The 72089-nt window shown below is 36.4% G+C and overlaps 2 protein-coding genes across 2 annotated transcripts; both read right to left on the reverse strand.

Annotated features, from left to right (window-relative positions):
* Nucleotides 1-1949: 1949 nt before the first annotated feature.
* LOC132287194 (protein BONZAI 1-like) lies at nucleotides 1950-46663 on the reverse strand. The gene is made up of 16 exons (XM_059789729.1): nucleotides 46375-46663; nucleotides 26401-26448; nucleotides 16046-16194; nucleotides 15904-15952; nucleotides 6977-7033; nucleotides 6115-6303; nucleotides 5868-6002; nucleotides 5349-5410; nucleotides 5154-5256; nucleotides 4954-5068; nucleotides 3881-3957; nucleotides 3660-3797; nucleotides 3358-3522; nucleotides 2970-3083; nucleotides 2753-2849; nucleotides 1950-2656 (listed from the first exon to the last, which is right to left on the reverse strand). The coding sequence occupies exons 1-16, from the start codon at nucleotides 46519-46521 to the stop codon at nucleotides 2556-2558; spliced, it is 1746 nt and encodes a 581-aa protein (XP_059645712.1). The 5' UTR covers nucleotides 46522-46663; the 3' UTR covers nucleotides 1950-2555.
* A 20973-nt stretch (nucleotides 46664-67636) lies between these two features.
* Nucleotides 67637-71100, reverse strand: LOC132285777 (protein ALF). Its single transcript, XM_059787995.1, has 3 exons — nucleotides 70665-71100; nucleotides 70030-70388; nucleotides 67637-68002 (listed from the first exon to the last, which is right to left on the reverse strand). Exons 1-3 carry the CDS (start codon nucleotides 71098-71100, stop codon nucleotides 67637-67639), a joined length of 1161 nt encoding a protein of 386 aa, XP_059643978.1.
* Between the last annotated feature and the right edge of the window lie 989 nt (nucleotides 71101-72089).

Raw genomic sequence — 72089 nt, forward strand, 5'->3', positions numbered from 1 at the left:
TCCTGTAGTATTTTAACCATATCTCTCTGGTTATAAATCCAATTGCTCAATGGTTTAATGATTTGGAAATTTGACTCATAGCACTATATTTTATATGTTGAGAGGAAAGTCTAATTTGGACAATTGATAGGTCAAAATATAGAAGAATAACATGTTAATTCTGCCAAAATGCTGAGCTGTAACACTTTGATTTAGTCAAAGTTTATTTCCTTAATTTTAGGGATGTCTCCAACTCTTTTAGGATTTGAAAGGCTATGAAATATGATCTCTTTAGAAGGAATTTTCAATTTATACATCAATCACCCATCATTATCTATAGCTAAGTTTTGACTTGGTAAAAGATAGAGAGAGAAATATTGAGAAAGGGGGAGGAAGAAGAATAGGGCAGAATTCTGAGCTCGTGGAGATGGAGTCTTCATCATCAATGGAGGCTTACACCTTGCACATGAGAGGTTAATTCCCTTTCAAGGGAGTTGATGGAACCCTTGCCAAGTAATTATGTCTTGATTATATCTAAATTTGGGGAATTTTGCATATTTGTGACAAGTTGTATAATCTAGATATTACACTTTAATGTATTTGTGCTTCATTCTATATATAATCTTGTTGAGACTCTTATCTTGTCTTAGAAATTATTTCTTCATGATTATGCTATTGACATCTTTATAGTGAGAATGAAAATGAGATTATACAATGGTTTTAATGATATGTTAATTAAGAATATGTATAAATTATACTTAAGGAAGATAGATCATGCTACACCTTTAGGTTAATTTATATTAGGTTGATGGTTCATACTAACTGAAGATAATTTATAATAAATAATTGAATTTTATGTGCTTCAACATATAAGTTAGAAGCAATACTAAAAACTATTTTCGCCTGGCAACTGAAAATAGCTTTCCATCACCTCTAGCATCGTACCATCATTCACTGGGAAAAGCACTCTCAGTACATCGTCGTTGCCTTCAGGGATGCCACATCAACTTAACCGATCACCACATCAATCTAAGTCAGCCTAACCTGTTGCCACATCAACGATCTACATCAGCCAAAAATCTGACATGTTCATATTGGTGTTATATTCACCAAATCTCTTCCACCATACCAATTTTTCATGTTCTCCTCTTCAAATTCAAATTGATTTCATATAACTCACCTTATTTTCAAGGAATTGTTAAGATATATTATTCATATTTATTTACCTAGACAAATCATTGAATTGCATGAGGTCGTTCTTTCTTTTTCAACAATTTAGTGTTTTATTTTTTATTTTTTAATAACTTGAGTTTTTTTTTTTTTTTTTTTTATTTTTTTTTGCATCTTATTTTATAATCTTTCTAGTTTGACTAAGATGAATGCTAACACTAACAAGAATAATGTTATGGCGTATAAGCTTAACGCTGTCAAGCGTATACTAACCAAGATTAGATGAGGTCTATGTTTATGCTTAAAAGTTGAAGCAGCCTAATTCTAAAGAATTGTTGGGCAAATACACAAGTTAGTGATGCGTCATATGTGACCTAGTGACTTAACCTTGCTTTTTTTCTTTTCTTTTCTTTTTTTTTCGTTTTTCTGGCTGTTAGACACTCAAGTGACCCTTTTTGTCTTGGTCTTCAACCCAAGCCCAAGTCTTGATGTCTTCTTGAACCATTGGATTAGTCAGAACTTTCTGTTTACGCTGCGTTCGATTGAAAGAAATTGAAACTTTAAAAATAAGATTGAAAAAAATTTTAATTCAATTTTATAAATTACTTTTCTTCCATTCCGAACTTTATAACTATAGCCTTAATTACGTCACTCTTTGATTTTCTAGCCATTATAGTTTTCCTAATTTCAAACTCTAGCATCGTTGGCTTGATCTCTCCTTGATGTGCTCGTCTCTTTGTCCCTCTCCCATCCACGCTACTGGGTCAGGTCTCAGATCAAATAATTGGGGAGAAGGGGTCTTGAACACCAACAAACCCGCACAGCGAGCTGAGTACTCCATCTATCAATTAGATCACCAAGTATTATCTCTTAAAATTGTATAATATTTCTTTCATTCAATATAGTTTTAGTTAACCAATTTTTAAAAAATAATAATAATAATAAAGGGTCTCATTATTATAGTTGTTTCTTGTCAATGGGTTAGAGATTATCATTATGAGAGAGAGAGAGAGCGAACCCAGTTAATTAGCATTGCCAAAATCTCTAACCCATTGACCAAAAACAACTATAATAGTCACACCCTCCTCACCTTTCTTTGACTTTGATCTCTTTTATCACCATTCTCAAGTTTGTGAACAAGGATCGATCTGTGTAGCTTTGATGCATAAATGATTTTTCCTCAACTGTTATAAACAAATGTAATGTTACCCTTCCTAGTGAGATGAAGGATGCCTCACTAGAAATGGAGAATCCTTGAGCAGCACTGGCACCATGGACCCAACAAAATCAACCTCATTCGGAACAACTCAGCTCAACCAATCTCAACAAAGCCCTTGCTGGAACTATGTTGAACTCGGTTAGCATGGGCGCCAATAACAGAATAAATTGTCAACTATGTACAATGTCTACAATGGCCTTTTTGGTTGAATATCTCTGGTTCGCATGTACGTTAAAAATTGGGTAGGTAATTCTGCTAGAAGCGAGTGAACAATAGAGATCTCACCACCTGCAAATCGAAGGCAAGTTGTTGCCGAATCAGAATTTATTGCAAAATGCTTCCATTAAAGAGTTGATTTGTCAGATTAATGAGAAAGCCACCTACTCTGTACATCGCGAAACGGAACAAATTGGACTATATCACGTGATGCAACACGTCCACTTGAACTTTCAAGCCTGTCTCCTTTGTCTGCGTCTAAAACCTGCAGAATAATAATCAAAATTGCAAGCAAATCAGGCCTCCACCGGAAAAAGCTCACGCTGGAAGTACTCCCCCACTCAAGACACTTTTCAAGAAAGGGGCACGGAAGTGACATATATACCTCCATCTCCTTAAAGTCAGCTCCTCCAACCCCAACAATAAGGATTGACAATGGCAGGTCGGACGCCTTCACAAGGGCATCTTTTGTTTCTTGAAGATCGGTTATTACCCCATCCTGTGGAAGTTTAAATAAAATGAGATGCAAAGAACATAAGAAAACCACAGGGACAATTAATGATTTATACACCCTAAACAGAACAAGATAACACAAATTTATTGGCAGCATTTAGACATCTTCTAAGAACAACGACCTCTTTGAGGGGAAAAGGATACAAAATGATAGTCATGGTTACCATGAATTTTGCACGTTAACCACAAGAATGTCTATACACGGACATTTCAGATAATAAGAAGGACGACTAGTACCACATCCTCGAACGGATTCTTACTGTGATTATTAACAAAACAAAGTACTTCTGCTGATCCGTAGCAAGAGACTGACTGGCTATCAGTGCAGCAGCATTAATTACAGGTCCAAAAAGGGTTGGCCCTGCAAGTGACACATTAAAGAGAGCACTTGTATATGCCATCATAATTCCTGGGATTCCTTCAACCTGGTAGGAAATAAATAAAAAAATCATTTAATGCAACAGATTATTGTTGATAGAAATAGGCACACAGAAGGTACACTGATGAAAGCTAGCTAAGATTAACTTAAATTTAGTGAAAAGAACATGTGTGAAAATTCCACCTCACAGCAATTACTGCTACCATTCAAGTTAAAACAATGAGAGACTGGACCATCAATTGGTCGTGCTCCAAAACCCCAAGCAGGAAAGCGCTTGTCTGTATCATAAAACTGCAACACCTCTCCAATCTCTAAGATTGCCTGAAATTAATGGATTACTGTTATATGGGTTGTTTAATGTTTAAGAATTAACAAGAAATTCATGGAAGAGACCAGCTTCTCACTCTCTGATACGCATTTGGCCGACCTGACGGGTCTATATAATGCAAGGAATCAGGCAGGCGTGGATTTCCATTTGAAGCTGGAAAACAAAGATTTAAAATTAGTAAGTAAATATTCCTGATCCAAATACCAAATATTCAGTGTTTCTAAGTGGATTTCATTAAATGGCAGAAGATTGATAGAATAGAAGGAAAAATAAAATAAAATACATGCGACCATGTCATACTAAAAAGTAACTGTTTCTATTACTTGGATCAAACATCAAGGATGGTGAAGCTGAAGAAGAAGTCGCCTAAATAGAATGAATTGCATAAAGCCTTTAAGTAGATGTTCAATCCATATAGTCCCACAAAAATCGAAGGAAAACTTTATAAGATGACAATAAGGCCCTGGCAGTGTTTGGAAAATCAAGTAAGAAACAGTTGATAGGATGAGCATCACTAGGGAAAACAAAAAGAGTAAGTGAATATAGAAGTGATCACTAGGGAAAACAAAAATAGTAAGTGAATATAGAAGTGGATGATTGTGAGCAATTGAAGGAAGAAAATGAGATAAAGTCAGTTGAGATCCTTGGCTACGTGTAATCAAGACTGTTGCACAAATAAAGAATGAGGAAAAAAAAAAAGGTGAAGACAGCTTTTGGTATAACCAAAATGAGGCCATAGAAAGAGTGGCATACCAAAATAGTTCACATAATCAACCAAAATAGTTGAAGGCTTGCCAAGATAAGTTAAAAGTGAAGTTTTAAGGTGTAGTAACATAAGTCAGTGCAATCAAAAGTTGATTAATCTTATACCCGACAACCTGACTTATCAATCCAGAATAAGAAATATTTAGCATTGCTCTGAGCAAAAGTCAATTTTAGGGAAATATGAATCCACCCGACAAACTGACTTAATTATGCCAAAATTTGGTTTTTACCAAGCATTGCTAGCCCCAAATATTCTGTACCTATTACAGACAAATTATGACCGGTGAAGATCGTTCAGCTTTGGTAACAAAAATTAACTGATACAAAGCAAGCACGCACACACGCACACACATATTTAAGTGGCAGAAAAGCGTACATGAGTACCTGTGAAATCAATGGCCACCATGAAGCTCATTTCACATCCATTAGCTATGTAATCCAGGAAAGTATGTTGGACACACTCAGAAAACTTGTCTACAAATAGCTGAGTCTTTAAAACCTGTGTCGAAATTACAGAAGATGTTGAAAGCAAAGACTAAAAAATTAATGGTGACAAAAAACCACCTGGTTCACATGGTCTGGACCTTGTTGTGATGATCATGCCCAACAACAGTTGGTAAAAATAAATGTTCCCCTTGCGGAATAGAACGAAGCTTTTCCAAGTCTGCTAGTGATTTCTGAACTTTTCTGAATGATCAAGAACGCCTTGTTACACAAATCAGCATTCCAGTCAAAATATTAGGAAAAGAGGAAGACAAGAAAAAATGGTCTTCACTTACCCAATCAAATCATGTTTCCCATTGCTACTGAAGTTAAAGCATTCTATAATTAGTGGATTGTCCTGCATAATTTAAAATAAATAAAAAAATTAACAATCAACGTATCAGCTATCTATAGGCAATGAGGTAGATCGGCAAGTTACAAGAAAGTATCCCATCCATGTTCAATAATTTAATCTGCACATGTAGAGCAGATGACAGTTGTCAACTGTCAAAGCTCTGAGATGCACAAACTCAACACTTCAAACTTCAATGCCCTCTGATTTCGGAGAAAATAATTTGCGTGCAAGGAATAACTTCCTAGACAGTATTAGTAGCAAATACTAATCAAGCAGCACCATCCCATTAGGGTAAATAGGCTATCGAGCACAGATAAGTAACTAAAGTTTGGTCATTCACAGATATAAAAATCAACACATACCTAAGATAACAAAAAATGAGGGATGTCTACACCAGAGAAAAGCAAAGTTCTTCTAGTAAATTCATATTATAGCCTTCAAGAAAAAAACATGGTTCTACCTTGCTTCCAACTTGCTGAATATTCAAAAAAACTGGTTTCCACTTTGGATTAAGATCACTTCTTAAAACTTCTGTTTTGCAAATTGGAATAGGGGGTCCACTCTCCACAATTTTTGATATTACCAAAAAGGGGTCCTGCAAGAAGTAAAATATACATAATTGGCATCCATCAGATAGTCGCAAAAAAGGGGGGAGTGAAAGAAAGAAAAACAAAAACAAAAACAAAAAGAACACAGCAGTTCCATACAGTTCTTGAGAACAGATCCTTATATTCCAATTCTGAACACCTCAAAATCAACTCTGTTGTAGTCTTTGAGCTAACACACTCTTCGGCATGAACAGTGAGCTCACCGTAATTTCTGGAATGGGTTGCTCTTATAGATTCCTCTCTATGTACAAGAGGCAAGGACAATGACCTAATGGATTTTGTGAGAATCTACACAGAAAGATATGGGGATTATGAGGGTAAAAAAAATTAAGATTTCTAAAATTCTATAGAATAAGCTTGATCCCACAGTTAAGGTGAAGGCCTTATATATTATATTTGACTATTTTTCATCAATAATGACTATAACTGGATTATGAAAGCCAGAGAATATACTGTCAGCTCTAGCCATGCAAATGGAAATGAGAAGGATTGAACATGCAAACCAAACAAATAAAACATGACAGCCAGAGGTCACACCAGAAAAACCTGTGATGTCTATTTTTTATGGCAAATCATGCTTACAATATAGGCTACCCAGATACAGCATTGGATTAATATATATATATATATATGTATGTATGTATGTATATAAACTATAAGATCTGATAGCCCAGTTGGTCTTGGCCCATAATTTTCAAAGGCCAAATTTTAACATACAAGTCGATTGATTGTATGAGTAGATCATTAGCACACGAAATGAAGTACATTAGGATATATAAGGTCACAAATAAAATACGAAACGGGTCTGTAACATGAACATGGATAAATTAAGTGCCAGAACAGTGCAGTGTAACTGATTTAAAATCCCCCTCCCTCCTCTCCCTTTCTTTTTGTAGGATACCATGGAGAATGTTATCATTCAGTAAATGAATCATAAGTCAGAGTGGTAGGTATTCAATACCTCGGACAATGCACAAGTAGCCTCGCCAAGAAATTGCTGCTCGTCCAGCTTAAGCATCTGTATAAGTAAAATACATCCATAATCCATATATCATCAAACACTTTAGCTTGCATGCAAACGATTCACAGTGTATCCAGATCATATGTAGATGCACAAACATTTGATGAGAAAGATATAACTGGTATGCATAAAAGCTCAAAGCATGACAAGAATTGTCGTAATGCCTCAACATTTGTGCAAGATGTGATAGTTTTTTTCTTTTTTTTCTTTTAAATTGATGGTTTAATCAAACATAAAAGATACAACGAGTCTGGAGCTGCTATCAACCAAATCTCTAGGAACATTTGTGTGCAGTCATCACATTTTGTTCCAGTTGTAAGACTTAGGCCCTTACCTTCATGATTGGATGACGGATGATTCGACAACTCATTTGGTTTCAGTTCTACCAGTTAATCTAGACACATCTTCTGTACCAATGAAATTCTCTTAGATTCCTTAGTAAAGACTTAAAAACCCTTAAATTCATAATTTTCCTAGTTTGACCAAGTTCGTATGAAACTAAAAGTACCCCCAAGATGCCCTGAATTTTCACTATAATTCTCAAACCATTTTTGAGACATTTAGCAAATACCTCATATATAGCTAGAAAGTAAATAATAAGAGCTTTCTAACAGTATATTGTAAAATTCAATCAGATAAGTACCAAATGTGTGAGTGATTTATCAAAAATGATTTTTTGTATGTGTACAAATACCTCCACTTAAAATAGAAAGAAAATAAAACATGGATTTGAAAGCTTCTCTCCAAACTCTCTCTCTAGGGTTTCACTCATTTGATTCCCTTCAGATTACCAGGATCAACCCTGCCGGAATATGATGGGAATGGGTTGACACCCCTAACGTGATTTGGTTGTGATTGGTTCGAGTGGAGGCTTCTTCACACAGTGCATATTATTCTGTTCTATGTTGTCTTTGTTTTCTGCAGGTTCATGAGTTCTTCACACAGTGATTCAAGTGGAGGCTTCTTCACACAGTGCATAATATTCTGTTCTACGTTGTCAGTTTTTGCAGTGTTAACGTGGAAACAGTAGAGGAGGTTGTTGAGGCTGAAACAGAAGAAATTGCTGGAGCTGAAACGGCTACATGTCCAATAAAAGATCCTGAGCTGGATGGCAAGTTCACTAAAATCTCAAGACAGACATGCTGAAGCTGAAAATTGAGGAAATGGAGGAACACCTCTATGCTTTCCAAAGGAAACAATATATGGAGGAACACCTCAATGCTTTCCGAAAGAATCAATATAGGGGGACACAGATTTGACAGTTGTCAAGGTAGCCATAAAAATGGTGGTCGTGGTTTTGAGACTGCACATGGCGGTTGTGGTGGTGGTATTTGTATTGGCAGCCATGGATTTGATTGTCGAAATGAAGAAATTGGCAGTCATGGTTAAGGCTATCAGTCTATGATGGGTAGTTGTGATCAGATAGGCAGTGGTGGTGATGGTGGTTGTAGAGGAGAAGGTGGTGTTGACGGTGGTCATATTGGTAGGCCAGTATCAGGATATGGTGGCCACAAACTCAACAAGGAACAAGAGAGTGTGGCAGCGCTTACGGAGTCAAAACTAGTTAGTTACTTGGGGCCACGTGAATCAGTTACAGATCAATTCCCCCGACACGTGTCGGCTCTAACAACCAATCTAACTAATTCAACTCTGATAAATCGCCGATTATTAATGGTCTAAGCCATGTATGGAAACGGGTCATGGTTCGGTCCAAAGAAGTTGGGTTCAAGTAGTTTCAACAGATAAATCCCCAAAACAACTAAGCCTTGTATTTTTCCCTCCCACAACCGATGAAGATGAAATTGTGGTTGAGCTTCCGATCAAGTTCCAAGAGATGGAGTTGTAGAGTGGAATCACTGCTTGGTAGGTTACTTTGTTGACAAAAGATTACCATACTTCACAGTTAATTCAATAGCCCATAAACTTTGGGATAAATTGGGGCTTCTGGAAGTGCTAGGGCTTGAAAAAGGGGTATTTTTTTCAAATTCTTGGATTCTCACGGCCATTATTCTGTAATGCCAGCAAGGTCTGCGGCATTTTTTGGATCGTCATATAGTCTTGAAGAAATGGTGCTTAATAAAGAAAATTTTTAGATGTCCCTGTTGTGTGAAGTTGTATAATATCCACATGGAGTAATGGAGCCCTAGGGGCTTGATTTATACTACTAGTGCAATAGGTAACCCCTATACATAGATTATCTAACCCCTAGAAAACAAGGAATCAGTTTTGCCAGGGTGTGTGAAAGTGTGAGCTGAGAAAGACTGGGTTAAGGAATTCAACAAACTTTGAAAACTGGCGAAAAATTCCCTACAAAGATGAATTCCAGTGGAAATCCTCACATTTTTGTAATTGTAAAGTTTTTTGGTCACCATGTCATTAGTTGTTCTTTATCAGTTGCTTCTAATAGTGGAGCTGGGACATCACAAGGGGCAGCTACTACTGAAGGGGAAGGAAATATGGTTCAGAAATGGGTAGAGGTTGGTGTGAAACAGAAAGGAATACTTGGAGAAAATAGTCACAAGACAAACAGTTGAAATACAAAGGGCTGAATTGGTAGTAGTACTGGTACTTGGAAGGCTTCTACAGCTAGACCTTTGGGAATGAAAGCACTCACTAGCTCAGTAAACGGCTTTGAGGTTCTGGAAGAGTGTCTGGAGGACAATGGGGAGAATATTGGAACTTCTACATCTCAAATCCAGGAGTGCGATGATGTGGATATTCCTTAAAAGAACCTGGTTGTTTCTGGTACTACCATAGAAGATAAGAAAGGGGGTGGGGAGGTAAAGAATTCAGAGATTTGTCCTTCCTAATAGCCCTCCTCAAAGGGCTGCTCCTCAGACAACAGTTAGTCTGACTGAACAAGGCGGGACAAAAGATCTTATACGCTCCTCTGGGCTATTTAAGGATGATAATGGACTTTCTGCTGGTTACAGTAAAGGGGCAAATATGGATTGTGTGGGAACAGGGGTTACTGCCATATTCAGTAATGGGAGTACAAAGACTTAGAAGCAAACTGGATTCAAAGAAGTGAGTCATAATAATTCAACAGAACAACACATTGCTAAAGCCCTGTTACAATGTGAGGGTATGCCCTCACATTTGTTGCCTTGTATCTCTTTTGGTTTGATTTTAATACAATCACACTAAGAGAGGGGGTAGGGGGGTGGAATTATTCTAACAACCCCTTTGCATTAATTTGAGCATTACTTTAAAAATACTTCGAATTTTGAAAGCTAACAGTTTCTAAATGAAAGTTGTCATAAACCTTCCAACAATACGTGGCTTGCAAAAATCAAAGTTTTGATATCCATGTTACGAATTTTAAAAGTTGGAATATGGAAAATATTTCTCAGAAAATTAAAATACCCACGATGGAGTAACCGTACGACTACTACTTCGATGCACTAGGACACCTAGAAAGTATCATGGTGATAACTTCAAGAAATATGCAGCCGTTGCAACTGGATTTTTACCCTCCAACTCCAGAAGTGCATTAACCAGTATAAGTCTTGTTCGTGCAGGTTGTTGGAGAGAAAATATCGGAGATAGACCTAATTTCTCATATAATTTTATTTTTAAACGACGTAGCTACTATCATTCAGATGGAAGCCAGATGGAACTGGTTTCCTTATACCAATTCCACAACTTAGAGGCGTTTCGGGAAAAATTACTCCAAAAACCCTAGCTTAGCCTCCAAGTTGCCTTTTTCTACATAATTTCTCTTTCTCCAACCTAATCGGCTTATATGGCTCTTAACTTTAGTCTGCCATTGCATTATGGATATCTAATCCAGGTAATGATAGCAAAAAACAGCACACGGAAGCTTCTATTCATTCCAGAAAATTGAAACAAACAATGAGGCATCAGTGTATGACATGGAGGACTGAAAAGTGGGAACTAGTTAACTCATTTCTGTCATCATCGATTCTGGAGAAATTAGGATTTAGAATCACTCTGAGAGGTCACAAACTCAAAGTAAGCCATTGTAAACCGAATCTCGATCAGGCAATCCTACAGTCCAAAATTCTAAATATTAATGCAGAGTATTTCAGTGGAATTCCAAGGATCATTCAAGATCATAGGATCATGATCCTAAAAATCCATGTTCTAAGGATTTTCTAAATTTTTTTTCCCGGTTTTGTTATTCTATTTTAGCCTACAGTCTAGAACTTAACAAAATCCAAAGCCCATCACCCAACATATAGTTCTCTAGCTGAAAATATTGTAAGACCCTAAACCTATAACCAAATATTTCCCAAAATCTATAAATTAGGCTTCACTCGCATATAACGTGAAACTAGCAACAAGTTCGAAGTATGGACAAGTGACAGAAGTAGCTAACAATGGCTGAAATGGTGCAACAAAAAAGTGATTCAAATCCTCAACTGATAAAAAAAATATACACTACAATTTGTGATTAATATGACTTTGATTAATTTTCTATGTTTAGAAATTTCCTTTCTTTTTCTATTTTTGTTTATATAAAATTGTTGATAAATACATCAACTTCTTTTCTTCTTTTTCTTTTGTTCTTCTTTCTTAGTCTGTTTCTCCCTTCTTTCTTCATGAACAGTGTCATGTATTTCAGTGTTTCTATGTGTCTTCTTTCTCACCTATTTCCTTTAGTTTTCTATCTCCGTGAACAGTATTCTGGTTCTCATATTGATCTCTTCTTCATTGAGAGTGACATGTTTCTCTCTTTGTGAACAGCGTCCTTGTTATCTCTTCATCATGAAGAGTGCCCGGTTTATCTATTTCTTTTCTTTCTTCATAAACAATGTCATCTTCTAATAAATTTTTACTTATCAAAAAATAAATAAACAATGTCATCTTCAAGAATAGTATCTACAAATTTGTGGAATTCTTCTTTTCTCTTTTTCTCTTCTTTTCTTCTTCTTCTTATTCTTTCAATTTCCAATGCACAATTTACAAATGGTATATTGCAATATTGGTGTGAGGGCTCTACATGTTAAGAAATTTTCTCAATTATTTTGTTAATCCGTGAACACATACATGTTCCATCTTTTGAAATAATATTTCTATATTTCTTTTTATTGTTTTAGGTTTATTCACTGTCTCGTTTCAGACTTCTTGATTACATATATTTTATATTTTTTTCCCTCTCATCTTATAGGATCTTAAGATCATTGACCTGACCCGACGGACAATCCTTGCACCACAATCCAACTTAGGACCTGAATTCTGACACCTTGGAGTAAGCGGATCAAACATCAACTTTTTATTTGTTTTATTATCTTACATGTTTGTGCGCCAGTATTTAACATTTTGATATGACCTAAATCTTCAAGTAATCTAAGCCACGTTCCTTGTACATTTTGGTGATTCAGTTTTCTATTTACCAAAATAAGTCTCTTTGGCCTTTATATAATTTGAACAGTTATAAACTTTGTGATCCTTTGGTTAATCTAGATGGGTCAACATCAAGATTTAGCTTGTTTTCATCCATATAATTCTTGAAAATTCCCTCTGTGCATTATTTAGGGTTTTACTTTGAAAAAGTAAAACCCCTATCTTGACTAATATAACTCAAGTCTCTTACATGAGAGTTTGCGCAAGGCCCAAAATATATCTATAGGGGAGTGAATAGATCTTGTCCAAATCTAAATAAAAATAATTGATTTTTAAATTGTCACAATTATATTTCAAACATAGCAATATGAATTAGTTAAATATAGAATACAAAAATAAATAAACCAAAAAAACACAAATGAACACGTGATTTTACGGGTAAAATCCCCAATAATAATAATAATAATAACCACAGAACTTAGTCCAGGCACATCAAAATCCATTATTTACAGTCTAAGTTACCAGACGCTAACCCAAAAAGCACCTAGCCCCTCCCAACTCAGACTTACACAACATCAAACCCAGATCCTCCAGCCATAGATCCATAAACTCACTTCTCAGGTAATCTACTTCTCTATCGACTTCTGATCTCCAATGAATAGTGACATCTAGTTGTCATATATTTATGTGAGCTGGTGTTGATGACAATTTAAGCTCCACAAGTTGATGATAAACACACTGAATAATAAATCAACATCTAGTGCAAGATACTAGATTACAAAAAAAAAAATTCTGCTCTCTAAAATATATGATCTCTCTCTTATGTGCACTGTCAGTAATGTATAGAGATCTTTGCATCTGTGTGTGTGTTATGAGAGCTTAGAGGTGTTCATATATAGTGCTTTGAGTACAAAGAGATTAGTTTCTTAGTTGTAATAATAAAATAAACCTTTTAGAATTCTGATTTAGAGAAGTTTCAAAAAAGCTATTCACGCAACGATCTATTGATAGCTGTCGTCCAGGCTCGATCGATCAGCATTTGATTGAGCTATTTCCCATTTCATTTTTTTTTTTTTTTTTTTGAAACTTTCAAGTTTCAACAACTCAATATATCACTCGAGACATTCTATTTTAGTGAAAAGAAATCCTGTTTGAATATATTTATTCAAAAAACAACTCCATGCATGCATAATAATTTTTTCATGAATCAAAACGTGCATGCATTATGCCCTAAATGAGTCATGATAAGAATATACATGACTATGAACCATTCAAGAGACGATTTTACCTTTTTGCGCTTTAACGTATCTTGAAATTCTAATTCTACCCTTGGACATAGGTACCACCACTAACTAACTAATGAAAATAGAGGACAAGTTACAAACTCCGGATTTTGTTACAAAATATTCCAACACTAAGTTCGAATCCTCACAAAATACTATTTTTTCAATTTTTAAAATTTTCCACCTAGAGATATGGAGAAACAATAAAATCTCTACTTTAATTAGTTTTGTCTTAATTTGATTTTATGTTATCAAGGGATTCTGATGCTTGGTTTTTGTTGCTTTGAGCCTTATTGGGCATTAGAAATTTTTCCACGTGCTTTATTTTATTTAATAGGTTAATATGGTTTGAATTCACTAGTGGCATTTTTAGGACAATAGGTGTAGGCTAGTTTAGTTTTGCACATTGTTCAACGTGATTTTATCCTTTCCACGGTTAGAATCAAGTTTAAGATGTTTTGCATGTTAATTTGCTTCTGGTATTTGAAGACTTTATGATGTAGGATTAAGTATAGTTCTTTGCATGATTGCAGCTTATTAAAGCATAGTGATCAATCTAGGTTTAAGATTATGCATGTCTTATTTCTTAGTTTTATAATTGAAATTTCCAGAGAGTTGTTTTAGGAAATTTTGATCATGGTCTGGTAGTGTTCTAATTAGTATGTAAAAAGAACATATTCACTCAAAGATTAAGTTAGCTATATTTTGAGATGAAAAGGCAATTAATACTATCGCGTCCACGTGAGGAACTGAGAGGGAAAGACTGTCTAATTAGTATGTGAAAAGAACATATTCACTCAAAGATTAAGTTAGCTATATTTTGAGATGAAAAGGCAGTTAATACTATCGCATCTACGTGAAGAACTGAGAGGGAAAGACTGTCTTAGACGTAACCTTTGACATTATTTTCCACAAAGTGGCTGCTCTAAGGCTAGAACCCTCGTCTTCATAATTGTCAACCTGAACTTTGCCATTGGAACAACCCCTCCCACAAACATTAAGGGTAAAATGCAAAAAATCTGTATTAAGAAAATTCAGTCATGTGCAAGAAAACCACCACAAACATCTGTACTAAGTATAAATAATTATTTCATATTTCCAATTCGCTTGAACATTAGTTGTGGACAAAGATTACTAGTAAGGACTTACAAGTTCTTTAAATATTAAAATATCAATTAAACTACAATTTCATTGTATATTATAAGGATATATTAACAATGGATTTTTTCTCACTCCGTACTTCCTTCCATTTCCAGTAACAAACACCTATGAAGCATGGACACGGACACGATATGACACAGAAACGCTGACATGTCAAATTTTAAAAAAATAGGACACGGACACGGCATGGACACGACTAACATAAATAAAAATTTTCATTTATTTATCTATTAACAATTATAGAACTTTAATACCTTTATGATTCTATACTAAAGTTACATAAGTTAGAAGGTGAAGCTATAAGAATATCAAAAAGAATATATTATAATATATATGATATTACTATTCTATCTTGTCATTGTAATTATGTTTTTGTGCATATTACATACTATGACATGTGCTTAATGTCAATTTTTAAAGAAAAAGAGGTTGGAAGCTTTGATATATGTTCATAATGTTGTTTCTATGACAGCTATATGCATGTTTTATATAAGACAGAGTGTGGGATAAGTTATCAAGTGTCGGAATGTGTAAACTACGTGTCCTACATGTGTCGTCCAAGTGTCCAAGATGTGCCGACCAAGTGTCCAAGAGGCATCGACCAAGTGTCCAAAACAATAAAAATAATCTTTAAATTATGGACACAGTCATGAAGTGTCGAAGACGTGTCGAAGACGTGTCCAGGAGTGTCCATGAAGTGTCAGAGTCCGAGACGGACACGACACCTCTTAGAAGTGTCTGTGCTTCTTAAACAAACACAATAACGTAATAACTGGTGATCGGACAATCTCAAACTCATACAAGCTTGAGTTCATGTAAAGTCTACATTAGTTTAAGATTTAGAGTGTTTCCATTCTCTCTAAAACTTTTGTCCATTTAACGCTACCTACTTTTGACATTTTCACCAACACTTCCCCAGATGTTAATTGGAAAAGAAAACTATTTGTATTTATGAGAAAAATATCATATGATATTTAAATTATATTACTAAAAGATCCAACAATTGCTGATTAACTTATGTACCACTTCAATAATACAAATAAGTAAATAAAATTCAGAAAGTTTCATCCACCATGGTAAAATTTCTCAGATTACAGCATCATATAAGTATACCTTTACATCAACATTGTGAAACTGAGTGTCAACATCATACACATGAAACCTGTAACAAAAAGTAACTTCCCAAGGTACATCAAACTGACAAATTAAGTATTCACATACAAAATGTAGAGAGAAATAATATATCAAAACTTACACCAAGGTCTGCACCACCTCAAAATAATAGGTAACAGTTTGCTTTGTGATCCACTTGGGATTCAACGAATTTAACACAACTTCAGTACGGCCAAGCTCTTGAAGTGCACCATCTCTTCCTTTAGCATAAATAACTGCCATGGGATCACTCTACAAACAAAAGAAAAGTTATAAGATAACAGCCTAACCTTTCTGCAGAAGTAATAGAATTTCAGTACCTATAAACTAAAAGGTACACAAGATGTCACAGTACAATATGACATTTTGATTCAGTTCAACCAAGGTATGCAAAGATGCACAACTGCTAGCAAAGTTACAAGAAAAAATTTGAGCTTCCCAAAACATCATCAAATAAATAAACATTATGAGTACATCACATAATTTGAAAACAATGAAGCACAACGACAAGGTTTCCATGCAGATGGTTAAACAAAGTCCGTCCACAAACTTTACCTGTTACTGAAGCTATTTCACTATCCCTAACAGTAGAAATATAAAAAGAAGAGAAAAGAGAGAATTGCGTAAAGGCTTGAATGAGATGAATTACTTATTCACAGCTCTAGTATTTATAGATAAAATGAGCACATGCTCATATTACAAGAAAGGAACCTAAATCAAATCAAAATCAAATTACAACTTATTCTAAAGCATATTCTATGGCATATTCTATAGCATAGTCAAATCTCTGCTATTATAGTAAGTCATACCATAAATCGTGGTATCATAAATGCTAACACTCCCCCTCAAGTTGGTGCGTGGATATCTGAAACGCCCAACTTGGACAATGCATTCTCAAACACAATCTTACTGACGCCCTTTGTAAGAATGTCTACAAGCTGCTGAGAGCTTGTGACAAATGGAGTGCAAATTTGACCAGAGATGATCTTCTCACGAATGAAGTGAAGGTCCACCTCTATATGCTTAGTCCTATCATGTTGAACGGGATTTGCTGCTATGCTAATGGCGGACTTGTTGTCGCAGTAGAGTGAGAATGGAAGCAACACTGGAAGGCACAAGTCTGTCATCAAGGTTTTCAGCCAAAGCAACTCACCTACCCCAAGAGCCATAGCCTTATACTCTACCTATACTCTACCTCTGCACTAGATCGAGAGACAACATCCTGCTTCTTACTGTGCCAAGTAACCAAGTTACCACCAATAGTGGTATAACCTGAAGTAGACCTCCTATCTGAAATTGATCCTGCATAATCAGCATCTGTCCAAGCCTCAACACGTAAGTGACCATGATTAGCAAAGAAAATACCACAACATGGACACCCTTTTAAGTAGCGAAGAATCCGAATAGCTGCATCAAGATGTGGGGCACGAGGAGAGTGCATGAATTGACTCACGACACTCATGGCATAAGCAATGTCAGGTCGAGTCATGGATAAATAGATGAGCTTCCCTACAAATCGTTGATACTGACCAATATCCGACAACAACTACCCCTCAGAATCAGCCAACCGATGATTCTGCTCAATCGGAGTATCAACAAGACGAGCGCCAAGCTGACCAGAAGCAGAAAGCAAGTCAAGAACATACTTGCGTTGAGAGATGAAAATGCCAGTCTTGGAGCGAGCCACCTCAATGCCCAAGAAGTACCATAGGGGACCAAGATCCTTGATCTCAAACTGACGGCCAAGATAGCTCTTAACCTCATTAATTCCGATAGTATCATCGCCGGTAAGAATAATATCATCGACATACACAATGAGAGCAACTGTCTTACCGCCTGAATGACGTAAAAACAAGGTATGATCAGCTGCACTTTGATGGAAACCAAACTTGAGCATAGCAGTGCCAAAGCGATCAGACCAAGCTCGAGGAGACTGCTTGAGGCCATATAGAGAACGACGAAGACGACATACCATACCAGAATGAGCAGGAGAATGTACACCTCCTCCTGCAAATCACCATTAAGAAAGGCATTCTTGACATCTAATTGAAATAGAGGCCAAGATCGAATTGCAGCAACGGAAAATAATACACGGATGGGATTCATCTTGGCAACAGGGGCAAAAGTCTCTTGATAATCTATGCCATAAGTCTGAGCATAACCCTTGGCAACCAATCGGGCCTTGTAACGAGCAACTGACCCATCTGGATTATGCTTGACTGTAAACACCCAACGATAACCTACAGCCTTTCGTCCAATAGGAAGCGGAACTATGTCCCAAGTCTGATTTTTCTCAAGTGCTTGTAGTTCTTCTGTCATAGCATCACGCCATTGAGGTTGTGCTAGTGCATCTGCAACACTGGAAGGAACAGGAACCGAGGCAACAAAAACAAGAAAACTCCGATAGGAGGGTGAGAGAGCATAATCAGAAACAAAATTAGAAATAGGGTAAGTACAAGAACGTTTATCCTTTCGAAGAGCAATGGGATGATCATCAAGCGAAACAATAGCTTGAGAAGGCGGAGCTAGTGGCGAAGGAATAGGGCAGTCGATCGTGGGAGTAGAAGCTTGTACCTGTTGTCTCCGACTATAAACTTGTGAAAAATGAACAATTCCCCCTGCTGGAGGGGTATTACGAGGAGGAATTATAGAAGAAGAAACAGGTAATGGTAGAGGAGTTGAAGACGGAAGAAGGTGATCATCCATTATATTCAATGGGAACCATTCACTCTGAGAACCAATTGAACCACTATAGTATGGTGTATACTCAAAGAAAGAAACATCCATGGATATAAACCGCCGACAACTGGGAGGATGGTAACACCTATAACCTTTTTAAGAGTGAGAATAGCCCAAAAACACACTTCGAAGCCTTGGGGTCAAGCTTTATACAAGTTTGCCCCAACTGCTGAACAAAGCACACACACCCAAAGACTCATGGAGGAATCAAAAATAAAGATGAATTGGGATGTAAGATTGAGAGTGGGGCTGCAAAGTTAAGAATCCTAAAAGGAGTCCTATTAATGAAGTAAACAGCGGTAAGAACTGCATCTCCCCAAAATAACTAGGGAACATTCATGCCAATGCAGATTGCTCTGGCTAAGTCAAGGATGTGGCGATTCTTTCTCTCAGAACGACCATTCTGTTGAGGAGTTTAAACATTAGCCAGCTGATGCGCAATCCCAAATTCTGTACATAACCGTTGTACCTCCCCATAAGTGTACTCTGCACCCTGGTCAGATCGGAATTTTTTAATGGTACGACCATATTGAGTCTGAACCATTGTCATAAAATTTTTAAAAATGGTGTATACCTCATTTTTGGTTTTCATAAGATAAACCCAAGTAACACGACTATGATTATCAATGAACAACACGAAATATCGAAATCCAAGACTAGAAGTAACTGGGCAAGGACCCCACACATCTGAATGAACAAGATCAAAAGGTGTTAAAGCATATTTATTACTACTAGCAGGATAATTGGAACGAACATGTTTAGCCATATGACATGTTTCATAGAATAAATCTGACACTGCCACGTTACAAAATAAGGAAGGAAATAAATGTTTCAAATAACCAAAAGAAATATGTCCTAAACACATGTGCTAACGCATAAGCTGGGCTTTATTAGATCCAACAATATTAGAAAATGAAGCTGAATGTGCTTGAGGTGAAAAAGGAGCATCCAACAGGTATAAACCGTCCACTTCACGCCCACTGCCAATCGTCCCTTTCGACACCAGATCCTGAAAAATACAATGAGAGGGAAAGAACGTTACACTACAATTTAATTGTTTGGTAACACTACTAACAGAAATAAGATTTGTAGTCAACTTTGGAACATGAAGTGTATTTGACAACACCTGAACTGACTGGGATGGTGCTCTGAACTGACTGGGATGGTGAAGTTCCTGAAAGGTTGGGAATCCGAACTGCCATAGCAGAACGATCAACAGAAGCAACACCTAATGGATGAGTCCGGCGGCTCTCATCTGACAACACATAGGAATATGCATCCTCAAGAGTAGGGAATAAAGATAAGCCCAATAAATGAACACGAGCATACTCAAACTCGTCGTTCAACCCGGCAAGAAACTGAAACACTCGATTCTTCTCCACAATTCCTGCATATAAAACTGCATCATCTGGATCCTTCCAAGAGTGGAAGGAATCATAATATGACATCTCCTCCCAAATAGCACGAAGCTTGGCGATGTAACCTGAAACTGTCAAGTCACCCTGAGAAATCCTGGTGATATTCGCCCCAACTGGAAAATTCGTGCATTATTTTGCCTTTGAGAATAAGTGCGTTGAACTGAATCCCAAATCTGCTTAGCAGTCTTCATAAACATATAGCCAACAGCTATGTTTGGTTGCATCGAATTGACTAGCCAAGACATAACCATAGCGTTATCTGCAAACCACTGTGGATATGCCTTCTCTGACTCAGCTGGCTCTTTCTCAGAACCAATAATATAGCCAATCTTGCCTTTGCCACCAATGAACATCTTGGCAGACTGTGCCCAAATCAAATAGTTGGAACCATCCAACTTCACTGTGGTGATTTGAAGTCCTGGATTTTCTGATGAGTTGGTGGGAAAAATGGCACCACCACCCACAGAACGTGAGCCAAGAGAATTAACAGTCGAGGACCCTGAATCTGCCAAAATCTGTCACACGACAATAAAAAGAACTCCAAAAACACCACAAATTCTGTTAATAAATCAAAGGGTCTCCTCAGACCATAAACAATGTCTCCTCAGACGATTCCCGAAAAATCCAAATACATACATTTTTTAAGGAGCGCTGCCGGCTTACATATAGCCAAGACAGCCTCCTTCTTAATATTCGGAACTTCTTTGTAAACTAATTTTTTTTACCCAAGCCCTTCTAGGTGTTGGAAACCAACTATCCCAATTTACCCAACCCTAGAAGAGTGAAAAAGAAATTGTAAAACTTAAAAATACCTGTTTTCGATCACAAAACAGCAACACAGAAAAACATGTGTAGGCAGCGTCACACAATGTCACAAACAGCCTAAGATAGCTATCGCACAAGTAGCAAGGCTATTGAAAGGTGTGGAAAGATGTTGGCTCTGATACTAAGTAGAAATATAAAAAGAAGAGAAAAGAGAGAATTGCTTGAATGAGATGAATTACTCATTCACAGCTCTAGTATTTATAGATAAAATGAGCACATGCTCATATTACAAGAAAGGAAACTAAATCAAATCAAAATCAAATCACAACTTATTCTAAAGCATATTCTATGGCATATTCTATATCATAGTCAAATCTCTGCTATTATGGTAAGTCATACCATAAATCGTGGTATCATAAATGCTAACACTAACATTATTATAATAAATAAATATTATAAAAAGAACCAAAATGTGAAATTCATATATACAAGAGATAAATGATCAAAAGGCTACATATAAATCTCTCAAAAACTCCGCAAAATAATGCATGGACGACTCATCAAGCTAAAAGAAAATAAGAAAGCACAAATGAAAACTCAAACTTAAAAAGGGTAGATTCCAACCCTTCAAAAGATCCATTATTATGCCTCATTTAAGGCGCGGAAAGGAATCTTATCACACGCCTTCCCAGCACTCCATTTGATGCAAATCATTAAGGCTACTGTTGGAAATTTGTGTCTCAAATTCCTATTCTAATTATGTTTCTATTTTAGAGTTGTATTCTGTTTGGTAAGTCATGGCCTCTTAAGAAATTGTAATCCATGTCTAACAAGGTATTGAGTTTGGAACTTTATAAATATATACATACGCTTTGGGTTGAGAGTTATGAGATTGAGAGAGATGTAGTCTCATGAGGGAGTTGATGGGTAGAGGTAGTACGCGGATTAGTAGAATAAGAAAAACACCGGTGACGCTGGTAGCCAGGAAATAGGCTCGTGGTGTTGGTACTCTATTATTGTAATATCTCTACGAATCATAGTGGAATCTTTTCTCATCCGTGGACGTAAGCCGGTTTTGGCTGAACCATGTATATCTTGTGTTTATGTGTGATTGCTTTGTTTGGCTTTCTTTGGATCTATTTATTTGCGCGCTTCCGTTGCTCCAACAAATTGGTATCAGAGCCAAAGGTGAAGGAGATTCAGAAAACACAAGAAGTCTCAACATGTGCTGCAACAGGCTTCAGTAGTTGTAGGTGGAGTCAATCGGCTTGGTTATATGGCATGGAGCTCAAGTAGTCAAGGTGGAGCCTTGGAGGTTTGATTGATCGAGTAGCGTAGAGTATGGACAATCGGAGTTTTGTAGGAGGATCATCGAGATTGAAGTGACAAAAGAATTGTCTGATCAATGCCGTGGAAGTGATGATTGGCTAGATGGAATTTGAGTCAAGGTGGAGATTATTGGAAATTTGTGTCTCGAATTCCTATTCTAATTATGTTTCTATTTTAGAGTTGTATTATGTTTGGTAATTTCTTGTTTGACAAGTCTTGGCCTCTAAGAAATTGTAATCCTTTTCCAACAAGGAATTGAGTTTGGAACTCTATAAATATATACATAAGCTTTGGGTTGAGAATTATGAGATTGAGAGAGATGTGGTCTCATGAGGGAGATGATGGGTAAAGGTAGTATGCGGGTTAATAGAGTAGGAAAAACACCGGTGATGCTAGTAGCGAGGAAATAGGCTCGTGGTGTTGGTACTCTATTGTTGTAATATCTCTACGAATCATAGTGGAATCTCGACGTAGGCCGATTTTGGCTGTACCATGTATATCTTGTGTTTGTGTGTGATTGCTTTGTTTGGCTTTCTTCGGATCTATTTATTCGCATGCTTCCGCTGGTCCAACAGCTACTTTAGTCAGGTTGAGGCAGTCAATGGCGCCTTGGAACGTGCCTTTAAGAAAAGTCAAAGAGTCCTTGTGTTACTAAGCTTTGAAATTACTAAGTGTACTTAGGAAAGTGGTAAAGTCTTATTAATGTTGTGTGGGAATTCTAAGAGTCATTCTAGGAAAAGTCAAGTGTCATTAATAGTAGTATTATAAAAGGGACAGCCCTCTATAGTTGCTGTAACCAAGTCTTTAACAATATATTTTGAGGTATTATCAGGTTTTAGACAGTTCTCAAGGCTTTTCCCAGATTTCCCTTTAGAAATCTAGGTTCCGACGGTGATTGGAGTATTCCTTGTCTCCCTTACAGTTGTGAGGAAGACTTGTTTATTTTTCTGTTTGCTTCAAGTGGAATCAGAGCCTTTCCTCTTAGATCTGTAATTGCTGCGGATCTATGGCTAGGCAAGGAAGCAAGATAGTCACAAAAGAAGACTTTCAAAAGCTGCAAAAAATCTGCAACATCAATTTTCTCATCAAATTTCCCGACTGAGCACTCTATTAGAACAATATGGAATCATTCCTCCTCAGCAAGTGGATGCATATGAATGTGAAAATTGTGTAAGACAGCCTGCTGGAAAGAGATTTCAGTGCCATATGCAGTCTAAAAGTCCAAAGCAGAGTGCTGCCAGATCACAACGCACATGGACATCAATGGTGAACCATGCACAAGAATCTGAATTTTGGGCCTGCACATGTGAAGGTTCAGGATACAAGTCCGCCAAGAGTTCACTAGTTTCTGGTAATTGCAACATTGGAAATTATGTTGATTTTGTGGATGCCACATCAGCTTGGGATGAATTTGTTGGATGGGAAGATGAAGAATCTGAAAGGCTGAAGGAAACTACAACTTTCTCGCTTTCAGAATTTTATAACAATGAAGAGCAATAGGAAGAAAAAAATAAGACAGAAGGGGAGAAGTTTGAAGAAGCAGCCAATAACATCTCAGAAGCTAAAGCAGCCGTCATTATTCAATCTGCATATCGTGGATTTGTGGTGAGAAAGTGGGAACTGCTCAAAAAATTTAAGCAAATATTTCAAGTTGATTCTGAAGTTGGCAGAAATTTCAGACTTCACACTTATTGACAGACGAATAGGTGGAGACTTTGAAGATAAAAATATTGAACCTCCAGCTGTATGTGGTGTAGTAAGCATTACAGCAGATTTAAGTTTCCCGAATATTTTGGTCAGAACTGAAGCTTCTTCATTCATGGATTTGATTAATAATGGATTTCATATGCGTGACCTGATTTGGGATGGGTTCTTGGCACGATATATAGCTAGGAGTTGTTTCAATTCAAAAATCAGATTAACTCAGGTCTTGGCTCCTGATTTGTGTTTAACAGGTGTTGGAAATCTACTAAATTTCTTGTTGGAAATTGTGTCTCAAATTCCTATTCTAATTAGGATTCTATTTTAAAGTTGTATTCTATTAGGTAATTTCTTATTTTGGCAAGTCTTGGCCTAAGAAATTGTAATCCTTGTCCAATAAGGAATTATGTTTGTAACTCGATAAATAGGTACATATGTTGTGGGTTGAGACTTAAGAGATTGAGGAAGAGAGACTCTGGAATTCGTACAGAAACAGAGAGAGGAGTTAAAATCTTGTGATCTCCAATTTGACACACAGTGAAAACTTTCACCGGATCTCAACCGTGGACGTAGGCTGTTGCCGAACCATGTACAAATCTTTGTGTTCTTTGTGTGGTGTGTATACTTTTCTGTCATGATTCTTGATTCAACTTGGGTTTGTTGCATTTGTCATAACATTTCTAAAGAGAGGTCTGAAAATCAGATTCTTTATCATTAACAGCAGATTAGTGTGTTTTGTTCGAGTAAGGAAAAGAAGAAAGGATGGAAGGCTTTACTCGGGTTCTTATTTGATCGTGGTACATTGCATCAAACTCGAGGGCAAGCTTTAGTCAGGATTGAGGCAGTCAATGATGCCTGGAAAGTCCATTGAAGAAAAGTCAAAGAGTCCTTATTTAACTCAGCTTGGGAATTACTAACCACTTCATGACAATGCAATTTCTTTTTCCTTGGATTATCAATGGTCAGAATTGCTTTCCTAGTCCACCTCCCACACAAAGAATGGAACACTGAAGGGAGCTTTACTGTGCGAAAACACTTTCAAGGAAAGGCGGCCATCTTGTTGCCTCAATCAAAATCCTATAATGGGATCTAATGGTGAACCTCCCTTCTGATCTTTCCATTAATGGAGCCTTCCAGCTCCACAGTATTGACCAAAACATAACACCTAAAGGAAAAAGACCAATGACTCCACTTCACGATCTTGGAATGCTTTGCAACATCCCGGGTTCTACAGCTCCACTTTTTGAAGGAAACATATGGTCAGAAATTGAAGCATCTTTATCAACCACCAAATTAAGGAGCCTTGGGAGCCCAGCTTAAAGGTCTGTTTCTTTTTCCACACATCATGTCAGAGTTTGACCCTCACATCATTCCACACATGATGAAAGTATGTCATCTTTACAGAGCCAGTCCCAAGCACGGATAAAGGAGGAGGGTTGTGTTGGGTATCTTGATAACCAAAGTAAATCTTTTGTCATGATGAATGTGAACATGAATCCTGTGAATATGAGTAGATGTTAGGGCATACCTCTTAAGCGACGCGTTGCATCAGCTTCTAGATGCTTCGAAAAATGGGCAAGGGGCATCGCATCGGCACCCAGATGCGGTAAAAAGTAGGCAAGGGTTCCCGCGTTTTTCGGGACAAGTGCGGGTAAAGAAGTTTGCCCAAGATAGGATAAGGACTTGGAATGTAGGAACATTGATAGGTAAAGGAATGGAGTTGGTAGACACTATTAGTCACATACACGGTTTTCTTCATACAATAAATTGGCTAAAGCACATTCTGGCATGCCATGCTTGAACATTACTTTGCTATGTGTTAATTCTATCCCTTGGTAGTTCATTCCGCTGTAGACAGCCCAGACAAAAAACTCACAAAGTGTAAACATGTGACCATGTCCCCATGTCTAGAATTTTTTAAAATTGATGTGTTCAATTACATCTTATATCCACAAACACGACATTTGTGTAGGTGTATAGATCATATGTTATAGGCCATTACAAGAAAGACGCCTTTATGCTCAACTAAAAAAAAAGATGTCTCTGTGCTTAACTTAGTATTTCTGCATGTGTAATTTCAATTCTACAACGCATCAATATATATTTCCCAGTAGTTCATTTTTGGAAGTGATTGGTAAAAAACAGACCATACTTGTAAACAGTTTATTCTGCTAAATCTCATTGAACTGATATATTAAAGTTCATATCACAGTAGAGCTACAGCATAGGAATGATGAGGGATATATGACACAAGTAAAGAGAAACTAAAAATCTACAATTCCACAAGTCAGGAAAGCATAATTTGTCACCAAAGAACAAAAATTACCTAAACAAAAAATGCCACGTAACATCATGAAGACATGAAACTAAATTACAAACCACTACAGCAATTGGAACAAAAAGTTAACTATGAATGTTTTCCCTGATATAGTTGCAACTTGCAAATTACATCGTACGAATGCAATGAAAAGTCTCCCTAGTATTCTCAACAAAATGAGGAACAAACCTTTGAAAGCACATCCCGATCACGTAAGTTTGCAGCAGAGAATGATAACTGCACATGAATGTTGAGAAAAGTTAATGCAGCGGATCCAGAGAACATATTTACATGACACAATAACTAAGAGAGTTTAATGCATCCCATTTTTCATGGTTTCTGTAAAATTAGAACTCGAGCTCTATTTAGAGAGTATATTAAATAAAGGTTCACATTGGTTGGGCCGACCCAAAAAACTAGTCCACTCATCCCAAAATTCTAGTAGGCCGACCATCCCGAGTTCCAGGTCATTTGAGCTTAGGCTCAGATTTTATGCCAAAATTATGTTTGCCCAGTGTTCCAAAACTTGAGCCAATTCAGAGGGTCAAATCTTATTCATCCCAAGGTATTGATTAATTAACATAAACCAGCTTGGTGCGACTTAGCAATGACGAAGCCATCACGTGTAACTAGCCGTTATGGCGTCATCACGGCCATGCTCCATCACGACCAAGTCAGCTAGTTGAGTAACAAAAGCTAATACCTTTCCACTTTTTCCAATTTCTTTCACTACCAAATGATTTTCTTAGCCTCCAAACACATCAAACACCTTAGATCGCAGTTTCGAAACTCAAAAAAACAAATTTTGGCCATAGACCTTCAACTAAAGTATTTGGATCTTGCAAATAATCAGTAAAATTGTAATTTTTTTATTTCTATTTTCCACCTAGATCTAACATGTCTGCATAGAAGGTAAAGAGATAGCGGATCTGACCAAAGGTAACAATGGAATGAAGTAATTAAAAATGACTTCAAAAAAATAAATATTAGAGGAGACATGGTGTATAATAGAATAGAAAGGAAAAGGAGAATTCGTGTGGTCTGCCCCTTTCTTTTGGGAAAAGGCGAGGATGATGACGACGACGACCTAGACCTAACATGAAAATGTTGTTATATCTAACATGTTCATGAATCTATCTTTCAAATATATCATAATGTTCTTTGAAGGGGTAAGTGATTTACATTCATACATGACTACATGTAAATCATCTTTTTGTGTCGTAGATTATAAATATGATCTAATTTTTAGATTTTTTTTTTCTTTTAAAAATTACTAGGAACTTAATTATATTTATTTTATTTTGTTTATTTTAAAAATAAATTTGCAATATTATGTTCCGTATACATAAATACCTTATTCTATAAATATAATATTCTACATAAATATCTTTTTACCCAAAAAATAAAAATAAAAGTGAGTTAAAATATCAAAAATTAATATAATCATAGAATATTAGGTCTGTCAACCACTTAAAGTGATGATGATGATAATAGAGGTGATCTAACATATTTCACAGCTCTATTATTTATGAATAAAAAGAGCACATGCTCATATTACAAGAAAGGAAACTAAATCAAATCATAGAATATTCTATGGCATATTCTATAGCATAATCAGATCTATGCTAATACGGTAAGTCATTCCATAAATCGTGGCTATCATATTTGCTAATACTCCCTATCAAGTGGGTGCGTGGATATTTGAGACGCCCAACTTGGACCCAACTTGGACAATGCATCTTCAAACACGGTCTTGCTAACACCCATCTTCAGAATCTACAAGTTGCCATGTGCAAATCTGACTCGATTAAAAATGTCGATCAACAAACCAAAAATGTCTCCTCAGACCATAAACAATCAATAATGTCTCCTCAGACCATAAACAATCAATAATGTCTCCTCAGACCATAAACAACCAATTATGTCTCCTCAGACCATAAACAACCAATAATGTCTCCTCAGACCATTTCCCTTCACATGTTTAAAATATGTAGATGGAAGAATCAACAACGTCTCCTCAGACCATTCCCCTTCATACATATGTTTAAACAATGTGGATGAAAAAATTAATAATGTCTCCTCAGACCAAAAAAAAAAGAAACAACTATGTCTCCTTAGACCGTTTCTGAATGGGTGGTGCCAAACTCGCAACGCCCTCATTGAGGTCGGATCACCCTGCCTACCCGACATCTCCCGGATGGACACTCTCACCCTAGACCATTCCCGAATGGGTGGTGTCAAACTCGCAATGCCCTCATTGCAATCGAACCACCTTGACTATGATACCAAGTACTGAAGTAGAAACAGTCAGTTGTGGCTTGTTCCAGTGCTGAAGTAGAGTACCGTGCCATGGCAGACACTACCTGTGAACTTACTTGGTTGAAAACTCTTTTACAGGAACTTGGGATTTCAGTCCAGTACCCAATTCCTCTCCATTGTGACAATCAAGCAGCTATTCATATTGCTAGCAATCTAGTCTATGATGAGAGGACTAAACACATTGAAGTAGATTGCCATTTCATTCGATCTAAAGTTGACTCGAATGAGATTGTTACACCTTTTGTTTCTTCTGGTAGACATCTTCACTAGGGCGCTTCCCAAGAACTCTATTGATTCCATATGTAGCAAGCTGGGAGTTATTGACATTTACTCTCCAGCTAAAGGGGGAGTGTTGTACAGTATTATAGTATGAGTTGTCACACGTGTACAGTTAGATTCCATTGTATATTAGGGTTTTCTGTATTCTGTAGCCGCCTTCACCTACCCCTCATTACCATATATAGAATTACCAAGTATAGGGTTTACTTGTTCTCCACTCACCTACTCTCGTAGCTTCTCATATATAAACACCATTGTATTACTGTATTACTCACTCAATAATATATACGTTTTCATATATTATCTCTCTCTGTGTTTCAACGGTTATAATGCTCCCTAAGGCGCATATGCACTAATTATATTTAAAATATGGGTTCAGTGCAAAAACACCCCTGCTATACAAAAAATGTGCAAGAAACACCCCTATTAAAATTTAAGGGCATAAAAAACTCTGTATTATCAACCTTTTGAGCAAATTTCCCCCTTATCATCAATTTTGACCAATTTTTTTTTAAGAAAAACCCGAAATGCCCTCACTGCTGATGTAAGCAAGAAATAAAATAAAATAAATAAAAAATTCCTCTATCCTTTCACTCTCTCTCTAAATTGTCTCTTTGGTTTGCCTTTGGATTAATAGTATATAGCTCTCTGTTTCTTTGGGTTTGGATTTGCATTAATTGATGAATTGATTTGGCCTTGCGGAGAGATCATAAAGTTGATTAGGACTAGCTTGCTTGTGCAATTCGGAAGTCGAAATCGATCCAAAACCTATTGTTAACTGTTGTGGACGGAGACATCCTTGCTAGCGAAATCTACCAAAAAAACGGAACCAGTTCAAGGACCCAAAAGTTGGGAGAAGAAAAAAAAAAAAAACAGTAGTCATTATATTAGTGTCCGATTTTGATAAGGAGGAGACCCACAAAACCCACTCCTCTTCCTCTTAATCTCAGTTTATGTTACATCTATATATATATATATATATAGTAATTAGGTTCTCTTTCTCTCTTTAAAACTATTATAAATATATACATTAAAAATTCAATTAAAGCCAGAGAGCTCAAGCCTCCTTGATATGTGGAACAAGAGTGCCATTGATGTGAAAGGCCACAACTCTGCCCATAGCTCCCACCAGCTTGCCTTGGACAAAGACAACCGGAACGGCCAAAGAGTTGCCCAGAAGCCTCATCAAGGCCTTCGTGTCTTTGCCTCGGGTTCTTCGTCCAACTCATTTACAATTGGGTTCAATGATGGCATAAACAGAAGTTCATTTATAAAAATTTCATTTACATATAGTGTATATATAGTAAATATTATTTTGTTTTTTTTCTTTATTGTAATGGTCCATTAGTCAATTCACTGTTCAATTTCCTCAAAAGTCTGTATTTGCACAAATTGAAAAATGTAGGGGAGTTTATTGAACAACAAGGGGGTATTGCACATTTTGTATATAAAGAGGGGGTTTTTGGCACTTAACCTTTAAAATATGTACCTCTAAAAAAACTTTAATAGCTATTATTTTGTCCCCTTGTCTTCTTACTTCACAACTTTCTCTCTCATGTAATAAACTACCACTATACCTACACCGTTCCTTGGTTATTTTCACCTCCTAAGCAGAATATTTTATATTCTCCTCCTATCTCCTTTCCATTTTGTTTTCTGTGCACAAATTATATTCATTTTTCTCCTTGTTAATGACTTTACATGTTCACTACACCTGTCTGTTAATGTTCCTATATTCCATGTCACTATCCTAATTTTTTGTCTTATTAATTTGAGGGTTTTCATTTGAATGAGAATTCACCAAAGAGATTCAACATAAATTTTTCAGTCGGCAGTCTACCTGACATCAACCCACCTGTTTCCAGATTCAGCTTTAGGTACCGGAAAAGAGAGAATCAATAAAATAAACTAGTATCTGTCTTTCCATATCTAATCTGTCTAAGAATAAATAGGTAATTCAATTTAAGAGTAGTCAAAGGAACTTAGAAGAATACACCAAACAAAAAATATATATATATACAAGTATATATATATATATATACACACTTATATATATAATCAGATTACTATGCAGAATACTATATACAATATGTAGTAAATAGTGTATACATTAAGCCCAATCTAGATATTCTTTGAGTGACGCCAAGGAGTTCTTGCTACCGAATGCGGCGCACCGATTGCAGCGATTTCAATCAGCCCTAAAGATTTGCAACAAGCTCAAGTAGAATCTACCCAATTGCAGAGAGGATCAAGATTGACAAGAAAGTGGAGAGAGAAGGGCGACCGAGGGCTTCAAAAAGAGGAGAGAGGGGGAATATCTGGTTTCACAGAGAGATCGCACATAAGAGTGAGATAGGACCAGAGCTCTGAAAATTCCATGTGATAGAGGGTTTTGCAATGAATAGAGAGAGAGGTGAGAGGAAGTTTGGGAGTGAAAGGACTAAGGCGAGATGTGTTAGGTCAATAGGACTTAGATGGCTAATGTCGTAGAACAAAACATGTTCAATGTATTGTTGTTTTAATTTCTAGATAGTTAGAAATTTGTTAAAAGTGAATAAAGTGTTAATTGCCTCCAAGTTAAAGATCAAGCTACAACAAAGGTCAAATTGGTAATCTTCTACAACAAGGGTAATAAGGTAAATCCATGCTATGATGCACAATCACCAAATTTGGTACATGCATTGCATATAAATGGCATCTTAATTACAAAGTTTACTAAAATCATTTTGATTCCAAATATGCATGAGCATGTACAAAATATGAAGAATGAATTCTGTAATTTTCCACAAGTAACAGAATTATAGGATTCTCGATGAGTTTTCGATTGAGACTCACTGGAGTTGTGTCAACCAATCGTGTCTATCCTGTAGTGTTCTATTAGGACTTAAACTTTATTTTCAAATCCAGTTAGGTTGCCTACATATACTTATTATTATCTCATATATATGATTTACATAAATCTTTGAAAGCGGGGATCAAAAGTGCATCTCTCTTTTTAACATCCATTATATACATTAGTATATTGGTGAGTTGTCCTACGTGTTGATACATTCGTTGGTACGCTACACAAGCTTATTAAGCACATCCAAGCAATCAATACCAGATTGTTAACTGGACGACTGGGGGCTGAGACTTAAACTCTATTTTCAAATCCAGTTAGGTTGCCTATATATACTTATTATCTCAAAATACCTAGAGAAAACAAGAATAGAGCTGCAGAGAGATTAATTTCATTTAGATACACAAGATTAACATCTCATATATATGATTTACATATATCTTTGAGAGCGGGATCAAAAATGCATCTCTCTTTTTAACATCCATTATATACATTAGTATATTGGTGAGTTGTCCTACGTGTTGATACATTCGTTGGTACGCTACACCAGCTTATTAAGCACATCTAAGCAATCAATACCAGATTGTTAACTGGACGACTAGGGGCTGAGACTTATCACTAAGTAGCAAATTCATGAGGACTGAATGTTGTCTCTGAAGGACGACCTGAAAATCTCTGAAGGACTGAAGGTTTGGTGTTCTACTATGTCTAAATGTAACTAGGAGTTCCAGGGTACTGCACTGTAATCTAGGGTGTATCTCTTTCTTGATAGTGGATTTGTTTGCCTTGACAAGAACATGTGCTTTCTTGACTCTCAGTTAAGGATTTTTCCACGTAAAAATCTAGTGCCCATTTATTTGCTTTACTGCTTTATTTTTATGGTTTGCATGAACAGGTTATTTTGCATGATAGTTTAAATTTCTGTTTATTCAGTTAAAATTCAAGCTAATAGCAAATTTATTTACAAGAAATTAAATTGTTTTACAAGACCTATTCACTCCCCCTCTGGGTTTAGTTCCGTGGACCTTATGCACCAATTACAAAACATAAGGGTTTTATCATTCTAGCAACTTCCAATTTAAAATTGTATTTAATTTTCTTGCATCTACGTATGCTTTTAATGTTCCCATTAATGTGGTCAATTTATAACAAAATAAATGTTTTTTTTTTTTTTTTATAAGTAAGATTGTATTAGAAAGTGTTCAAATGGGAAACGCAATCCGCAAAAGCTACACGAGGCCAAACAGGGCCCCTAAACTCTCAAAGAGTCCAAAAAATCAACTATCTCCCTCATGGATCTACAATTTCTCCCAAGAACCCAACAAAAAAGAGAACTAAGAATAGAGAACTTCAGCACTCCGCTAGGAATTTCCTCTCCCTCAAAGGATCTCCTATTTTGTTCTAACCATAAGCACCACCAAACACACAGAGACGCTTCCCTGCAAAAATCACGGGCTTGGGCACCCACAATACACCTTTCTAAGCCTCAATCAAACCTCTAGAGGACCAAGGCATCAGTCCATGGCCCACTGACCCCGAACAAACCCAATAATAAGCTCTAGCTATCCTATGCCGATGAACAATGTAGAAGATGACCAGTTGTCTCCTCATCTCGCTTACGCATCCAACACCAGTTGACTACCACTTGTCTTCTCCTTCTCAGGTTATCCAGAGTCAGAATCCTCCTCAAAACTGCCATCCAAACAAAAAAGGCCACCGTAGGGGTGGCCTTGGAACGCCAAACAGCCTTCCGCGAGAAAGCAATCCCTAGAGCATCAAAAAGGCCCTTATAGAAAGAGCGGACAACAAAGGGCCCCTAATAAAAGGGAACCCAAGTCTGGGAGTCCAACCCATCAGCCACAACCTCCTGGCAATACAACAGCTCCAAGAACCCAAAGGCGTCCTCCAACTCCCAATCCTGAAAATGCCTCAAGAATCAAACATACCAAGTCGTTCTCCCGGTATCAAGCTGAAAATTGTCAGACACCAAGGCGTGTATATCCACGGCAATCCTAAAAAGTCTGGGATACGAGCAAGCTAAAGACCGATCGCCACACCAGATGGCCTACCAGAATCAGATTCTCCTCTCATCCCTAACTCTGAATCTAATATGTTTAGACTGTTCATCTCACCCCTTTCGGATGACCAACACCACCTGGGATCCTCACCTCAAAAGAGCACCAATCTCCTCTCTCCTCACCAAATCTGCAAGCAATCACCCCACTCCAAAATTTGTGCCTCTCCGCACCAGACCTCCACAACCACTTACTCAAAAGGGGTTTGTCGAAAGGCTCCAGTCTCCTGATCCCCAGATCAATCTACAAACCTACTCCCAACGAACCAAATGATACTCACCCCAAAGGAACTTCCGTTGGAAGTTTCTCAATCCTCCTAGCCACAAAAGAGGGAATCTGAAAGAGAGGAAATAAGTAGGAAGGCATGACAACGTGCTCTTCAACAAGATGGCCCTCCCACCTTTTGACATATACTGCTTCTTCCACCCCACCAGCCTCCTCTTAAACCTCTCCACAACAGGGTCCCAGCCATCCACTCTCCTTGAAGACACCCCCAAAGGTAACCTTAGATACGAAATGGGAAAAGAGTCAACACTGCACCCAAGAATGTCTGCAATGGAGGAAATCTCCGGAACCTTCCCAACTGGGACTATGACACTCTTCCCCACTTTCACTTCCAAGCCATAGATAACTTGAAACCAAATCAAAACACATCTCAAATATCTCAACATCACAAAAAACTAAAGTATCATTGGCAAATTACAGGTGGGATATCTCCAACTAACTATAAAAGTTAGTTGCCCACCCTAAAGCCTCTGATGAAACCCAAGTCAGTTGCCCTCCTCGTCAACCTATTGAGAGCCTCAATCACAATAAGGAATAAAAAGGGAGAGAGCGAAGAACCCTGCCTCAAACCCTAAGAGCTACTGAAGAACCTAGTCAGAGAACCATTCGCCAAAATTGAGAATTGAACCATGAAAATGCAGAATTCAATCCATCTCCTCCACCTCTCCACGAACCCAATCCTCTCCAGCAAATAGAGTAAGAAGCTCCAGCTAGCATGATCATAAGCCTTCTCAATGTCAAGCTTGCATAAAACTCCGGGAACCTCGCTACACAATCTAAAATTGACACACTCGCCTAAGGACTGCAACCAAAATCTAGCGACCCCCAACATAGGCATTTTGCGAATCAAAAATGATCCCATCCATGACCTCCCTCGATCTCAAAGGTAGAACCTTATCTATTAGCTTATACATACAACCTAGCAAATTATTAGGCTAAAGTCCCTGACATCAATCGCCCCCCCTCCTCTCTTTCTTAGGGATGATAGTAATGAAAGAGGCATTCAAGCATTTCTCAAACCAATCTGAAATCGACACACTAGCCTAAGGACTGCAACCAAAATCTAGCGACCCCCAACATAGGCATTTTGCGAATCCATCCATGACCTCCCTCAATCTCAAAGGTAGAACCATATTTATTAGCTTATACATACAACCTACCAAATTAATAGGCTAGAATCCCTCACATCAATGCGGGGCCCCCCCCCCCCCCCCCCCCCCCCCCCCTCTTCTCTTTCTTAGGGATGATAATAATGAAAGAGGCATTCAAGCATTTCTCAAACCAACCTTGAGAATGAAATGCTTGGAAAGAGTCCATCACCTCGGCCAGACCACCTCCTAACTCCAGAAGGAATCTCATAGTGAAGCCATCCGATCCTGGGCTTTATCCCCATTACAACTCTTCAGCGCCAGCACCACTTCCTCTTCGAAAAAGGGCCTCTCCAAACCACCTCTATCAGTGTCAGAGATCAAATGCAGTCCCTCGAGCAAAGATCTCCAACTAGAAGTCTCTGTGTACAACTTCTGATTAAAAAAAGCGATCGCCCTACACACCACCTCCTCCTTAAAAAACACCTCCCCGTCAACTCAGATTCTCCCCATGTGGTTACCCCTCCAATGAGCATTCGCAAGTCTATGTAAGAACCTCGTATTTTTGTTGCCTTCCTTAAGCCACAAGTACAAGATTTCTGCCTCCAAGAAATCTCCTCCGAAATAGCAATCTCTGCAATCTCAACCTGACATTCCTCCTTTTTGCGCCTTACCGCTTCCTCGAGGTCCCTCCCAAGCCCTCAAAACGATCAATCCCACACAAAGTTCTACTCTTCCTCCATTCCAAGTTCCCAAACAACCTCCTTGTTCCACCTCTTAATGTCTTCTTTCAGAAGCCGAAGTTTACCCGCAAGGGAAAAACTCAATATGCCACTCATACTTGTGATGCTGTGGCCCGAATTTGGTGCCCGGTCGCAACGACCCGTTTAATGAGCTTTGTGTGGGCCCAAGCCTACCAAAGCTATGGGGCCTTTTTTGCTCATAGGTTGTGGACCCTAATTAGTACTCTCTTGTAGCCCAATATATAAGGGTGTTTAGGGTTTGGAATGGGTGTAAGAGAGACACTAAAATTAGTACAAAATTGAAAGAAGGGCTGAAACTTGTAATCTCCTATTTTACACATAGTGAAGACTTTCGCCGGATCTTCGCCGTGGACGTAGGCTTTACCGAACCACGTATAAATCTTTGTGTTCTTTACTTGGTGTGTTTATTTTTCTGTCGTGTTTCGTAATTATTGCTTAGTTCGCTACGTTTGTCATAACAAAGTAACAAACTGGCATCAAAGCTTTCGGTTCAAAAGAGGGATGGCGTCCAAGTTTCTGAAAATTGAGATGTTTAACACGACAGAAACGATTTCAACCTGTGGCGGGTTAAGATGCAGGCTCTGTTGGTTCAACAAGGGTTATCCAAGGCGCTGAAGGGGAAGGATGCACTGCCAGAAAAGATTAAGGACAACGATGAGGTTATGGAGAAAGCACACAGTACAATTTTGTTGTGCTTGAGTAATGAGGTTCTGCGAAAAGTTGCTGCAGAGACTACGGTAGATGGACTGTGGAATAAGTTGTAGTCCCAGTATATGACGAAATCTCTTGCGAACCGCTTGTATCTAAAGAAGCGGTTGTTCACTCTTCACATGCATGAAGGTTCGTCTATGAAAGACCATCTTGACGAGGTAAACAGTATCATAATGTACTAGAATAATATTGATGTCAAGATAGAGGATGAAGATCAAGCTATTATTCTGTTGTGTTCTCTACCAGCCTCGTATGAGAACTTTGTCGATACGATGATGTATGGCAGAACTGCTTTGTCCATGGAAGACGTGAAGGCAGCTCTGAATTCCAAAGAGTTGCAGAAAAGGGTGTGTGAGGGCAATACAAAAAGTTCAGCAGAGGGGTTGGTTGTTAGAAGGAGAATAAATCAGAAGGAAGGATCTGGTAGCAAAAATCGTTCTAGGTCTAAGAACAAAACGAAGGTGCTGAGGTGCTACATCTATCGCAAGGAAGGGCACTTCAGGAAAGATTGTCTGCAACGTAAGAAGTGAAAGGGAAAATCTTCTGAAGTTGATAGTTTGGCTGTTGCAGAGGGTAATGATTCAAATGGTGGTAACGTTCTCACGATTTCAGTTGGCAACTCTTGTAATAAGTGGATTCTTGATTCGGGTTCCTCGTTTCATGCTTGTCCAAACAGGGACTGATTTACCTCTTATCGATTTATTGATGAAAGGGAAGTTCTAATGGGGAATGATGCAGTATGCAAGGTTATAGGTCTTGGTACAGTTCAAATCAAGATGTATGATGGCATAGTGAGGACATTGACTGATGTCAAGCATGTACTAGAACTGAGAAAGAATTTGATTTCTCTGGGTACGCTGGATTCCATCGGATCCACTTACGAGGCTGGAAGTGGAGTCATTTGGGTTTCAAAGGGTGCTCTTGTGGTGATTAAGGGACTGAAGAAGCATGGTTTATATGCTCTTCAGGGTAGTATAGTCACGGGTTCAGTTGCTATATCATCCTCGGATCCAGATTCAGTTACTACCAGATTGTGGCATATGTGGCTTAGGCATATGAGTGAGGGGGACGGAAGCTCTTAGTAAACAGGGTCTGCTTGGTGGTTAGAAAATTGGGAAGCTAGATTTCTGTGAGCATTGTGCATTCGGGAAGCAGTGCAGAGTGAAGTTTAGTACAGGAATTCACAGAACCAAGGGTATGGTGGATTATACTCTTTTTTTTTTGGGTTCCCTCTCAGGTTACTTCACATGGTGGTAGTAGATATATAATGACGTTGATTGATGACTTTTCTCGGAAAGTTTGGATTTACATTCTGAAGCATAAGAATGAGGCCTTTGTTATCTTCAAGTAGCGGAAGACCTTGATTGAGAAGCAGACTGGAACACAGGTGACCGACAATGGCTTGGAATTTTGTGATGGAAAATTTAACGAGTTCTGCAAGACTCGCGGGATTGTGAGGCACCAAACAGTGAGGAAGACTCCACAATAGAATAGAGTTGCATAACAGATGAACAGATCACTATTGGAGAGGGCACGGTGTATGTTGTCCAATGCAAGGTTAGACGAAGGGTTCTGGGCTGAAGTTGTTTCTATAGCTAGTTACTTGGTGAACCAGTGTCAATCGACTGCTATCGACTGTAAGACTCCGGAGGAGGTATGGTCTAGTTATCCTGCTAATTACAATAATCTGAGAGTATTTGGGTGTCCAGCGTATGCTCATTTAAATGAGGGGAAGCTTGAACCGAGGGCTAAGAAAAGCATATTATGGTTATCAGCCCGGGGTCAAAGGATACAGATTATGGTGCCCGGCAGCTTCAGGAAAGAAGATACTTGTTAGCAAGGATGTGACCTTTTAGAGTCTGCGATACTTACTTAGCAGAAGGAGGTAGTTGATTCAGGGATAGCTCAAGGTGTCAGTGAGCAGGTGGAGCATGTGAGGGAGATGCACAGTTGCAACAGTATAGTGTGGCTGAAGACAGGCCTAGAAAGGATATTAGGCCACCCGAGAAGTATGGGTTTTCACATGCTAATTCAATTGCTTATGCACTTAGTGTGGCAAAGGACATTCATGAGTAGGTACCATGTACTTATCATGAGGCCATCACAAGTAGAGAATCAGCACAGTGGTCTGTTGCCATGAGTAAGGAGATTGAGTCTCTTCATAAGAATCAAACTTGGGAGCTAGTTAAGAAGCCTAAGGGACAAAAGATTGTGGGTTGTAAATGGGTCTTCAAGAAAAAGGAAGGAACTCCAGGGGTGGAAGATGTGAGGTACAAGGCACGCTTGGTGGCGAAGGGCTATACACAGAGGGAAGGGGTAGACTTCAATGAAGTGTTTTCTCCTGTGGTGAAACATAGTTCAATCCGGGTGTTACTTGCTATGGTTGCTCTGTATGACTTGGAACTTGAGCAGCTTGATGTTAAGACTGCTTTCTTGCATGGTGAGTTGGAAGAGCAAATTTATATGCATCAGCCTAAGGGGTTTGAGATTCTGGTAAAGGAAGATCATGTTTGCCTACTAAAGAAGTCCTTCTATGTGCTGAAGTAGTCTCTTAAGCAATGGTACAAGCGATTTCACGCCTTTATGGTTGGGAATGGCTACTGTATGAGTAAGTTTGGCAGTTGTGTGTATCACAGGAGGCTCTCAGATGGTTCGTATTTGTACTTGTTGTTGTATGTTGATGACATGTTAATAGCTTGCAAGAACATGTCTAAAATCAACAAGTTGAAGGCTCAGCTTAGTGGTGAATTTGAGATGAAGGATCTTGGTGCTGTAAAGAGGATATTGAGTATGGAAATTCACAGGGATAGAGGAGCGGGCAGATTGTATTTGTCACAGAGGAAATATATTGAGAAAGTGCTGGAACGCTTCAGTATGCAAGCGTCAAAGCCTGTGAGTACTCCATTGGCTGCCCATTTTAGACTTTCAGCACGATTGTCACCACAGACCGAGGAGGAGGTGGAACACATGTCTCGTGTTCCTTATGCTAGTGCAGTTGGTAGCTTCATGTATGCTATGGTGTGCACTAGGCCAGACATGTCACATGCAGTTAGTGTATTGAGCAAATACATTGATGGACCTAGGAAGGTCCATTGGCATGTTGTGAAGTGGATATTGCGGTACTTGCGAGGCACTGCAGATGTTGGCTTAGCCTATGACAGAGGCAGCAGCACGTGTGGTAGTGTTGTTGGATATGTTAATTTGGATTATGATGGAGATCTTGATAAGAGGAGATCCTTGATAGGGTATGTCTTCACTCTTTGTGGGAGGGTGATCAGTTGGAAGGCTACTTTGTAGCCCGTAGTTGCATTGTCTACTACCGAAGCTGAGTACGTGGCAGCTACAAAGGCAGTGAAGGAAGCTATATGGTTGAGAGGCTTGGTTGGTGATTTGGGCTTACAACAGGATGATTTGACTATGTTTTGCGACAGCCAAAGTGCCATACATCTAATTAAAAATCAGATGTTCCATGAGAGGACCAAGCACATTGATGTCAGGTTTCACTTCATCAGAGATGTGGTTGCACAGGGTGCTATTGCAGTGAGGAAGATTGGGACAACAAAGAATCTGGCAGATATGATGACTAAAGGTCATCCCTACCTTCAAGTTCAGACACTGTCTGGACTTGATTGGTACTTGCAGTTACTGAGGCCCTAAGGGGCATGTGGACGAGGCGAAAGGAGTGACTGGAGATTGTGAAGCTTGGCGTAATTCAAGCAAAGGTGGAGATTTGTGATGTTGTGGCCCAAATTTGGTGCCGAGTTACGACCCGATGACCCGTTTGATGAGCTTTGTGTGGGCTCAAGCCCGCCAAAGCTCCGGGGGTTATTTTTTACCCGTTTTTGCTCATAGGTTGTGGTCACTAATTAGTACTCTCTTGTAACCCAATATATAAGGGCATATAGGGTTTGGAGTGGATGTAAGAGAGACACTGAAATTCGTACATAATTGAGAGTGAGGGGCTGAAACTAATAATCTCCTATTTTACACATAGTGAAGACTTTCGCCGAATCTCCCCCATAGACGTAGGCTTTGTCGAACCACGTATAAATCTTTGTGTGTTTTGCTTGGTGTGTTTATTTTTCTATCGTGTTTTGTAATTGTTGCTTAGTTCATTGCGTTTATTGTAACAATATCAAAACTCTTCCACCAAGAGCGAACTCTTTCCTTAAAGCCCTTTGCCCGAAGGCATATAGTCTCAAATGTGATAGGAGAACCCCTCTTCCATAACCCACCACAATCTAAAACCAACGAAATATAATCTGACGTGGGTCTAGCCAATGCCTCCTGAACCACATCTGGGAAATTCTCCTCCCAATCTCCAGATAAAAGGAATCTATCCAGATGGAGACAAGGTAAGAGAAAATCTACCGTTGCACCAGTGAAAGACGCTCCCTCTAGTGGCAAGTCAATTAAAAGGAAGCCGTCAATGAATTCTGAGAAATGCTCCATCGCCAAAGTCCATCTCCACACACCCCCTGTCGACCTCTCCATCGGGGAACGTATTACATTAAAATCCCCTCCAACACACCAAGGATTAGGCCATCTCCTCCGAACAGAGCCAAGTTCCTCCCACAGCAAGTACCGCTCCCTATCCTCTATAGGACCATAAACACCTAAAGAGCCCATAGAAAGTTGTCCTCCTCTATGGAAAACTCCCGGGACTCTAAGAATCTTCCCATCCACACGTCCTGCTTGGACACCCATCTTTTATCCTACATCACAAAAATGCCCCCTGAAGTGTCCATAGCATCCAATGACACCCAATCCACGAATCCCCCACACCAAAGGCTCCTAACCACCCTATACGAAACCGAGGCAAGCTTTGTCTCCTAAAAGCACACCACATGCGCTCCCCATTTGCGGACTGCCAACTTCACCACCTTTGTTTCCATCAGGTCATTGAGGACCAGAAACATTCCACGATATGACACGGAACTTCATGAGCACACAATTAAGCTACCTTACCTCTCTTCCTCCCTCTACCCCTCTCGAGCCCACCCCATACCCCCCTAAATGAGGTTTCGCACCTCCCTCTCCACTCTCTCAGGAGGAGTCCTCACCTTTCCTTCCCTTTTCCAGTTTTCATCAATGGAGTGAAACATACCGATGGCCTGACCATCCTCGCCTCCATAGGTCACTCCAAGGAGATTGCCCACAGGCCAGCATTATCCCTTTTTTTGATAAGTAAAAGTGTATTAGAAAGCATTCAAAAGGGGAACGCATTCCAAGAGCTATACAAGGGCCAAAGCCAAAAAGGGAGTCCTAAGGCCCGGCATTATCCCTCACCCACACCTCCCTATTATCCCTATTTTCCCCACCCTCTCCTTCCACAACAACAAAAATCTCATCCCTCCCCAACTCGAGACCCACCACTACCAAAAGAACCAGCAGCTTTCCATCCATGGAGTCACACCCCTCCCGTGGCAAAATCCACATGTCACCCTCCGAAAGGTTTCCCGACTGCCTATCCCTCTCCTTTATAACAGAAACAAACGATAGATTGCAGGCCAAATGAGTGAAAATTCTTCTTCAGAGTCTTCTCCCTTTTCCACCACTTCAGCATCCATAAAGCGTGTTGACCTTGAATCCAAGGCTTTTGATGATCATAATTCATTAATGATGTTCTATGTGTTCTAATGTCTACCTTGAGAAAATTACAGATCTAAGCGTTCATCAAGTCAAGACATTACATGGTGAACTCAAAAGAAAAGGAGCATCATAAAAGATACATGAAAAGGTCGCCAAGAAATCAAGATCTAAAAGGAAGCTATCAAGATTAGTCAAGCAGTCAAACGATCATGCAAATACTAATGAAAAAGGGTAGCTAAGTTGGTGAGTGAATAGGACCCTTTGCTAAAGCATGTATGAACATTTTGAAAATCACATATCCATAATCATGCATAGAACCTCATTCATCAAGCTTAAGGAACATTAGACTAAATTTGAATATCATCAAAACATGTTCCTAAAAATTGAAGTTCCATTTCGGTCACCGAAATGGAAGGATAACTTGAAACAGTCGACCGACCCTAACAAAGAATTTGGAACAAAGCTTCTAAGTTATTTCGGCCTACCGAAACAAAGGACCAATTCATTTCGGTCTACCGAAATAAGTTAATGAAAGAATACTACTAGGTGTTTCAGACGACCGAAATAAAAGAAGCAAATGAATCGGACGAGCCGATTCTAACGGAATGTTTTGGAACAAAGGAGGAAGATGTTTCGGACGACCGAAACAAAAAGAAGATTACTTCGGTCTACCGAAACAAAGAATGATGGCCAACCTTAAACCATTTCAGACGACCAAAACAAAAGGAAGATTATTTCGGTCTACCGAAACAAAGAATGATGGCCAACCTTAAACCATTTCAGACGACCAAAACAAAAGGAAGATTATTTCGGTCTACCGAAACAAAGAATGATGGCCAACCTTAAACCATTTCAGACGACCAAAACAAAAGGAAGATTATTTCGGTCTACCGAAACAAAGAATGATGGCCAACCTTAAACCATTTCGGACGACCGAAACACAATGGTGTTTTATTTCAGACGACCGAACTAACGTAGATTCAAATTTTGAACGGCTATTTTACCTCGAACTGTGTCCAACAGCTAGAATACATATCAAATTCATCTGATACTCTATATAATGACTTGTGATCTTCATAAAAAGGTATTGCAACCATTGTGAATCATATCCTTGCAATCATAAAGCCTTTGTATCATCATTCACACACTATACATCCGTAAAGAGTATTGAGCTTCAATCTATTCATATATACTCTAGAGTGAGCTGAAATTTGTACTTCAGATCTGAGAGAGATCATCTTGTACTTCATTTATCTTCTTCAAATCTTGTAAGGACTAGTGTGGTCCAAGGAAGACTAAGAGAAGGTGTTTCTCTTAGCACTTTGAAGCAAAGAGGTGCTTCTTGTAAAAGGTTTGCTCTCCACCCGTAAGGAGAAGCCATAGTGGATTGGGAAGTCTCAAGAGGGGTCTTAAGCCGAGGAGTAGGAGTTTCCAAACCTCGCTAAAATCGTTGAGTACTTGTTTGCAATCTCTATCTCTATCTCTTATATTTATTGCTTAAAGTTTAGCATGATTAATTTCTTGATAAATGTTGTTAGTTGAGGTTTAAAATTCAGATTGCTTTATTCAACAATTGTCAAGAAAGTTAAGCTTAGTACTTGCATGTTAATCTAAATTAAAAATTGACCATTGTTTGCTAAGACTCTATTCACCCCACCCCCCTCTCCAGTGTCGTTACTTGGGCAACAAAGCGGTTCAACCCTTTTAACGCTTTATAGAGGGGTGCCCACGATAAACCCAAGGTTCTAACACCCTAGCCCGCGCCAAGCCCAGGTCTCAAGAAACCCATCGCATCTTAAGTTACGCCATGCCGCACAGGTCTCACGTATTTTTCAGGTTTCTTGCGTCATCCCAAATTTTAATAACTAATACAATAAAATGTCAAAGTATATAAAAATCTTAAATTCTTTATTATTTGTTTCCTTAGCTAAAATTTTATTATTTTATGTATATTCTTATAAGATTTTAAAGTAATCGTGTCAAAGTTGGTGAAGACCCAGGAATCTATGATTGATGATACTATAAATAATCTAATTTTAGCTTTATTTTACATAAATATGTATAATCTTAAAAATATAAAAGTTATAAACTCTTTGTATATTTCGGGTTCTTCGAGTTCCTCGGGTTCTTCGAGTTAGTAAAACCTTTGCCCAAATCCCATCCAAAATAAATTTGGGCTTTAAAGTTTAAACCCAGTCCCATCCCATCCCATGGTCTCAATTACCTTGCCCACTCCCGTAAAATTTTTGGGCAGAAATCGGGTTGTTAGACCCACCCAAGTCCCACCACTAGCCTTATGTAATCGGAGCTCTATAACCAGGACTTAAATGTTATTGAAATGTATTGCAACGAAGTTCATCTTTTTAAGTTTTAAACCAAAAATTACTACTATAAACTAGTTGTTATCAGCAAACCCACAAAAGAAAAAACATCTCCACCCTTGTATTCCAATATTAATGTATAAGCACAAAGGTGATACATATAGCTACAATAACTATCGCTTTATGACCCTAGAAACAAATTATAAAGTTCTAGTGATTATTGATTGAGTGAAGAGTAAAGTATTTATCAGAAATAAATAAATAAATAAAGATTGAGTGAAGAGTAAAGTGTTACATAACAGTATCAATAAATTTAGAAGGCTTCAAACACAAGAGATCTAACATGCAATTTTGTAGAGTGAAGAGAAAGAGTTACATAATAGAGGTTTTAAGAGAAGAAGAAAGATACCCATTAAACATTTATGAAGTAACAAGGGAAATATATATATATAGAAAAATGAACAATATATATAGATATATATATTTACACAAAAAGCATAACATGTTGTAGCATAATAGACTTACATCAAGGGCTAAACATAGCTCCTATCTTTTTGCATCAATTATGAATGAACTCAGAAATTTTAAAAGAGGAACAATGGCATATAGTATCTTATCGTTGTTAGATGGTTGGTTGCCTTACTACTTAAGTGATAAGGAGAGTGACCAACAATGTGTATCAAGATCCTTTTCAAACAAAAAAAAAATGGTATATCAAACTCCACACCATGCCTTCACCTATGATACCCTCTCACATGTAGAGAGGCAAACAGACGAACTGAAAATAAATAAAATCTGAGTGCTAACAAGAGAAAGACGGATACTTAAAATCGTGACCTCCCAGGATGAAACCTGTGATAGTCATAATAGTTGCCCAAAGACTTTACTATTATGGAATGGCCCTATATAAAGATCTCATAATGATAATAAAGGTATAGTTGAAATATTTTTTTTTTCCTTGGGTAAATTTGGGCACACCCATGATTGCCCCATTGGGAACTCAAACCCTTAAACTTCCATTTGCAAGGAGGACTAAATATCACTTGGCTAAACCCTTGGTGGTTTTAGTTGACAAGATTAGAGTAAAGATAAACTCAAAAACTGAAAAAATAAATAAATATAAATAGAGAAAAACGGTTACAAATCAAAAATTCACATAAACAAGACTTGAAATAAGTGTAATTGAGTAAATAAGGGAAAAGTAATGGCTACAAATATATAAAAAATGATATGCTATATAATTTTCGATCCATCAATTATAAGAGAATGAAGAGGGAGAGTGAAGAAAATGATGAATAGAAAACCCAAAAGTTATTGTGACTGCATATTAAAAAAATAGAAAACTATTAGTTTGGTTGCCAAAGGTCAGCCATATCTTATATTACATAACTGCAAGCTGATAGAAATTGTGCATCGGAAAGTCTATATAAGAAGAAGCATTCAAATTGAGGATGTTGAGATGTGTGAGTTGCCACACAAGAAACATGGATGCAAAATGGATTCAATTTCTCGCACCTGATGTGCACTATCAAGTATGACTTGCTTCAAATCAATTTGCAATAAGGCCATATAAATGACCCAAGAACGAGATAGTTGATCTAAACTGATAAGTGAATCCACAACGTACTCCATAGTCCATTCTTTTGCTTCAAAATTAATGACAGCCTCACTTGAAATAGAAATTGATACGAAGATCACTTGCAAATGGAATTGAACTCTTAAAATTCAACTACTACTGATGCAATTGTGCTACCAATTCCATTCCATTACATTCAAAATCTAAAAAGAAAATCGAAGAACCTGCATATATATATATATATATATATAAAGGAATATATTTATATGGATATGTAAAGAAAAAAATGAAGCAGAATTGGATGAATGAGGAACCTCGATCTGAGAAAACTGGCCGTGGTAGCCACGGGACTTGAGAAAGCAATCAACGGCGTCGTTTGGAGTGTCAGTTGGATTAGCTTGAGAAGAAGTGCCGCCGACGGCCGTCCGTCCGCCGGCCACGTCGGAGCAGCAGTTGCCCATTGCCGCCGCCGCCCACGCACTTTTGTAGTTTGTCCGAAGAGAGAGAGGAGAGAGAAATAAAAGTTGGATAGATACAGACTAAGAAATGAATTGAATCAACAGACTGTAAACGTGAAGAGAGTATTACTACATTTTTTTTCCTTTTTTTTTTTTCTTTATTTGGTGAAGGGTTGGCCCACATGCCGCGTAAGATTAGGAATCAGAGCAAAGCGCGTTCATTCAAATTAGAGTGGCGGTTCATTCCCGTGCGACGCAGCCATTTCTGTTTATCCTACACTCCCCAATGATCATATATGACAGGTAGCGAAATGGGGGAGTTCCATGTCATTTCAATATAAGAAAATCATACTTGAAATTACTGATTAGACCTTAGCAATTAGGGTGGTAATTACTGTTGGCGGGTCGTTTTCGTATCTTGTCACAGTATAAATATTATGTTAAATAGGTCGAGACAAACATGACACGATTATTATTAATATCAAGAAATCCTAACACAAATACGAAATATCATGTTAATTCAAATTGATACTATTACCAAGCGAATATGATTAAACAAAATTCTAATCCAATTATCACTTGTCATGATAGAATCGTGTCAAGAGTGTCTTGTAAAATATTGCCACCAGCCGCCACTAATCTTAATGGGCTTGAGAGACTAGTGAAATTGCAGCGAAATGAGAGTCTATTGAAGAGTCAAATCTTAGGACATGAATGCCCTATTCGTTTGCAGGCTGGTAAGGAAATTGGTCTCGCAGTCCACCAAACAAGTCCAAATGTCACCACCGGTGTTAAAACAGTTTTTCTCATTTTATAAAGGTTTGGTTGATTATTATTTTCATAAGGTATTTGAGGGATAGCTTTACGGATTACATAGACTGATTCAACTGAATGGGGGCCTTGTCTATTTATCGATGTAAAATATTTTTTTATAAACTCTATTTGTTTCAATATAAAATATTTTAGTAAAAATATATATATATTAAGGTATAATATTTATTTTTTTTATTTTTTTGGTATTTGACAAAGGTGTAGATCGAGGTTGGAGTTGAGTCTATAGGACCAGACTTATAAAATAACTTGTCGAAAATTAATGAGTAAATTAATTTTGTTAGGCTTCAATATTTTTTTTCTTCGTAAATATTTTACGACAATCAAACACCGAAAAATAAAAAAATATTTTACATTCAAATAAACAGAACATTTTTTTTATTTTTTTGGTGTTTAATTATTCTAAAATATTTATGATGAAAACTAATACTATTAGAACCTAATAAAAATAACTTACTTATCAACTTTTAGAAAGTTATTTTACAAGCCCGTATGACGGTCTCGACTTTAATCTCAACCTAGGCCTTTGTCAAACATTGAAAAAACAAAAATAAAGAAGTATACTTTATCTGAAAAAGAAAAATTTTATCCGAAAGTATTTTAGGTCAAAACAAACGGAGCCTTAATTACAATTAACTCCCCATACTATTATTTGTGACACGTATAACCCCTCTATACTATTTTTTTTTTTTTATGGATAACCCTGGTGAATTATCAACAAAATTTGCACGTTACACCCTCGCCATTAGTTGTCTCTTAAACAAGGAAACAAAATAATTTAATTGCTCTTTTAATACATTTTCTGTTCAATAACATAGAGAGTATTTCTCTTGAAAGTGGGCAATGGAATAATTTTATCACCTTATTTATCTAACAATTAATAGCCAGTGGAGGTGATCACGAATTGAATCGGATTAGGCATTAAACTTGATCCCATCCGATCATCAAGATTGATAAAACTTGAATCAAATCTAATCAGTTAGTTTACTGATTGAATTTGATCGAATCGGATTAACACTTTTCACAGATTGGTTCTGATTGGTTTTACGGGTTGGACTTTTTCCAAACAACCCAAGGTTATTATTTTTTAACTCAATTTAAATATATATTTTTTAATTTTTTAACCCAATTTAAATATTTTACTTTCTGATTGGACATGACAAAGATACATTTTGGACGCTTTCAAAATAGGACAATGTGGTTTTGCAATTATTATTTTTAGAACAATGAGATTAAATAAAATTTAAAATATATTATGGGTTAATTAGAAATAATAAGTACAAAAATTTAAATATCAAAATAACAAACATCTAGCTCAAGCTCCAAATTAGTGATTCATCTATAATTGTAGAAATAAAATGAGCAAAAAATATTATTGTATATAAGGTAAAGTGCAAAAAATTCCTGTGATATACAGAGTGTACCAAAACCCTTTAGTGTTCAAATTATAACAAATCCCCCTGCATTTTTTAAATTGAGCAAATTAAAGACATTTTCTAAATTTGAAGACCGATATACCTAAAATGCCCTGAAAGAAAAATAATAAAAAACACTTATATGCATAAATTTTATTAAGGGTATTTTGAGATTTTTATAATAATAATAAAAAAAAATTGGTCAAAATTGACTATCAGGGAACAATTTGTTATAAATTTTCAAATTATAGGGATTTATATATGCATACTAAATATAAGAGATGTTTCTTGCACATTTTTATAAAGGAGTTTTTTTCTCCCCTTACTTTACCTATGTATATATAATAGTGTGTAATTATTATCATTTTTTTAAAAGAGCCCACGCAGTTTTGATCTTAGATTTTACCCAAAATGCTTTATACTAATTGGAGTGACACGCCTACATGTATAGTACTTCCCCTTTCCACATCGCCTACATATATAACACTTTCCCTTTTCACACTCAGGCGATATGAGATTGTGTACATGTAACTCGTCAAGTATGGTAGCTTATCAGTGCCTCTTGCACCAGCTCACGCCACACCCGCTCACAAAATCACCACACAAGTCATATCCGTACGTTTTAGAATTGAAGTAACTAAACTGTCTCTATAAAACTTACACTATAGTGAAATATGCATCTGGCCCAAATTTATAGAAGTGAAAATATCAAATAATATATATATATTAAAGCCTTTTTCCATAATTTTGAAGTATATATGTCTAAAAATTATGAACTCTTTTTCCTTGTAATTGTGATGCAATTTATAATGAGGTTTTCAAAATATCATTTCTAGAAAATAAAATAAAAATTCAATTACGAATAAAGCACAATATTATCCATTGTCATATGAGAATCATATTCTACTTTTTCGAACTCCAAATTGCTGTTAGATCAACCTGCACTTATTATGATTTTAATCAACCAATTGAAAGGCCATTAGCTTTCAAATATCTAAAAGTATTCATCTATTCTTTTGAGTTATTCATGATTTTATGGCATATGATTTTTTAATTTTGAACTGACAAAGATTCTCACAATAATCTTAAAGAGATTCGAATGATTTATCATTCACTATAGTGGTGACAAAGTTTGACACGGTATGCTAACACGATGCGAACACAATACGAATTAAACGAATTTGGATTGACAGATTTGAGTCGTAAATAAATCGACACGATTTACTCATTTTGTTAATCATGTCATGCAGGGATTAAGGGTGGCAATATTTAACACGACACGCTAACACGACACGAGATAAACGGGTTAGGGTTTGGGTTAATCATATTCGTGTCATAATCGTGTCGACACGGATTGACCCGCTAACTAAACGTGCCGTATTCGTGTTTGACCCTGTAAACTCGATTATGACACGATTAACCCGATTAACAAAACGTGTCAGATAAACGTGTCGTGTTCGTGTCAAAAATGACCCATTTAGCAAAATATGTCGTATTCATGTCGAAAATGACTTAAATGTGTTTTTTCGTGTCGTGTCAAATCTTGACCCATTTATTAAACAAGTTATGCGTGTTGTGTCGTGTTATACGTATAATAATCGTATCGTGTTCATGTTAAGGGTCTTAGTTAATCGTGTTGTGTTTGTGTCAACCTTAATCGTGTCTGTATCGTAATCGTGTCGACACGAACATGACATGCCAACACGAATTGCCACCCCTAGCAGGGATGGGCCCAGGATGTCAGGTAAGGAGGGCAAATATGTATTTTGGGGGGTAATAATGAATTGTTTTAGTAATTTCAGGAGGGCAAAGGTCCCGCCCCTGCCTGAAATCCTGCTTTGGTGGGCTGGCCTCCCCCAAGGTGGAGACTGAAAAGGTCTATCTCCTTTCATGCGCCCCTCCCCTCCTCCATGAGGATGATCCACTGGATTCATCGCAAGACCACGAACACCAATGGGGCGTCTGCCTAAGCACCGGCTTTGTCCAGCTTTTCTAAGCTTACGTGCAATATTTTATGGATATATTATTGAAAATTAACAAATTATAAAGGTATACTACTAAAAAAAATTTAGGGTTAGGGGAGCAATTGCCCCTCTAACTTGCATGTAGCTCCATCCATAATGTCATGTTTGGGTTGATGTGATTCAACTTGTGTAGTTCGTTTATACCAGTTTAACTATACGTATCATAAAAAAAATTATATTTATATTTCAAAATAACTATTTAAATTTTTGTCTTATAATTTAATCTTTTATAGATGAGACTATTTAGTAATTTGGTTGGATTAAAATTTAAAATTTTGTATTATTTATTATTTGATTGAGTATTATTAATAATTTAAATAATATAATTTTTTATTTTAGTAAATAGGTCGTTAAATAAACCGATCAAGTTAGTGTTGAATATTAAATGAATCATTATGTTAAAATTGAACTACTTAGTATAATATTCTTAAATCAACACGATACAAATAAATTGATACTCCAATTCCAAATAGTGAGCCGTAAAGAAATATATATTAACAAACATAAAGAAATATTAACAAATCCGAAAATTCCAGCTAACAAGTATGGCTCAATATTTGGTAGGGGCATATTTCTAAGTAGGGGTGGCAAATGGGCGGGTTGGATCGAATTTGGATTGGGTTGAAAATTGGCGGGTCAATATGGGTCAAGACCCATATTCAATCTGTTTAGAAAGGGTTGAAAATGGGCAAGGTCAACCCGTTGTGACCCGTGAATCCATTAATTATTATTTTTAATTATTTTTTATTTTTAAAATTTTTATTTATTTTTAATTTTTTTAAAAATTATTTATTTATTTTTAATTTTTAAATTTTTTTTAATTCATACAAACAGATCTAACAAAATAAATCTGTGGTTGAGAGTTGTTTTTTTTTCAAGTGCAAATATTATATATCTCCCATTGAGTTATAGAGTTATATATATATTTGACTGAACCCACTTGGGTTATAATTTGTGAGGCATAGGGAGTTGGAGTGAAAGATGTGTCTGGAGAGAGAGTAGCTGAGAAAGAAAGGAAGGTATTATTTAAAAGTCATATTTTGCAATTTGTGAAAAAAATTTCCTGAAAAAACAAAATATGATCATTACTAAATTATTAGACGTAACCTTATTTAAAAAAAAAAAAGAAAAAAAAAAAGAAGTTAAGTCAGAAGGAAAATTCTTGAGCCTTCTATATCCAAATAATTGTTTTAGCTTTATTTTCACATTTAAAATTACCAAGCATGTTTTAGTTTTGACAAAAATGATAGTACCAGTTTTACCAAACACGCCCAAATTTAATAATTTAGTTAAGAAAATTATAAATAAATCAAGTGAAAATATCAAAAGAGGATTAAAAAGAAAAAAGAAAAAAGGAAAGTGAAGAATATTTTTAGAAATTTAAAATGAAAAGAATATTTTAGAAATTTTGGTTCATTTTCTCTGTCTCTCGGTTGCCCCAATCAATGTTACAAAGACACATCGACGTCTGTCACCACTCCCTCCGCCCTGTACGGCTAAACTCCTTTTATGTTTTCCTATTCCATAAACTATTACTGTACATACATACATACATACATACATATATATATATGTATATGTATATATATTTATGTTCCTGTAATGAACAAATGTCATTATTATATATGCAGAGCCCTAATTACTGTGAACTATAAGACTAATTTTTAATCTGTCTGAAATTATTAGTCCTACTTAATTGGGATCACGGTCACGCTCAGGAGCCAAGTAAATTAAAAAAATTATTTAATTTATTTTTAAATTTATTTTTTATTTATATTATTTTTTAATTTTTAAATTTTTTATAATTTTTTTAAAAAATTAATTATTTTTATTTTTAAATTATTTTTTCGGAAGGTTTTAAATTTTTTTATTTTAAATTTATTAGTTTTTTAATTATTTATTTTTTTAGAAGAAATTTTTAGAGAGAGTAACTTAGAGATGAGAGACAAATTTAGAGAGAGAGGATTGTGGGTAAGAGAATTTTAGAGAGAGAAATGAGTTGGGTGCAATATGGAATAGATGTGTGTTGTGTGTTTATTATGTGATGGGTGAAATATGAGTTGAATATGATTAACCATATTCAACCCATGCTGACTCTCAAATTAGGTGGTTAAAAATTACCCAACCCATCTTGACCCTCAATTAAATATGGTTTACTCATAATCATTAAAAAACGGGCAAATATGGACGAGTTGATGATTCCTGACTCATTTTGCCACCCCTACTTTTAGGTCAATGGTCATTTTTCATATGACAAATGTTTCGCCTATAAAAGTTGATATTATGTCACACTCTGTTTTATATATATATATATATATATGTTACGCCTATAAAAGTTGATATTATGTCACACTCTGTTATATATATATATATCAAATGTATATGTGCAGATTCAGATGTACAATGGGTGTTTTACCATAGAATAATACCGACTTACCGATTATTAACTCTAATTAAGTAAGAAATATCATCATGACATGGATATAGAAAGTTGTTGCAGGTTGATCTGTCTGGTCCCCCATGAATAATCAAACAACTTCCGAATCTCACAATGGTTTGTGAATATTTTATTAGTAAGAATTGTCATGTTTTGGGGAAACATTACTTTTATGGCATTTTTTTTTTGGTTGTGTTCCATTACAAATTTGAAAGTGTAACTTTGCTAACTTTTAATTGCAATGATTTTGAATTAAAAAAATAAAATAAAAATAAAAGTGTAGAGATAGAGAGGTAGGGAAGCATACAATCTATTTGGTTGTTTTTAGATTTTTTTTTAAAGTTTTAATATTTAGTTTTTTAACAATTTTATTTTTTATGACAAGATTATTCCCTCTTTACATTAATTTAGGGTTACAAATAGATTGAGTCAGTCAAAATTATTCAATGAAGTTTCGGCTCATGGCCAGTTTAGAAACTTTAGTTTGTGAGTCTAATTTGACAAGGGTTGTTAGCTAGCAACTTATAAATTTGTGGAACCAAGAAGAAATATTTGTTACAAGTATGGTTTACAGTCATTGAGCCAGCCGATTCATAAAGGTATGTAATAATATTGAATCTTTAAAAAAAAATTACGAACCTATTGATATGTTGCGAATCGACAAATACAACAAACCATGGTCAAAAATTGAGTCTATATGAGTTGTGCATTCATCCATTTTTAAGTCTTCTAGTAGACTCCAAGCAGAGTTTGAGCTTTACTCTTTCGATCAATGACTCAAAAATAGCTACATAAAATATGCCATAAAAATCTAAATTTAATTTTGCCCATGTGGCATCAATCAACAACTAAAACCAACTTTGATCCATAAAATTATAAACAGATTTATAAATACAAATCATTTGAAAGTAATAATTATAAAAACATTCACCATTATCTTTATTTCGTATATTTATTTCATATGAATGCCAATCACATGAATTCTTTTTTATACGTTACGCCTTCTTTTAAATTTAATTTTTTTGAAATTATTTTTTATTTCTTTATCCAAAGTTTTGGTTGGTCAATAATTACATAAACATTGATAATATTAAGAGAATGAGCAATAGTATTCAAAGTAAATAGCCTTGTCGAATAACTTGACCTAATTAATTGTTATGTGGATGTCTTAGAGACACAGTTTAATGCATCTCAAATTATAAACAATTCATTAGTTAGGGTATTAGGTGTGACTATACAATTTAAAAATCATTTTCCTAAGCGCGCGCCCACACGTGTATAACTACAATCTTCAACTAAAATTGTCAAACAAAATCATAATACAGACTTACAGTGATTTATTTATTTAATTTTTTTTATATAAAAATGATTATATAACAATGCATAGTTCTCACCTTCTTTTATTTTTTTCCATCGATTATTGGCCCGGCCTAACATTTCAATTTACAATAGCAAAAAAAAAATACATATATACTTGTTTAATTTATAAATATTAAAAGGGTCAATTAAAAAATAAATAAATAAATAAACCAAACATTTTTTTTAATATCATTATCGTCCCTTTTTTTTAAATAAATAATAATAATAATAATAATAAAACCATGAGAAAATTTGACAACGTCACTCCAACCTTAGGTGGAGAAATAATTATTTATCTATTTAATTTTTATCCCAAACTTTAATTTTATTTTCTTGGGTGGAGAAATAATTATTTATCTATTTATTTTTTATCCCAAAACTTTAATTTTATTTTCTTTTGCACAAAAAAAACTAAGTATTTACCGTTTGGTAGAAGTGGAGTGTTAGTGGAGAAATAAGACGTGTCTAATTTGTATACCAATCTAGTCATAGACTCTTCACAAGCTTTTCAAACTCGAATTGGATTTCACAAATATACCCCTCCCTCTAGCTGTCCCTACCAAAAAAATTATGAATCTGTAGTGGCCATCTCCATCTCTCTCATCTTACCCTAACTATATATATACGCGCGCCCGCGCGCGCGCGCACACAACTCACCAACCACAAAAAGTATGAATCTGTAGGGGGCATTTCTCTCTCTCACTCTGTCTCTCTATCTGGCTCTCTTTCTCTCTCTTAACTAATTAAAGGCAGACACCCAGACATGCAAACTAAAGCAAAAAATTATGCATGTTTGCACTTTTAACATCATAATTGAGAAGACCCCAGTAGACAATTGGTGTTGGGTAGTGGTATCTTTATGCATACCAATCAAACTCATCTCAACCCAATTGTTGATCAATGAAACACCATTTTCATGCAGGTAGATCTCTTTTCATGAATATTCAGATAGAAATGGAACATTAATCAGAGAAGTAATTACTAATAGTTTCCACACATATCTAGTGGAGTCAGATCAGTGGACTTTGACGTCCATAAACGTCATACAGGTCAAGCACCAGGTCAAGGGGTCAACCACTAAGGGTTGACCGGTGGTGGATTGCTGGACCAATACTGACGTGCATGAAGGGATAGATATATACCAGGTCTGTCACTCGGCAGTTTTATTGGGGGATTATTAAAACTCATGAGTTGTTAAATCTAATCATCATTATTGATCTCATTTTGATACCTTTTAGTGCTTGTATTCCAGATCTTCTTATTAATTAATTATGTACCTATTTTTTTTTTTTTTTTCCTTTTTTGGAAGGTAAGCTGTATTTATAAGTAAAATGTACGAAGGGTGAATCCCAGAACCATTACAAAGGGCAAAGCCCAATAACAAAGAGCCGACCATAAGAAATGGCCCAGCCCACTCAAATTGTTGCTCGAAGACAATAATGACTAGTTTGGTGTGGTGGAATGAAATAAAAGAAAGTGGAATGGAATGATTTTTTTTTCCATTCTTGTGTTTGATATCAATTTTAAAATTAAAATCATCATCTTCCACGATTATTAAAGAATGGTCATTCCATCAAAATCATTCCAACCTTCTAACAACAGGAACGACCATTCCATTCCATTCCTATCTTTATTTTCATTCCATTCCAACTCATTCCACTGCACCAAACTAGCCCTAATAGTCTAGGGAACCCTATACTAACCTTGTTTATGCCAACAATTCAATCCGGTAGCAGAGCAGCGAGGCGATTCGCCTCCATTGATCAATGCGGTGGCTCCGGCGGTGGTTTGATGAAGGCTTGAGGGAGATCCCAGTCAATAAACAAGCCTCCGAGCCATTGACGAGTGTTTTACTTTCATAGAGAGAACGCGCTGCTTCACCATGTCTATGGTGTGATTCAAGAACATCGGATTGTGATTTCCCATAGCTCCCACCAGCTTGCCTTGGACAAAGACAACCGGAACGGCCAAAGTGTTGCCCAAAAGCCTCATCAAGGCCTTCATTTTTTATTTTTTTTGTATATAAAATATGTACATTTAAAAAACTTTAATAGCTATTATTTTGTCCCCTTGTCTTTTTAGTTCTTACTACCACTATACCTACACCGTTCCTTTCCATTTTGTTTTCTGTACACAAATTATATTCATTTTTCTCCTTGTTAATGACTTTACATGTTCACTACACCTGTCTGTTAATGTTCTTATGTTCCATGTTACTATCCTAATTTTTTGTCTTATTAATTTGAGAGTTTTCATTTGAATGAGAATTCACCAAAGAGAGTTTCGACATAAATTTTTCAGTCGGCAGTCTACCAGCTGACATCAACCCACCTGTTTCCAGATTCAGCATTAGGTACCGGAAAAGAGAGAATCAATAAAATAAACTAGTATCTGTCTTTACATATCTAATCTGTCTAAGAATAAATAGATAATTCAATTTAAGAGTAGTCACATATAAAGGAACATAGGAGAATACACCAAACAAGATATATATATATATATATATATATATATAATCAGATTACCATGCTGAATGCTATATGCAATAGAAAACTATTAGTTTGGTTGCCAAAGGTCAGCCATATCTTATATTACAGAACTGCAAGCTGATAGCAATTGTGCATCCGAAAGTCTATATAAGACGAGAGCATTCAAATTGAGGATGTTGAAAAGTATGAGTTGCCACACAAGAAACATGGATGTAAAATGGATTCAATTTCTCGCACCTGATGTGCACTATCAAGTATGACTTGCTTCAAATCAATTTGCAATAAGGCCATATAAATGACCCAAGAACGAGATAGTTGATCTAAACTGTTAAGTGAATCCACAACGTACTCCATAGTCCATTCTTTTGCTTCAAAATTAATGACAGCCTCACTTGAAATAGAAATTGATACGAAGATCACTTGCAAATGGAATTGTAACTCTTAAAATTCAACTAAAACTGATGCTACCAATTCCATTCAATTACATTCAAAATCTAAAAAGAAAATCGAAGAAACTGTATATATATATATATAAAGTTCATTATCACTGACACTAATGAAATCTCTAGATTCTAATAAACTACCAATTAAAATAATCATCCTACACGAGATACGTACATAGATCAGGCATGCTTTAAATCATTAAAGCCTAAGTTAAATACATAGAATCTACATCCAAATGTAATCCTACACATGATATATAAACTAGACATGCTTTAAATCATTAAAGTCTAAATTAAATACATAGAATCTACATCTAAGTGTAGGATCATTAAAGTCTAAATTAAATACATAGAATCTACATCTAAATGTAATCCTACACAAGATATATATGTTATACATGTTTTAAATCATTAAACCCTAAGACAAGTGTATAGAATCTACATCTAATATAATCCTACAATTCATTAAGCATGTAAACAATATATATTAAACTACATAAACAACAAAAACACTAAGGACATAAATATATAACAACCCTTACCTCAATTTGAGATGAAATCTCAAATGATATCAAAACGAGACCTTTCCGAATGCGACGAAACTACGGGGTTACGTCGTGGACAACGAGGAGAATGTTAAGTCCTCTTGTGGTAACACCCAAATCCAAACCCGAGCTAAATTCCCGAACTCAAAATTGACCAAAACTGAATTCTAAAAGGATGGAAATGAAGGCCTCGTCAAGGCTGACAATAAAGCCTTCATTGGCTAAGGAAGAATCAAAGAAGAAAGAGGCCAAAAGGAGAAAAGAAGGGAAAATGAAGGAGAAAAGGGAGGGGTGGCAGCCATGGGGGAGAGAGGAAAATTCTAATTTTTTTTTTTCTCTCGCCCCTTTTATAGATTTCCAAAAATATCTCCTGAACAGGCCCCGCGCAGCCTTGAAAAGTGAAAACTGCACAAATGCCCTTAAACGGAAAAGACCGTGAACGAAAAAGTACCGATATGAGAAAAAATGATTAACGGAAGAAATGCCGTCGAAAATTGAGTTCTGAGCAAAAAAATATATGCCCTGAGCAAGTTTGGTAATAATTGGGGTCGAAAACTCTAAAACGAGAGAAAAAGACCGGAAGACATTTCTAAGAGTACGTGATTCGACGAAATATGAAAATGGATCCCGTACAAGGATCCTAGCCCAAAACGGGACACTTGGCATTAACTTTCGTTAATTGTTCAAAGGTTTTTTCACAGACGGATAATTGCACGAATGACCCAAAATGAAAATATTTTCCAAATGATACTTTCTTAAAAACCCCTGAAACAAAATATCTTTAAAAGATATTTACACAAAACCCCCCCAAAAATGAAAATGTTTCCGAAGAAACCCTACATCCATACCCCTACGGGAAAAGTAAACAAGTAGCATACTTTTCTACAAAAGTAAAGTTACGTATTTCATAGAAATCAAATGGAATGCATGCACGTGAAGTTGGAAATTAAATCCGAACTCGAAACTGAACTCAAAAACTTACCTCGGGTTTCCAAAACCCTAAGGTAAAAAAAAAAAAAAAAAAATACTGAAAAATGAAAGAAGGAAAATGATCGGATCATTACACAAGCCCTAAGTGAAGAACTAACCACTCATGGAGAAGGTAGATGTCATCATGGTGGTCTCACGATCCATCTCCAAGCTTGGGTTCATCTTCTTCTTCCTTGGTTGAAACCCTAAAGAGAGAGGGTAGAGAGAGAGTGTCCCAAAATATCCTAAATCCAATCTCTAATGTTTCACACTTGCCAACCTCCTTGCCAAAATGGGCTAATCTTCTATTTATAGGTGGCTCTTGTGACCTCAAATTAGTCAGACCACGTATACAAGGACACCCCCTTTGATTGCACCTCGAGCCCCCTTGAATCAAAGCTTAAATTTTGATTTTCGCAACTGTAAGGCACTGTTCGATCGATTAGAGCCTTGGCTCGATTGATCATAGGTTGTTGAAGATATTTATATGGATAAGGACAAAGTGCTCGATCGATCGGAGGTTGTGGAGATATTTATGTGGATAAGGACAAAGTCTTCGATGGTTCAAGGATTCTGTTCGATCGATCAAAGCTCTATCGATCATGGATCTTGGTTCGATCCATCAAGGATATGAATTTTTCAACTCAGCTTCCTTTTTGCTTCGGTTTCTCACCAAGACTTTAGTTGACTTTCGATCTCAAGGCTTTAAAACACCAGATTTAACTCATTTCAACCTTATGTACCTGAGAAGGGGAAATAACACAAAATAAAACTAAAGCGGAAAAATAAAGATATGATAATTATACTCAAGATTAGGGTTGAAATGTGCATATTTCAACACTTATCAAGTATAACTCATCAAATCTAAACATGAATTGTTTACCTATCTACTTCTACACTAGTGTTGTAGTACAGCCCATCGAATCTAAGCATGAATTGCAATTACATTAATTAAGCACCATTGTTTAACCATCACCCACACAACTACGAGAAGTGAAGATGTTGAGATTAATCAACCACAATCAATGCATAAGACAATGTAAAGATCAATAGAAGACTAATGGAAGAATTAAACACATAACTAATCTTGGTACAACCAAATATAATTCCCAAGGTTAAACAATCTACACAAATAATTCCCAAATTTAAAGACAAATAACACAATACTTGGCTTAGGGCTTAATCCAAACCCTAAGATTTTATCTCCTATAGTAAAGGGCTACTTTTGTCATTTTGTTTTAATTATATTTGTTGGTAATGAAAAAAATGGGTAAGTTTCTTAAAATAAAGAATAGAATGACTAATTAACTCGTTGCCGTGATAATCAAAAGTGAGAGTATACTCTTTTCTACTCACCAGAGAGTAGTTGAACACCCCTATACCATGGTTATCAAAATTGCGATTCTGAGTCATAGAATCGCACGATTCTACGACTCAGAACTCAAAATCGAGTCAAATCGTAGCAAAATCGTTCAATTGGTAGAATCGGGAGTAGAATCAGTAGAATCGTACGATTCTACACGACTCTACCGATTCTACAAAATTAAGATTATACCTAATCAAATATGAGAAATCAATTGCTCGTAAGGATCAAGGGTGAAAACCATCAAAACTCATACCATGAAACTAAACAACCAATATTATACCAAATCAAATATGAGAAATCAGATATTCAAACTGAGTAATTTTTTATTGTTCTGAAATGAGTAAAAAAAATTTAATGAGTTGGAGAAATAATGAGAAATTCGAGTTTCAAAATCATGCATAAAAATCGAAAAAAATATGCATACCTTAGTTTCTTGAGGAAAAACAGAAAAATAAAGAGAGACAAGGGCGTGAGATCTTAGATATGGACGTTCAAACTGGTTCTGTTGGGACTTGGGAGAGAGAAAGAATACATCAGGAGAGAGAGAACAAAAACATCAAGTGCACCAAAGCGTGTTGTCAGATGTGTTTGGGCAAGGAACGGGTGGGGCCTAGATGTAATTTTAGAAGTCACTTACCTTATTATTAGAGAAAGTTGAGAAACCTCAATTTATTACAGAATGTGTTCTAATGTCTACATTTTTTGTTCTCTCTCTTAGATTCCTTTTAGTTTGATTCTAGGGGTGTCCTTGATGCCTGGTGCTTAATTGATGGCCTTTATTCTTGTACAGTTATATATATATATATATATATATATATATATATATACGTTTGTAACGACCCGGTCATTTGCCTTCCTTTCATTTTTCTTGAAATTTTACGAATGAATTTTTTTCGTTTAATTTTCTTTTCTAAGCTCTATTTCGTGTCGCTTAGTGTCATCTCGAGTGCTCGGAATTGGTTCCTGAGACTCTTTTTCGTGGATTGACAACTTCCTTTGAGGACCGAGTCATTTTAACATTTTTCGTTTTTCGACACTATGCGCTATTTTGTCCATTTCCCTATTCTGTCTTATCTCCGTTTGTCAGTTTTTGGCACAACCTCACTTCTCATGCTCAGAGTTGGTTTTTGACTTCACGGGCCTTCATCTTTAGTGGTTTTCTCGAAATACGTATCTTTACTTTTGCAAAAAAGTACTTTGGTTGCTCCTTGTGTCCACAAGGGCATGGATGTATAATTTTTTAGAATCTTTTTCATTTCTTGGGGTGTTTTTCGTAAATATCTTTTGAAGATATTTTATTTTAGGGGTATCTAAGAAAATATCTTTTGGAAGATATTTTCATTCTAGGGCGGTTTCGCAATTAACCCTTTTTGTAAGGGCCATTGTGCAATTAACGAAAGTTATTGCAAAATGCCTCGTCTGTAGCCTAGATCCTCGTACGGGATTCATTTTCACATTTCGTCGAGTTTTGGACTCTTGGAATTTCCTTCTGGTCATATTTTCCCAGTTTCAGAGTTTTTGGACCCGGTTTCTACCGAACTTGTTCGGGGCATAACTTTTTGCTCGGGACTCAGTTTTTGACGCCGTTTCTTCTGTTGTTCATATTTTCTTATTTTAAATCTTTTTTGTTCATGGAGTTTTGCTGTTTGAGCGCGTTTGCTCAAAATCCACTTTTTTGGACCCGGCGGGGCCCTTTCGGGGCACTTTTTGAGATTTCTATAAATATGTTACCCTAATTTTTTAAAATCAGATTTTCAGACCTTCTTCCTCCTCTTGGCTGGCAGCCATGGGAGCCCAAGGGGCTGCCTTCACTCTTTCTTCTCCTCCACTTGATTTCCTTGATAGAAATCCTTCGGCCTTAGCATTTGTTGTTCGCCTCGTCGTGCTCTACCATTACTCCTTATTAGAAACCATTTTTGGCCAAGTTTTGAGTTTGGGTTTGAGGCCAAGTTTGGATTTTCATGGGGCTTCTTGGGGATTCATATAGATCGTGTCGTCCCCGATAAAACCCTTCGGTTTCGGCGGATTCGGAACACTTTTTTTTCGGTAGGCCTTTGAGGTTTTCATCTCAAATTAAGGTAGGAGGTGTTATAGGTTTAATTCTTGTTATATAACATGCTATTGATGCTTATACAACTTGATTGCATGCTTAAATATGAAATGTAGAGATTTTATTATTTAATTTTCTTGTATTGGATTTGATTTTTCCGGTTGCTTATGACTTATTTTAAACATGTAGCATGGTAATATAATACTCTATAATATGGTCAGTGACATATATTAAATTGAGGGAATTTGAACAAGTATTAAAGATTTTATTTAATATTTATCTTAGGTGAAAGATTAATTCACATGGCCTTAACTAGTTTAAAATTAATATGTGTTAGCATATTAAATTAGGCCTTAGCATGCTCTCCAACATAGTTGAATTTGAAAGTGATTGGAGGTGTTTTGAAAATTAGTAATTATTAATTAATTTGATTAATTAATTTGCCCTGAGTGCACTATTCACTCTATTTGAATTCCGACTTGATATTCTTAATTTACATGCCATATAGCTTCACATATATTTGATTTATAATATTCGGTTAGGTTTTGAAACATTTTATTTAATTAAATTCCATGTTTAAGATTTAATCGTCATGGTGATATACAACTTGGAATTGTATTGTGTTAGCATATTAAATTAGGCCTTAGCATGCTCTCCAACATAGTTGAATTTGAAAGTGATTGGAGTTGTTTTGAAAATTAGTAATTATTAATTAATTTGATTAATTAATTTGCTCCGATTGCACTATTCACTCTATTTGAATTCCGACTTGATATTCTTGATTTACATGCCATATAGCTTCACATATATTTAATTTATAATATTCGGTTAGGTTTTGAAATCTTTTATTTAATTAAATTCCATATTTAAGATTTAATCGTCATGGTGATATACAACTTGGAATTATATTGTGGCATGCTAAAAAATTAAGCTTAGGTATAGTTGTTCACATATATTAAATTGGGATTAATTACATGAGAATTGCAACTTTTAATTTATATTTAATTTTAGTGAAAGTTTAATTCACATGGTCTTAAATTGAATGAAATAAACTTGCAATATGATATTACATTAGTTCTTGGCATATTTTCCAACATAGGTTAATTTGAGAGCATTTGGTTAAGTTTGAAAATCTAGAGATTTTAATTAAAAGAATTAATTAAAATCTATTTTGTGGTCCCATTAGCTTAATTAAGATTTTAACTTGATATTTGTATTGGCCATGACTTGTTTACTAGTATATATTAATTGTGGACATTTAAAGTTGCTTTAGAATCTTGGTAATTAAATTAGCATGATTTAATTAGAGTTCTACTTTGTTGTTCCAATAACCTAATTAAGTTTTAAAATGGATATAGGTGATGACTATGCCATATTCTTTAATATGTATTAATTTGAGGTTATTTGGAATTGAATTAGAATCTAAGGAATTTAAATATTTTTATTTAATTAAATTCTATCGAATTGAGCCATGGATTTAATTGTGTTTGAAAGTCGTTTCTATATCAAAATCCTGGACATAGACTTGTTGCATATTCATTTGGTTTTGTTTTGAGCATTGAATAACATAGTTGCTATGTTTATACTCATGAGAATATTTTTTCCTGATTGATTATATTGTTACCTTGTGTAATGATTTGCACATTTCGTATTTAACATCATTCATGCATAGCGTGTAACGAATCGCACACTGAAGATTCGACATTCATCACATCATATTAGTTGTGAATTTAGAGCATGTATTGTATAGGTTTCCAAATTTGGTTGTGCTGGGTAGATAGTTGATTATTTTCATATTCCTGTTGATATATACATTGTTGCACAACTTGTTGATTTTGAAAATTTGGGGATGTCGTTGTTTGACTATGGTTAGGATGTGATTCTAGTACGGGGGATAGTCCCTCTATATAGTCTAGTGCGCACATAGGGAGGTTACCCATGGGCTAGTAACCCTAAAGTAACAATGTTGTCGGTCTGATCCGGCGTGACGTCCGAATATCCACTTCGTTTGATTTCGCATTTCATTTTCAAGTTGATAACTAGATGATGTTGTAACTTGTTGTTTCTTATTTGTCGTTCTATTTTAAGTTACAGGATGTTAACTTTGCGAAATTGTGCTTTATGCGTTGTATTGGAAGTTCCAATGTTGGTTAAATTGCATCGATATTGAAAATCGTGTTTTGACGTTCTAATAAAGCTTATGATTGATCCTATTGATTCATTTATAACATAAACGTTAGGTGGCATGAACCACTACTGTTATTTTGTGCTTTAAATTCTAAGTTGATGGCTTTGAGAACTTAAACCTTGTTGCATTGTATAACATGCTCTTTTGTTGTTGAATTGCATGAATAATGTGATTCTTGTTAACTTGTATTCAAATATACTTTTGTCATGTTGTATGGATTACTCTAGACCTAGTTTAATTGTATTGAAAATGCAATTCATGTTAATCTATGCTCAAGCATTCTTCTTGTCGTGTTCTTTGGATTATCCCACTATGATTCGTTTCATACACGTATATATATCATGATTCTTGTTGCTTAGACTCTAAGGTAGCTTAAGATGCTCCCCGAGTCTCACTTGGACATAGACATTAGGTGGTATGAGCCATTTTAACATGTTTCACCTTAAGATGATAAATTTGTAAAATGCTAGGTCGATGCATGCTCATCTCCTACGAGTAGCTTTATGTTACTCACCTCTACGATACTGGGGCATATTTCAGGTACGAAGACTTGGTTCGTGAAGCCTAGCATTTCTTGGATGTCGTGTAGCTTTCAAGTTTCCATTTCATGCAAATGTTAGCATGAAATGTCATTTTGTAGACTTATATGTCAAAATATGTATATTTGATTCCATGTATGTAATGTGTACTTAAGTACACTTCTTTCAATGTAATTGATATGTATGAGATGAGACCGGAGACCAATGACATGTATATTGTGTTTTATGTACTTTTTAACTTAAGGGCCAAATGGTCATTTGATCCCGTTTTATATTTTTGGATTCCATGTTTTCCATTCCAAGTCCATTTTTGCCTTTTTGCTCGTTGGGGGGTCGGATTTTGTATCGGCTATGTTTTTAAGCCATGGATCATTGTAGCACGTCCAAATAGGTAAGTTACGTTTGCGTGCATGGTCGTTTCTGGGCAAAACCTTATCGTTTGTGTTTTGAGCCTCTTGTGAATTCATTTCGCATTTTTTTTTTTGCATATTCTGATCTAGGGGCATTATAGACTTTTCAATTCGGTTTTATTTTCTTCTTTCAATATGGTTGAATAGAAAACATGATTTTATGGGAGGTGTTTCCTTTCCGTGTTTTTCCAGAAAATATCGTCTTGGCATCGGAAATTGCTTACGAAGTTCAGCTTTCAGTTTTCTATTTAGCAGCTTTTTCGACCCTCTGGACCAGATTTCTTGGGAGTGCATTTTAAGCATTTTACATTGCGTTTTTTTTTAATTCTCTCGCGTGTCATGTAGAAAACTCAATTTTGAGGGGTGTTTCTTCTTTGTGTTTTTGTAAAAAAATTCATCTAGGCCTCCATATTCAGCCTCTGTTCTGGATTTTTCTGAAAAATAACCCCACAGCAGCTTTATGGGCTGCTGCTGCCAGCCATGGTGCACCCAGCGCGCGCGCGGCGTGCATGGGCGCGCTCATGGGCGTGCGCATGGGGCCGTCATGGCCCCTCGTCGGGCCGCCGCGACGTCAATTCTTCTTTTGGGCTTTTCTCCTTCGTCCGGATTTCGATTCAAGTGAATTTTTTTTTAACTTGACTAATTTTTCGTTGTCTTTCCAACGGTGTGCTCAGTTGCACCCGGTTCTTCCTGGATAATTACCAGTTTACCATTTTTGCCTTAAGTGCTCGTTTTTTTTCGTCATGCCGTTTTTCCTTCGTCCGGACTCCGAATCATGCGATTCTTGAGTCCATCTTGATTATTTATTTGTTGTCCTTCTAGCGGCGTACTCAGTGGCACCCGAATCTACAATTTTCAGAAATGACTGTTTTGCCCCTGGGGGCTTATTTGTCATATTTTTGATCTTTTGCTTCCGGATCAATTCTCATTGAGTTCCACGACCTCATGGAAGGTCACTTTGACTTCTTAGAGTCTTATTTTCTGTTTTCGCTTCCGCATTTCGGATTCGTTATCGGATCATCCTTATGGTTCATCACAGGACACGCTGGCCTAAAAACCAGGGTCGTCACAATGTTTGTATATACATATCATTTACTTTTATCGAAAAATTTAAACAATTAAAAAGTCGGCATATATATACATTTCCCAAAAAAATCACTTGCTTATTTTTAGCAATCATGAACTCTAATTTAATTGAACCTAAAGTTCTCCATTCTTTCTCCTTTGTCAGAATGATCAAACACTAATAGAAACTTAAGATAGGTATGATGTAGATATAAATTTATTTTCTGTTTTTAGCTTTTAATTAAATAAGTTTATATTCCTTTTGTATACATCATATATTCGTCACGTGATAATTACCTAATTAAAAACTGCAATAATAATAAAAAAATAGTACTAGTATGTATGTGTGTCAGCATATATTATTAGTATATCACAAATATTGTGTGTTTTGACCTTATTTTGGTTATATTTTACCGATATTATTGTTTAAAAAATTAGTTTCAATTATTTTTTCACAATTTGGTAGAATCTTACGATTCACGATCCGATTCTACGATTCCGATTCTATAGAACCTAAAACGATTCTGCTTAGAATTCCGATTTTTACAACCTTGCCTTACAGACACACAGTGTGGCAAAATTGGTGCTTTAAAGAAATTTTACTTGACTGTAGGCTGTCTTGCCGACATTTGAAATGTCACGTCATACCACGGGAAACCGGTGTAATTAGACTTATTTTGGATCATCGAGTATAATTAGAGCAAACTTTAGAAGTTGTTGGTGTAATTGTCTAAAATTAAAACAAATTACGTATTAAACTTCCTAAGCAGAGTTATCCAGTAAAAGCAAGAGTGTAAGAAAATAATCACCAGTGTTAACTCGGATCCATCCATCATATACCAAGTTGGGTTTCCAGAGAGTGTCACATAGAGAACTACATAACATAGTAAGCTTCAACAAGGCCTCAAGCCTCATAAAAAAGGTTTAGTTAGTCATTCATTACAGGAAACATACTTCTAATTAAATTGTGATGCCAGAAAACAAATCCCTAGAAGTGCAGTAGGTCGCCACCACGGGGGGCCACGGAGCTTGAAGCTGCGGAGCTGCTGCGTTCGGTGTGGCAGAGCTGGCGGAGTTTGGTGGGCACGTACCAGATGGAAAGACGGGGATGGGCGGTGAAGATGGCGTCAATGTCCCATCCTTGTCGTGCAGCTATGGCCACGAGGGGCTTGTAACACGCCTGCCTCCACGCCCCGACGTTCTCTCCTCTTTCCTTGAAAGCTCTCCTCAACGCGTTGGACGCATCCTCGTCGAGGCAGTGCAGCGCGTAGCAGTGGACGTAGTGTCGCATCTTTGGCTTGTTAATGTAGCTTGCACCAGCTTTCTTGGCGTACCTAAACACCTGGTTTGTCACCTGAATGCACACAAACACATGGAATAAGGAAGGACCACTTTATTTTATTTTATTTATTATTATCATTATTTTTTAGTGGAGGGTTGTCCCAATCCTTTGGGTGACAACTTGTGGCCAACCCAATGAACCAATTTTAGTATTGGAATAATCATGATTCGTAATCACGGTATTAATTACGGTGTAACAAATTCAAACAAATATTAGTGCAAATTGACCGAAGAACGAATATCGATTTAAACGGATCAATTTATAAAGCTTTGTAATGATATCAGACAATTAAAAAAATGTTACGAACCTGTAAATATGTCTATTGACCAATACGTCGAATCAAGAGAAGAACCAAAAACAAGTTTGTCTCCCTCAAATTGTAATAGCTTGATAAAATATTGACATTGAAAATAAAAGAGAGATGATAAATAATCAAGGTTCATTTCTTAATTGGAGATTATAAAAAATATAGTAATAATAATAAATATTTCCTACGTCCTACAAAAGTATTTTTAGCCTTCCAAATTGAAAAGTTTATGTATTATTTTTTGTATATTATCATATTAACTTTCTTGTATTGAATTTATAAAAACCTAAACTATTACATTATTAGAACCCATTATGGGTAAATTTGATAATTCATTCATTACCATTAGAAATACCTTAGAAATACCAGTGCCTTAGATATGAGATTCGAAAAAAATTTAGATAAAAATTTGTATTATATTTTTTTCAATTTCAAATTCAAAACGCCGATTTAATGCTATCATACAGTTATAACGTAAAAGTCATCTTCTTAAAAAAATTAGATATACAAAAAGGGACTTATAGGACAGAGGGAGGAAATAAATAATACGGAGTAACAATATTTTTCTCATCTTTTTGTTTCAACCATAGTTAATAATTTAAGTGTTATTACCTTAAAAAAAGGAAAAAAAAAGAAAAAAAACCAAGGTCATTTTCGAACCAACAATTTTCTCAGCAAGATTTATAATTTGGTGTACTTCACCTTTCAAAATAAAGAATTAAGGGTTCAAACTGCAAAGTATGAGATTTTTTTTTCTTTTTTTTCTTTTTGGAAGTTAGGCATGAGTTTATGGTAAAATTAAGTGTTGATGGACAGCTCAAAATGAAATAGGCTCTTCCCCAATTATTTCTCCTCCCACACACACACACACACACACATATATATATATATGTATGTATGTATGTATGTATGTATGTTGGAGTATGTAAAATAACGAATATATATAAATACTCTTTTGGACATCTTCCATTTGAGATGTGAAGTGTCACAAGCTGAACATGCCACCTTATTGTACGATGTGGCATGCAGTCAAAGTAGGATATTTAAGTTCTCTTCATGGCTATCGATGCTACAAGACAGGCAGACCAGTTCGTACATGAGTTGTCAAGTTCTCAGTGGAGCCAGCTGGTTGCACTTCCCGCCAAATATCAAGGACATGAGCATTTCGTGCGTATGATGATGATGTGAATGTGATTTTAAGTCAAATAAAAATTATATTTTTTAAAAAGTCAAATACGTAACTTGCCAAAATGATATAGCAAAACAATAATACCAATTTTGCCCTTATAAAATTGTTTTATAACTTGGCAAAATAATAAAATTATAACACCAATTTTGCCCTAATAAAATTGTTTAATATCACAACATATGATCCTTAGTCCTCTCCACCTCAACTCAAAAGTCACCCTACTCATTCAATAAATATTTATTATTATACACTATTAAGGTGTGACAAATTAGAAAAATTATTGAGGTTTATAATATTCTGGTTCAATGAATATTTATTATTAGATATATGTCGAATATATGCACGCACACATATTTTTACTGTGGATTGAACCCGACCTTTCCGATAATGAATACTTTTGCTCAATCAATTTTCACTAAGATTGAACACCTGACCTTTCCGATAGTGAATATTTTTGCTCAATCAATTTTCACTCAGCCCCACACGATGAAGGTGTTGAAACATAAATTAGTTGTAATAAGATTGTGTTGCATGATATATTACCTTGGTGGGACATTTTTCACCTCGTTCCTTGGCTATGTTCTGGACTTGGATCAAGAAATCACGGCACTGCTCATAGAGGTGGAAGAGGTAATCAAGGCCGTTCTTCTTCCCACGCGCCACCTCACCGGGCTCTGTGACGATGAATGGGTGCTCTCGCTGCCTCTCACTGCCACCGCCACCGACCGTGTTGCCATCCTCCTCAGCCTCATCCTCATTATCATCCTCTAACGATGTCATTCTCATCTCTGCCTTCCTCCGCCGTCTCTGCTTCTTGCCACCCCCTCCCACCACCTCCCATGTCCCTCCACCGCCACTTCCCGCCGCTTCCTTCTCCTGCTGCACTCGTTCCTCTGACAGCCCTGTGCCCCATATTCATAAAATAGTTATTTACTAATTTATACACATGCAATATATATATATATATATATATCCTATACGGCTATACCCCATTCTCATGACTATCACTGTCACTGTTATGAACATGATATTGATGGATCCTGCTAGTATTATAAAAAGTGATTTTAAATGACTATCACTAGACCTATTAACCGGTAAAATAGTGTGTTTGCTTGATCAATAAAAAAAAAATAAAAAAAGAATTAAAAAATTTGTTGGATGTGCCTAAGATATACTACCTTCCTGAGAGAGTGCATCAAGGGCGTTGGTGGTGTCAGCAGAGAGGTGGTGGCGCCGCCGTGCTTCCTCCTCATCGAGGCGGCGGCGCTCGGCCCTAACAGCAGCTTTGATACCGTACCTCTCACCGACGAGGAGCTCCATCCGGAAAATCTGAGAGACACTGTTCATCATGTCATCCAGCTCCTCGTCCTTCATGTCCAACAGAGTGCTGGCTGTGAAACCAAGCTCAGCTATCTTTGCCGCTGTGTAATATCTGATACCATAAGCTTGGAATAGCTCCTCAAGTCCTCCCAGCAGCTCCCTCGGCCGGACAGAGTATGTCGCTGGTGGCGGCAGTGGCGGTGGTGCCACCGCTTCTAGCAGCCGGTTGGGCTGTGCTAAAGCCCCTCTTGGGTCCCACTTGAATAAGCTCGCTGAGAAGGCATCAGGGTCCATTTGTTACAAACAATTACATTAACTTCAAATTAAACTACTCTCTCCCTCTATATATATATATACACAAGTACATACATGTGACTGTAGTGCATTGATATGTAGCTGGCGAGGTAGCTGTTGTTCCCTAGTATATAATATAAAGTCCATGATTATTTATCAATATATAAATGTGTACGTAAGCTTCAACTGTTCTATTGATCTGGGACCGTGTAACTATATAGTTGAAATCGAACGAGCTCTGTGTGAAAATAGTTGAAATCCAATCAGTTCGTTAAAAAGGTTTCGAGACTGGCCTCTTATTTACAGCATGCATATATATATATATATATATATTTGTATGTATGCAAGTGTAAAAAAGCAAAGCAGTGCCTCAGCTTTGACAGGCTTCTTCAGCTTTGACAGACATTCATGTACCTGTTGATCTTCTTTTGTATTCTCTTGAAAATCTCAATTTTGCCTGTATTGATTTTTAATGTCTTATATTTTCATTAGTTGTCACATGTTGGAATAAAGAAGGGTTGGGTTAGTATTTTGACAGACAAATTAATATGAGACATCATAGTTTACAAATTGTTGGAACACTGAATGATGTTTCATGACCATGTTAAAATTCATATATTTATAGGGAGAATTATATAAAAATAGAGTTTTGTAGGTCAAATGCCAAAAAAATGGAGTCAAACTTCTATTTTCCAAATAAATGAAGTTTTATGAAATGATGAGGTGGACATGGAAACTAATTGCGAAATAACCCAACTACCCTTTCTCTCTCTTCATATCTCTTTGTGATTGTCTGCTCTTTCAGTCAAAGCTTCTTTTGCTTGTCTTTATAAATCTCTTCATACCTGAAAGTTTATGATGAACTGAGTCAAGATCAACGATGATGGCGATGATGGAGTGTTCTTACCGGCTACAAGCAAGGATTGAACTTACCAGTGAGACGCGAGTTTGAGCCTGGTCTGGACGACGGCGGAGCAATATGGTTGGGT

Source organism: Cornus florida, unplaced genomic scaffold (genome assembly GCF_030987335.1).
Source record: "Cornus florida cultivar Cherokee Brave unplaced genomic scaffold, ASM3098733v1 CherokeeBrave_3.0.0_Hap2_Chr11, whole genome shotgun sequence".
Classification (NCBI taxonomy): domain Eukaryota; kingdom Viridiplantae; phylum Streptophyta; class Magnoliopsida; order Cornales; family Cornaceae; genus Cornus; species Cornus florida.

What these genes read in the sequence shown, in the direction of transcription:
- LOC132287194 (XM_059789729.1), bottom strand. Translation starts at nt 46,521, where the DNA reads ATGGGCAACTGCTGCTCCGACGTGGCCGGCGGACGGACGGCCGTCGGC. An exon ending in ATCGGGATGTGCTTTCAAAG is followed by an intron (nt 16,195 to 26,400) that starts GTTTGTTCCTCA and finishes TTTTGTTTGTAG; the next exon opens with AGTGATCCCATGGCAGTTAT. An exon ending in CTACTTGTGCATTGTCCGAG is followed by an intron (nt 6,304 to 6,976) that starts GTATTGAATACC and finishes CTTTCTGTGTAG; the next exon opens with ATTCTCACAAAATCCATTAG.
- LOC132285777 (XM_059787995.1), bottom strand. Translation starts at nt 71,100, where the DNA reads ATGGACCCTGATGCCTTCTCAGCGAGCTTATTCAAGTGGGACCCAAGA. An exon ending in TGATGCACTCTCTCAGGAAG is followed by an intron (nt 70,389 to 70,664) that starts GTAGTATATCTT and finishes TATGGGGCACAG; the next exon opens with GGCTGTCAGAGGAACGAGTG. An exon ending in GTGAAAAATGTCCCACCAAG is followed by an intron (nt 68,003 to 70,029) that starts GTAATATATCAT and finishes GTGTGCATTCAG; the next exon opens with GTGACAAACCAGGTGTTTAG.